Here is a 71534-nt window from a genome sequence, read left to right on the forward strand (position 1 = left end):
CTCTCCCATGAGCAGAAATGTGGTAATGAGTCCAGTTTCTTCTTTATTGCTACCAGAAATTAGCTTATAGGCTTGAATGAGAGCAATTAATGAATCTGTGAAAACGAAAGTAACCTGTCAGAAGGAGCACTAGGGTAAAAAGCACATTTTTTTGCAATTGCAGTTTTTAGCATTAGGTTTGGATGTTTCCCAACATCCCAGCTCTTTTTCTTGAAGAGTAGCTGGACACAGCTCACAGTTGCAGTTGCCGAGAGGTTACACTCTTGGAGGCTGGTGTAATGTCTCCTGATTTTCCTAGCCATGAGTCATTAAATGAAGGTGATAAATTTAGGCTACTTGGTGACATATTTACTTAGAACAGTCCCCAATCTCAATCTCACTGAAATAGACAACTCCAGATAGGAAAAGGAGGTTTGAAGGTATTCCAAAAACTATACCTGAATGAAGGATATCACAGCTAATGCGTGATGCAGAGGGGATTCAGAAAGTGAGGATGATCTGCAGGAAAAATACTCTTAAAAGGAAAAAACAAAATTCTCTCCTGTGTATTGGCTCAGTATCAATATCAATGATCACTCAGAATTTCGGAGGGCTGACCTAGAAGAGATGGCTCAAGGGACAGTCTCCAAAGGACCACTCATCTCACTGAATTTCAGATGTCAGCAGGTTAGTCATCCCATCTACAGCCAATTTACAGTCAGTAGAGAGGAGGAGATTCATCTGACCTGTTTTAGTCAGCTCAGCTGGGGCATGTTGACCTGCGCTCTAGAGGTGTCTCTTTCCCTCATTGACTATAAAATAGTCAAGATAGTCAACTTGGATGAAGATTTATGTCCTGATGGAGCATATAACTAGATGAGTCCCATCTTAGACATTGTTAGGGGTACACCCATCTGCAATGAGATGTTCTACCAGAAGTGATATGGTAAATCTTGTTATAATTCCTCCTGTTGTGTCTAATTGGAAATTTATGCATTGGCATGTTCACTCTTAAATAGTAAATACATAAAAAATACATACATTGTTCATGCTGTACAATGCCACCATGTTTTCTGAAAATTCAATTAGTTACAGTTTGGATTGTAATGATTAGGTGAATATGCACATACATTGCATATTTTTAATAATGTCTCTTACCGTAAAATAATTCTTCTGGAAGTAGTAGTCAATGCTACGGTGCTCAGCTCAGGCACATCCTTGATGACCTCAGTACCTCCCTCACCAGGTTGCCCATGCAGTCATCCCTGCACCTGCAGGTCGCAATGCTCATTATTATGTTTATTAGAGGCAGTTAACAAAGAGGGGGTGCAGGAGGGTTCAGAGAAAATAACTAAGGAGAGAGGCAAAGTAGGAGAGGTAGAAAGAATACAAGGACAGACAGGTTGAGAAAGCAGAAAATTTGAGAAGGGAAACAGCAAACAGGAGGGCAGAAGTTAGAGAAATTTGCACCAGAAAAGATAGGAGCATGCGAGAGAGCATGAACACAAACTAGGAACTCGTGTTTACAGACAGCAGGAGATATGAGAGGTCAGGACAGGGCACACAGGGCTAGGGAACTGAGTCAGACCACCTCTGAGTGGACATGTGGCAATGTCATTGACCAGGTGTCACCAGGGTCATTCCCAACAACACCACACGCTGGAGCTGGAGGTGTTCTCTTGCGAGAACAAGACACGTGCTGGGCGAGTCTCCTGCCCATCCCATATGGAAGGAGGGCGATTAAACAGATATTGCTCCTGAGCAATCCACCCTTATGCCCCACCAGCAGGAACAGCCATCACTCCTGGCACTGCTGAAACTGCCTCAGGATTTGACAGCGCTCTGTACAGAGCAGAAATGGCTTTGGGGGACCTGTATAATGCTTTGTACCAGACCTGAGCCCACACATCCCATTTTCTACTGGACAGTTCTCCACCTCAGTGACTCCATATATCAAATGCTGTCATTTAAAACGGGCAGATTACAGAACACCAGAAATAGCAAAGCATCATCAATTCAGTTGCTGAACAACACGATGTACTAAGAGTGATGAATCTTTCCTACCTAGGCAAGAAATGATTGATTTGAATAATTGCCTGAGAATATTCACATGACACCAGAACACAGTCACTGTCATGATTACCAATGTCTCTCTTTCTCACAGCAAGTCTATAATTGGCATGAGTGTCTCCGATAATTTATACAGCAACAAGATTTTCACACTTCCCCAGTTTTGGATAGCTTATAATATTTCATGAGACAGTCACTTCATCATATCAGAGAGCTTTCACAAGCTTTTGGCACGTCTGCCGATGCTGACTGCCACTGAATTTCTCCATTTTCCTGTCTTTTTTATTCATTGTCATTAGTAACTATGTATTCCTTTTGTATTGTGGAGATTTGCACTTGGTCATGGTATTAAATCAGTGCATTTTTTTCCTGTATTTAAGAACATCTACTTAAACTTGTACAAATGAATCTCTATACAACACTATTATCAGGGATAATTCCAAATCCATCTAAAGCTTGCCTATACAATGTTCTTAAATAAATAGCTAAATAAATTGTTTGCTTATTAGTTCTTCACCATTAAATGTAGTTTGGAAATAGGTATTCTCTGTCCCAAACAAAGTAACTACTCCAAAAAACAATCAGAAGTTCTTGCCACTCCACAATGAACTAAAAAAGAGCTACTCTCTTTTCAGCTTTGCTGTCTCTCAGGCACAGATTGCCATGTGATGTTCACTTCTTCGGACAATAGAATCAGATCGCTAGTGGTAGAAAACCTGAGTTGGTGGCCTGATTCCAGGACTAGTAATTGTTCATTTTGTTCTCTTAATATCACTGCTGATATCTCTTTCTATAGAATGGTCACTGTATTTGCTTACATGTTTAATAACATGCACTTACGCCTGTGACAAGAGAGTGAACTCTTAAACTTCCTCAGCAACACCAGCAATTCCCTCGTCCTTGGTTCAGCGAGTAAAAACACTGGGATCACAATTGCCTTTTCAGAGTCACTTCAAAGCCAGTGTTGCTCAGCAGCAAGAGCAGATTTTCTATTTAATTTACTACTCTTGCATGTATTCAGTATCAGACTGTAAAAAAAATGATATCGAGGGTACGTCCTCATCATGCCACAGCTACTACTAGCTGTCAGATACTCCAGAGATTGGGGTCACTCCTTGGATTTTCCAAGAGAGAGACTGTTTAGTGAAACTTGGTCTTTGGAGGGAACAAAGTGTGCAACACATCCAGACCAATTGGTATACCTGAGGTAGAATGATACTAACATGTATCATTTCTTCAGTGAATTTCATAAATTTGTAAGAGAGGTTTGAGGCATGTAGCACTTTCAAAATCCTCAGTTCTGTTGTCTCTTCCATCTGCGTTTAGAGGATGCTGAACAAATGCGCAGAGAGCTACATTCTGTCTTTATTTCCAAATGGTTTCATTGACGTCTTTGGCTGAAATAGTGCTCTTTGGCAGGATGATCAGATGGCAGCACAATCCACGGATGTTGATTTTTACCTTTTAGAAAACTCAAATCACTGGTACTCATCCAAAATTGTTCCACTTTTACGTACTGATTGGTTGGCCCACAAGCTCTAATGAGCTGTGACTACACCCCACGCAACTGTCACATCCTTTGGTTTTGCATTTTTTGCCCCATTCAATAAAATTTACAAAGCTGACATTTAAAAAGCCTGTGTGGCTCAATTCCTGCAAGACTCTGGTAACAGCTGCTTAAAAAGATTCTGCATATCCTAGTGTATAAAGGTTTGCAGAAACTCAGCACAGATGCCTACAAATGTCTGTTTGTGCAGCACACAGAGAAATGCTGAAAACTGGCAGAGAGCAGAGGCATTAAATGGACAGATGAACAAAGCTGGGGCAACACCGCACAGCAATGCATACCAGGCTACTCTGTAGGACAATACTGAGAGCAGCTGGACATATACGAACCTTGCCGGAGAGAAAAGGTTTCACTCGTGAATCGATACTAGCTGTTCTTTCTCTAAGAGGAACATACCACTCACTAAATTCCTTTCCTTGCTCCTGCAGGTGGCTTACACTGCTTGGCAACATGGTCCTTGAGCCCCCTGGTCACCCAGAAGGCCGGGGGGTGCTGTCGCATCAGACAAACTGCTACCGTGTTCCCTGCTTGCAGCAGGGACCTGGGGAGATGAAAGGCAGCCCAGCTGGGCTCTCTCTGAAACCTCAGTACAATAGCTATGTAAAAAATACTGGAAAGGATCCTTCCCTTCCCCTTTCTCTCCCTCCTCTGGCAGCTGTCCATCTAAAATTTTTTATAGCGATGGGTAGGGATGTTGTGCAGGGCTGCACCGCCACATACAGCCGCCATTCCCATTCCCAGTGCAGGCCAGCTCTTGTGCAGATAGGCAACTCTACCTCAGGAACAAAGCAGACTTTGTAGTCTACTAGAGTAGACACTTAGAGCTTTCAGCAACAGTCTGGTCTGTTTTAAAACAAGTTTTCCAGAAGGTCTAAGTGTCTACAGAGGTACCTGCTTGGTTTTATGAGTGCTGTTCTGGTGTATAGCTCAGATTTCCTGCCGATGCTCTGTCTTTAAGTTAACTCTCCCCCGTTTAGAGGCAAAGCAAAAACCATCTTTCCCAGCCACAAGAAAGAGCTGATACTGTTCAGCCAGACCAGGTTTGGAGGGCTGTTGTCCAGCGTGCTCGTGTTCACGAGCCGGCACCGCAGCAGCTCTGCCGGAGGGGCCAGCTCCCAGAACTGAGCCCCGCCAGCAGCCTACTGGCATTTTCATACCAGTATCACCAGGGATCCCCTGCAAAACCTCCTATGAAGGAAAATAAACTGTAAATTTATTGTAAATTATTCTGAAACAGACGTGCTGGTAAATCACTGCAATTCTATGAATATTGTATACAAACACATTTCAACTTTTCTCTTTTTGAATGTTTATGTCTGTGTCTTTGGCCATTCATTGTCTGTGTTATGTGACTGGCTACTTGATTCAAATCACTGCAATGTCTCTTTTATCTGCTGGACCATTAAATATTTTATGATAAGAAAGAAAGCAGCACTGCAGATTATATTAATGTGAATGTGGAAACAAACATTTGTTAAATCTTAGTTCCCAGATAAGATTTCTACTTGCAAACGGGGAAAATTATAATAGAGAGCTCTAAGCACCATTGAAATGAAGTGACATTTTAGTCAAACACAAGCTAATAAAAAAGATTTTGATTATTATTATTCTTTTGCAACACTGATCTAGCTATGAGGACCCAGATCCAGCATTCTCAAGTCTGCTTAAGACTGGATTATAGCTCATAAACCTAATAAAAAAAATTAGTAGCTAGGATTTCTTGCGATGGATTTCATTAGTGTAATAGTTCATGAACGAATTCAGAAAAAATTACTTTCAAATGCCCGATGTTTGCTCCGCAGGAGGCCGACGCTAAGATGCACACAGATTTTAATGGAAGGAAACTTAGAGTAGCAAGGCGCATTTCTGAAAATCCTTGGTTCTTGCGTGCGGCCCTTACCGCACAGGACAGCTCTGGATCGCCCCTCACACAGCCCACCGCACGGAGAGGCGGGGAGCGCTGCCGCATGCCCCCCCGCCCGGCCGTTATAAACGGAACCACCCCAAACTACAGCCCCCACAGTGCCTTTCGGCACCGCGCACGCGCAGGTGCCCACACACATATCCCCCTCCCTCCCTCCCCCCCCCGCGGGATGTGTGGCCGTCCCGGCCCCTCGCGGACAACGGCCGCCCGCGGGCGCGCGCGCGCGCGGGAGGAGATGGCGGCGCCGCCCGCCGCGGGAAGGGAGGCGCTGGGGGCGGTTGGCAGCGCGGGGGCGCCGTGGGCGGCAGGTGAGGTGGCGCGGCGCGGCCGGCGGGGGGCGCCGTGGGGCGGCGGCCGTTGGTCGTGGGGGGGGGAGGGGGCGGCGGCGGCTCCCCTCAACCGCCGCCCGCGGGGCCGCCTGGGTGTCGGGGGGGGGGGGGGGGGGGGGGGCGCGGGCTGCCTCGGTTTTGAGGGGAGTTTGGGGAGGGTGTTTCGCCGTCACCGGCGGCTTGGTGGTTAAGAGGGAAGTGTGATTTTTATTTTATTTTTATTTTTTATGTAACGCCTCCTTCCTTACTATTGCTTTAGCTGCAAAACTCAATGGATGGTAACGCTGTGCCCCCGCAGGGCAGCGCCGAGCCACGCGGTGGGGAAGGAGGTGCTCTCGCCCCACACACACCCCGGCCCAGGGCGGGGGAGGTCCCCGAGGGACCCGCACCTTCCACCGCCCCCCGCCTCGCTCTCCCGAGGTTTCCAGTTCCCCTGCGCCGACCTCTCCGCTCCCGGCTCGGCTCTGCCTTCTGCAAGGCCCCAGTCCGGTAACCGGTCTGTGGGAGCGGCTCAGAGGCTGCACTAGTCAGGGCGAGGAGGGAGTTAAAAAATAAATAAAATAAAAAGGCTTGAAGTTTTGGAAGAAGAAGCCTTTCTTCCTCAAACCCCTGGAGCAAGCGTGATCTGGACCAGTACAGAGAGGAACCGATGCTGTGAGGATTATTCGGTCACGTACATGTAGCCAGAGCTGATGTTCTCAGGACAGGCTTTTGTAGGCAGCTGCTTGCATCACAGAAACGCAGTTCAATTAAATCTCTAATAACCTCATTAGAGGTCACAGGCGCTGCAGATTTAAAGTGTATCAAGACAAGTAAAGATGTAATTATGCTCTCTTGGCAATTTTCCTTGATGCCTGAGTACCTTGGGAATCCCCCTAGACACCTGTCTTCAACTTTGAATGCTTACCAGTCCTTACAAATCTGGCCCCAGTGGATATGGATGCTGAATTATTGCTTCCTTCCCCTTTTAATTACTGTGCGCTGACTAAGCATGGTGGGAAAGTTTTGAGTTGCAAATGCCTATTCTGCATGTTATGCATGTATATTGTGTTTATAATTATGAGAGTTCAGGCTTACTGAGCTACTTCTTTTCGTGAGTGCTGTGTTCTCTCGCTTTTTTCTTTCCCTTTTTGATTATGCTAACGTTTAAATGTGTTACTAAGATAATGGCTGCTAGTTTTTTTGTTGTTGTTAGTGAAGAGAGACATTCTTTGGTGATAATGATAATGACTGTATCTGAACAACTGGTAAATGCAAGAGAACATATTGATGTTTTCACACAAGTACCATAGTTGGATAACTATTGACAAATGCTAACTTTTGAAGTGACTGCTGATTCAGAAGAGCCTGACTTTGGTAATAAAACAGTAATATCTCCTTTAACAGAGAAACGTGAAACAATTGAACTGAAGAATTGGCTGGTTAGCTCAAGCCTTGATTTAGCTGAGAGCTAGCTCTTATCCCTTGGGACTTAACCATCCTTCCTCTTTGGCTTCCTCAGAATCAAACACCTTCCCCCAAACACGTCTGATGTATCTTAAATGTGTCAGCTGTACGGCTGGGGTTTTATTTTGCAATGTCTCCTTCATAAATTTGGGAGATAGCAAACATGGGAACTGGATCTAGGAAACCTGCTTTGCAGTCTCCTTTTCTGCAAAAGCACATTCTTGAAGGGTTTATGCTTCCAAAGTGGCGGTTTTACTTGGAGTCTCCCTGTTATGTTTTAATGACCTATCATCAAAGCTGGAGTTCAACGTCCAATGCTTGTAAAGTATCCCATGAACTTACAGTCTAGCTACTTAGTTAATGTTTAGAGATCAATTACCTAGAACCCGTTCTTTAATAAACAATGCATAAAATGGATTGAGTGTATGGAATTCTCTTTCCATTTAAATTTCCAAGCTCCTGAGTCATGTTGTTCTATGAGTTTGAGGTTCATTTGAATAAGATGAAAATTCGGTACTGTCATTCCTCTTCGTCTCATCCCCCTCTTTTCCTCTTAAAAACTGTTGCTTTAAAGTCTTCTGTAAGTTCTGTTGGTATTTAAACAGTTTCCTACATTCAATTATTGTTCCCTAGAGTTCTTAAGAGATTTATATCTGGTCTGTGCTCTAACTCAGCAATGTCTTTAGAAGACTTTTTAAAACATACGGATTTAGACATCCTCCACTAGTGCAGCTATTGTTTTATTCAAATAAACAGAGCCATGAATGATTTCTCTCAGCAAAAGACCTGCTTCCTGTTTAAAATGGCTTTCCAACAGGAGTCTGTCTAGGCAGTGAAGGAGCTGATTTTTCTAGGAAGTAGTAGGAGGCAGGAAGAATCATGAAAAAGAAGGCTTTGCAAATGAGAGCAATTAAACCACAGAGCTAGGACCAGATTGAAGTTTCTCAGCTGTGTAGACAAAATATTTCCTACTCACACATGTGGGACACTTGCATCTTTGCTTGTCATCCTGGATAGCTGCAGAACACAGTTTGAGGGTTGGGAAGCAGAAAGCTATAAAGGATTGGGAATGAGAAAGGTAAGCAGAGTTCCGAGGAAAATGGGTGACACTTCTCCCTCCTTACTAGCCACCTTCTGGGGAAGCCAGCAGCCGTGACTGAGAGACTTTGTGCAGTCAGCTCGTAGTGTGTATGACAGCTAGTAATGGTCAGTGGCTCTGCTTTCTTGAATGAATGCACAGCATTGGACCATCTTCCTCCTCCCTTTTAGGTCCTCACTCTGCTCCTTTACCTTCTGTGGTAGGGCATACTCTCCTCCACCATCAGCATGCAGCCTGCTCCCACACTCTTCTGCCTCCTTCTCCCTGCAACCATCCGTGCCTGCCTACAAGCAAAGAGTGTGATGTGCTGGAAGAAAGTAGGTGGGTTTTTCTTCTGCCTCCAAGCATGTGTGAAGGGAAGCATGCAGCTTGGGCATGGCTGTGTGGGCCTTGGAAAGGTGGCCATTTGCATTTGGTCATGCTAGGCAGACCTCTGCTCTGCCCACCCTTGGATTCAGTTGTGAGTAGGGCACTGAACATGGTGGAATTTTAAACTGCAAATTTTCAAAGCCAATTACTGGACAAAGTCTGTGTCTGACATGCTTCAGTTTCCTTAGCCACCTCCCAGGGGTATCGAGCAGCACAGCTCACCTTTGCAGAGATCAGATTCTCATCTGTGATGTTATGTGTTTTTAAAAATAGCTTCATCAGTCTCCTTTAAAAGGACTGGTCTGTTCTGATAGCAATGACAAATGGTGCTTCTCTAGATAAGGGACTTGTCACTTTTCTGTGTGTCATGTGTGCAGCTTCTGCCCTATATAGAAAATAGCTCAAAGAGATTACAAAATAACTACCAGTCTTGTGTAAAGATTTGAGTTTGCTTTAGGCACAAATAATCCTTATTTAATTGATTTGGAAGGTATATGAATAATATGGATAGGTATATGAAGAGTATAGGATCAAATCAAATGCAAAATTGAAGGTAATATTTCATATACCTATGTCCTGAAGTCTTGATGGTGAGTTTTCTTATAGAACAAAATGAAAACAGGTTAAAATTCTCTCTTTTTTTTTCTTTTGGTCCTAATTAGAAGTTCATAAGATTCTAAATGTGTCTGAAGTTGTGTGTGTATGAGAGAGAGAGAGAAAGAATATGTATGTAAATATATTCTCTATTTTCATAGAGTGGTGAGAAGCTACCAGATGAAATAGTATAAAAGCAATTTAAATATTTTGTGAAGATTGGAAAAGTAGCTGTGTGCTTGGATGTACAAAGAGCATCATGGGGAAACTGCAAATGCCTGATATACCTAGTAACTCATTTTGTAATGATGTGTGCAAGGGCGATGTCCTAATTTACTTATTCCTTTAATATTTTGTGAGAAGATGGCATCCTTGAAAAGGTCTATTAATTCGGTGGGAATTTGATATTGCCTAATTGCTGGGGGATTTGAAGAGAACAGCAGTTAAAGTGGGGCTCCTGACTTCTCTGTTTTCAAAAGGGAAGACCTCCACAGCCTCATTTGTAAGCTACTGTATTTGCAGAAAACCTTGTTCAAGAATATTCACCGGTACCCTCAGCAAAAGCGTGAGCTCATTGATTGCTCTTGATTAATTGTCCTGTATTCCTTGAACCAGTCATACAGCATTACAGGATAAAAGCCCTGGGGAAGTCATAGCTTTTTGTAGGACCTAGTACACTGTGAATTTTCATATGACAGCCCTTTACTCTTTCCTTCTATCTCACTTGCTTCTTGCTTCCTTTCCTTTCTTTTCTCCTTTCTGTTTCTGTCTTTTTCACCTTGCCTTTGACTTAGGCCTGTTCATTTGCTTGAAGCATCTGCAGAAGTGTTTGCAGCAAGGGGCATAAGTACCTATTTGCACTGTAATATCAAGTATCACATTTCAGAATTACAACTTTTCCTTTGAACAGAAAGAAAAGAAGGTTCTTGGTTACTATGGTGATGAGCACTATAGGAATGCTATAAATAAAAATAAACAGCTGATTGTTGGACTTTGATTTGCAGTACTTCCATTGTTTTGCTAATGAGATATAATTAAATATCAAAAAAGGAGGTGATATTTTTACTAGTGACATTAAACATAATATTTTTATGCTTTCAGTTTTCCAGTATTTTTACTGAAAACAATTAATGCCAAGCTGAGATGTTCTTCTTGACTGTAGAAACTTAATGTTTTGAAAAATCTTAGTCTAGTATCTACAGAAAATGTTTTATCTGACAAAAGGGACTCCATTAAAAAGGTGGTATCCATTTTGGGTTTGAATCAGAACACACATTTTAAGGTAAATACATTTTTTTTAATCTCTTAAGAACTGCTTATGTGCTGTCACAGTATTTAAATTCCAGTCAGAAGTGTCCGTAAATTTAATTGTGTTTTTCTGCAGCACTTGAACCCCCCCCCCAGTACCACACACAAAACTTCCAAATGTCACTGACTTACCTTTTTTCTTCTAAGCTAAAAATGTCAGAGTGAAAAAACCTGTGATATGCCTTATTGAAGAAAGGTACAGGGGAGACTTCTTTTGTAAACCTTTGGTTCTTAGGACCATAAGATAAAAGTAGCTTTTCCTATTGCTAAGAAAGATGATAATTGTAAAATGGATTAGGCTGAAACAAACTGCTGTTACTGAGCCTGCAAGTACCCACCAGCCATTGTTAAAAAGCTCTTTCCATTATAATCTCTGGAGTCCAGTCTAGCACTCTAAAGCACCGCTGCAACTCAGTTCTCCACCAGTGCAATAGCGTATTCCACTCCACAGATATTTCTAGCTGCTAGAGTGAACTTTACTTAACAGCAAAGGAGAATTTATAATGAAAGGAACTTTCTTTAGGAAAAGGAAAATAGTTGATTCTAATTTATAGAAGGTCCTTTGTTAAAGGCTCAGTCCAGTTTCTTGGTAGAAACTGGTTTTGCAATTGGGGTCCAAAGAAGAGACTTAGATGTTAAATTTTGGAGTGCAGCTTGTGCCCTGGTAGGGAGCAGATTTACCTTCCACCACAGCAGCAATCTTAAATTTGGAGAGGCTTTCAGATTTCCTAAGAACTTCAAAACAGTCCTGTCCTGCTAAATGATTGGTAAATGGCACCTCCTTACTCATCAGCTTTGTTCAGTCTATGCATTCAGATTCATACCTATTTGTTAAGTGATTTGAAATATATTTGACTAAATGCCTTTTACATCAGAGCCTCTGTAACTGAGAGCAACGACAGGGATACGCTATTTTTTTTTCACAATCACACACACAATTGCATTCCATAGATCAAAACATACCTCTATGGACAACTGCTGAAGATAGAGGGCAGAGCGGGAGCAAGGAAGGGCATCCACGCCAGTCTACTCAGGTAGTAACAGCCTAGCTTTGATTTGTGTTTCACAGGTCTGTCACTTCTGTCACAGCTGAGCTGCTGCTGTGGCCAGCTTGGTGACACTCATCTGAAGCGCAGTGACAGCTTTGCTGTCTTCTCGGCAGTGAGTTTTCCCTGGAGCTGCCTCTGAACCTGGTGCCTTGTGCCGTAGGACTGTGCTGAGCTCCCAGAGGGTGGTGCAGAGCCATGTCTGTAGTTGTCTCTGATCTCCCTGGCTTCCTCTGCACTAAGTTTTGTGTGGGCTCAAAGCCACAATCAGCGGCTAACTGTTCTCTACCTGATGAAAAGCCTTCAGATTTGGGGCAGTTCGAGCTTCAGGTGTGTATCAAGGGCATTTTTACCTGCATTGAGGTTAGGCCTTGACAGTCTGTTTGGCCTACGAGTCTTGATTGCATTTACCATTCATGTGGCTGATAGCAAATAAGGTAGTCCAAGGTTTCTTCCCAAAAGGGCTGCGTTGTAACCCATTGCAAAGACTGATGAGGTTTGCAGGGAGCCTGAAACAAAATTGAATCTAAGCTCCATATGAGGGCTGTAAGGAAATCAGAAGGATGGGAAATGGGGACTTTCAAAAGTGCTCTAAGTTCCTGGCTGCTTCCCAGACAAAGAGCTTGGGTTCAGTGTAGCTAAAGTCTGTGTGGAGGCTTGAGCAGGACTAGGCTCCAGGGTCATTAAGAGTTTTCTCAGTTGGAATGCATTATTATTACTAGTAGATACTACCTTTTAATGGAGCAACATCCTTTTTTTTTTAAATGTCTTTCCTTAGGGTAGGAGAATGTAATACGCATTGATACTAATGATAGAACGCTATAGTGAGGACAGAAGTGGAGCTACTGTGTGTCTCCCAGCATGGATAGGACAAGGGGGAAATGGTGAAAATGGTGAATATACCAATGTTTTTCTTCAAAAATTATGTTTTTCTGTTTCTCTTTCCTTTAAATGGATTGATATGATCCAGGGCCATCTGGTGGAATCTGCGGATGTCACATCTAGGTTTTCTGATGTATTGCCTGTCAAGTTATATTGTATGTTCAAATGAATTTCTCGTATGATGTGCTGACAACTGCTGACAGTTCTGAGATGGAAAGGTGGGAGCTTGGGGGAAAGAAGAGAGGTGAAGAGTTAGCCTTAAAAACATAACTTTGATTGCTGTTGATTTGTGGGATTTCATTTGTGGTGCCTAGGGTTGACTTTTCTATAAGGAAAGTGGAATAAGTAGACCTTAAACTAAGGAAGATAGTGCATCTAAGGTACTGTAATTAAACTTGAAAGGTTTGCAGTCCACTCCCAGCTTTGCTGGTTTTTTGTTTTATTTTTCTCTTTGACACTGGATTGCACACTATCTTCCACTGCCTGTGATTCTCCTTCTGTATACACTCTCACACTTACTTAAACTGCAGCCTTTTCTTCCTTGTTTTACTCTCCAGTCCTTCCCTCTCATTCCTCAAAAAAGAGGTCTCAAAATGCTTCAGTAACTGTTAGGAAGTACCTCCAGGTACTTCTGTAGTAAGAAGGCTAAGTTGTACTAACCTGTGCAAACAGGTCATATATACCAAAGCAATAAGCAGCTCTGAATAAGTCCATCATTTTTTTTTCTTGCTGGTTTAATATTCAAGTAATTAAAGCAACTTTGTGTTTGATGCAGAGATGCACAGTGCAGTTGTATTTCATAACACATTGGTAAATACAATTCTGTACTTGTAATTTATTTGGATTCTGCTTTACAAACAGTGCATTGTTTTGTTCTTCTTTTTTTCTGCCATAATTTGAAACCTTGAGTGGCAGCTAGGCCAGTGATAACAAATAAACTTCATAACTTGTTATTGTTCTTCAAATTCTCAGATCAATAAAAAGTGATTTGTGTTTAAGCTTTTATGCTTTCTAGTTTGTACAGTATTGGGAAAAAAACATAATACAGCTATTTATATCTGGAGTGGAAGGAAGCATATTTGTAAACAGAAATGAGATTGCCCTGCAAGGGAACATCCAGATGCAAGGCCTCAGCCCAAGCTCTTTCTCTTCTCAAAGGCTTGGTGGTTTTACTGGACCTTCTGCTGCTGAGCTTACATGAATGTTGATGTAGTTGGAAGTCACACTTGAAGAGAAAATCATTCTTCCATGGGTGTTGGAAGCTGAAGGGAACAGTCCCCAGATCTAGGAGACTCTTCTTACAGTTTGCTAAGGAGGACACAAATGTTTACTTGCCTGTACTTGTTCGCATAAGTGGTGTTGGAGCAGGGATAGCGTCTCCTCGGTGTTACTTCCTGACCTGGGAGCTGCAGGTGCCTCCCTGTGGCTGTTAAGCTGACCAGCAGAGCCTGAAGATAGGAAAGGACAACCACTGTTTCTTCTCTGATCTTGTATACTTTGTGACTTTCAGATAAAATGACTTGGAAGTGATCCAGCTGCTGTGCTGTTGAAAAGGACTGGGGTACAGGAGAGTCAGTATGAGGGAACAGCAGCTCTCTGTGGGTGCTGGCGGGCTGTGCTGGATGAAGCCCTGTCCTTGTACTGATCAGGCACCACCTCAGCTGCTGTCAGGACAAGTGGACTTTGGAGGAAACCTCAGAGATGGAGTGTGGCCAAGTTCTGTCTTCAACATGTTTAATAGCACTGCAGGACAGCAGAACTGGTCTAGTTCAAAAACGTGTTAAATTAACTCTGGGCAAGCTTGCTGGGGTGAGGGTAATGAAGCAGGTCAGGAAGGGGGCTTGTGCATTCAAACATCTGCAGTGGGCTTAACACTGCAGGCAATATTCCTGCAGGCACATGGCTGGGAGGCAGCCAGCTCATGGAGCACGTCGTGCTGTTCTTTAAATGTATCACAGTCCACAGATGCAGCCAAAATCACAAGTCCAGGCATAAAAGAGAAGGTCAGTTGGGAGGGAGAGCAATCCCATCAGGAGAAGCTTGTGGGGGGAACTAGATGGCAGTCTAGTACAGCTCTAGCTGTGTAGGGCATGTCCTGGCATTCTTTCTGAGAGTGCCAGAGTCCATTGCAGCAAAGATTTCTGCTTCTAATAGTCTTGACACATCCGTTCTGTTACTCCAGGTTTGGGCAGGTGGTGGATGGATCTGCAGTGTGACTGACATTGTACAATGCTTCATCTTTATTTCATGTGGCGAGGAAGTGGGAGGGTGGAGATTACTTGAAATGTCTGGCTGGAGACAGAAAGTAATCTATCAGCGTTCATTTGGCTGGAGGGATACACAGCCTATATATAATTTAGAAACAGGTGTAAAAAATAGGGAATTGTCTCTTGAAGTCAGTGGGCACTCAAGTCTGTTGGTTTAAAATCTTGGCTCGCTGGTACGTGAATGTACTGCTGTGCATTTTGTATTTATAGTGTGTATACAGTATAAGCAATGTATCTAGAATGCACCAAGGAAGTATGTATAAATAGTACTGATGTTCAAAAGACAGGCATAAAGCTAAGGCCTTCATAAATACAGAGCAATGTATGTCTTCCATATTTAGGCTGAAATGCATGGAATTGCATGTGAATTTATCCTAGTCTGCTCTTCTGAGGTCACGATTAATGGGGATGTTCTTCTCCTATGTAACCTGCAACTGCTTGTTTGTTTCTCTTGCTGAAAGTGAAGTATCTCTTTTCCACACTTTTCCCTCCCCCTTTGAGTCTTTTTCAATTTTGCTATCTTAAGCCTGGTGATGATATGCTATAGCTAAGCTATCGGAGGGGGGAAAGGGGGATGCCATTGTATTCCACCTTGCTACCAAGAAGTCTGTTTTCTGCAGTGTAGTGAGAGCAAGAAAAATGAGCAGAATGTTGCTGTCCTTTGTCACAGGCAGGATGAGAAATTGCAAATCCTAGATGGTTTACAGATGCATAAGAATGTAAATCCGTGGCCCACAAAAATGTATGGTTACAAGTGCTGATCCAGCCAGTAGTTAAGCGTGTGCTTAATTCTAAGCACAGGACTTCCTTCCGTTTTGTGTGGCTACTTGGCGCTGTGCTGTGTGGGGTGGGCAAAGCTCTTGCTCTGAAAGGGGGATTAGTTTGCTTTAGTGGATTGAAATAGGAAAGGGAAATGAGCCTTTTCCAGTCACCTGGAATAGAGCTCTATGAGGAGTGCAAATGTTGCTTGTGGGTGTTCCTGACCTTAACTCCCCAGCAGGCGCTCATGTAGGTTATCCCTACATGAGTTCAGTGCTTGTTACCATGCGTCTCTGTGCTTCCCTTCCTCAGTGTTCACGTGGTGTCCATGTCCACCAGCTGTGAGCAGAACGCCTTGCTTGTGGTTGGTGGGAATGGTGTGGAGTGGTACCTTCAGCCTAGGGGGCTGAAGCATTGGAGCAGACTGGGGATGTTACAAGAGAGTGCTGTAATTTTTTTTCCTCCCTTCCAAACTGGAAAAATTGAAACATTTTTCAGCAGTTTCAGCCCCTTTACCTCTCTCTCAGTGTAAAAGCCTTTGGACCAAAGATCCCTATTTCCATATACTGGCTAGACCTCTGCCAGTCTGAGAAATAAACCTTTCTGATAATCTTCCCCAAATAGAAGTGGTTTTATTTATTTTTTTTATTATTTCTTTTTTTCCTGGCTACTGGTGGTACTGCACTTTGATCAGAGTAGGTCTAGATCTTTTCTTCATCTGATTTTTTTTTTTGTTCTGGTTGTTCTTTAGCTGAAGCACTCTTTTTGGTTCTGCTTTATTTTCTCTTCTCTACTTTAGTTCATTTTCATGCCACTTTTCATGCTCTTTTGAATTCCATGGTGTATTTGCTTTTTGAGGAAACAGCATATTCTTAGCTCTCAGTGCTGTCCATATGCTTCTGTTGGTGTGAAGCAGTTTCTGCTTGATCTGAGCTTACATTTGAACTGAGAGGGGAAACGTCATTTACGTGTTCAGATGGAAATATTTTTATTATTTTTTTTTTGTATGCTGAGTCATACCTCTTGTGTCCTTGAGACTGTAAAGGAGAAATCGTGGGCCAAGTTCTCCTGACACACTGATTTTATAGCATTGTTCATTTTCATTGCATTATACCTCTAATCTCACAACATTGCAGCTGGTACTGCAATTCCTGTATCAATCTCCTACATTTTAAGTGATTTTGCTTACTTTGTACAGCACAATGAGGTCTCAGGGATTCCTTAGTCTTTAAACACAGATCAAAAAGATAATCTCTTGCTTTGGAGCAGTCTCTGTAAGTTGCATGTTCTTCTACTGCACATCCTTCACCCAAGTACATCTTCTTTTTGCTCTCTCTTCTCTTTATGCTTGTTTCTTTTCTTCCTTCCTTTTATTTCAGCATTATGCCTTCTATGCCCTCTTCTATGATTTTGTTTGTGTTTGAGAAACACCCCTGAGTCTAAGTATAGTTGGATACCTGGACTTAACTTGAAAGTTTTCCTCAGCAATGCATTGTAAATGAAGGGCTCTGGAATTTGTGCCTTTGGCTCTTAAAGCTTGCTCCAACAAAAACTGAAAAGTTTCACCAACTTTTTCCATCCTGTGTCTTTAATTGCCATTTTACTGTCTCATGCACCATTACTTGCTTTCTCATACTTATGTGAGGCTGTGCTGCACAATCTTTACATCTGAAACAATTGACATTCTTTTTTTTCCCATCATAAAATATTCTGAATTTTCCTTTGAAAACATACATGCCATTGACCTTCTCTCCTGGCTTTTGACTCTGCTATGTGAAATTGAAGCTGAGATCTAGAAAACTGTTGAGAGCTGGACATCTCTAGAGCCCCTTCAGCTGCTAGGTGTTCTGAAGACCACAGGTGTGTAAAAAGAGGCTGAAGGGCATTCTGATGTTAAACAAGGCATGTGGAGGTGGAGACTGAAAATGAGAAGAATAAAAGCTTATTTGGGGGAAAAAAAATCTTTTTGCATTTATGAGAAAATGTTTTTGACCCATCTAGCTTAATTACTTAAGTTTGACTGAGAAAATGTATTTAACAATAAAAATGTTTTTGTCTCTTGGTTATGAAGGTTTCTTTGTGCATGGTGTGAATTTTCTTTCTACTGTGTTACTGGAGTGATGTAGAAGTGAAGGTCTCGTGTTACTGGTTTACCTTTACAATTCATTTACGCTCTTATTTCTGCTTTTGAGAAGCGGTGGCCTGATGTGATTTATTTTAAACTATTATCTTATAGTTACCATGAAAAGATAAATGTGAAGTCTAATCTGTCTGCTTCTTTGTTGCTCAAGGAGCAAAGAGCTGCTGAATTCTGGGGTTTGGATCCTTGATCAGAAATTTTTGTTGTGTTGGGGGGATGTTTTGCTTGTGTAAAGTTGGTGTAGGTCACTTCTGTTTCAGGGAACCATCTTTTTCTTCAATATAGAGCTTTGGAGATGCAGGACCATGTTTGTATGAGGCCAGGAAATTGTAATGATTTTCCTAATTATACTCTTGTATCTCTTGTATTTAGTAGGGCTTGCACCTAGCAAAATCTTTCTTATTCATCTGGTCATATTCTCTGACACAGTAATCAGTAGACCACACAGTTTTTAGAAGGTTCCTTTATGAAGACCTGTGGCTAGCAATGGCTGGAAAATAAACAGACTGTACAACTTTGCTCTGCCTTTAAGAACTTCCTGTCTTCAAAATCAGCCTGCTTAGGGTATTTTTGCATTTTTTTAACATACTTCTCAAGGTCATGCTGTGAGACTTGCATTGATTTTGATGCTAAAACTTCACCCGTAGTGTTTTAGGGCCCAATTTTTCATGCTGTTCTTTGAATAACACTTACTCTTGATGGAAGTTTAGTTCCCTGCAGTGACATATTAGTGTGAAAGTCTGCTCTGAAAGGGGGATAGAAGTGAGTGTTTGGACACTGATTTCTTTAAGCTTAGAAGCCCATGTGTAATTTTAAGCTGAATATGGATTTTGGACCACTGCTAACCAATGAAACATCTAAACTGAGTTTGCGTATAAGGCCTGGCAATTGTAAACACCCTAAGGAGCTTACAGCCTTCTGGGTCTTTCTCTTCTTGTGCCCAGAAAAAGCTTCTCTTAGTTTTGAAGTGAGGGTTATGCTCTGTCTCCTGAAAAGGAGTGGTTTATAATGTGGAAGAATTCCTGGATGTAATTGGGTTTTACCTTTTACTACTGGCAAGCAAGTAGTCAAATTTACTTGTAGGATAGCTGCAGTCTGATGCATGGGGCAGTCACTGATGAGCCTTTTGGTGCACTGGAGATTTACATACCCATGAATTTTTTTCATATTCTATTTTGCTGTTGGTTTCTGCTCTCCCACCTGTGATGTAAACTGAGTAGGAGGTTAGCAGTTTGTGAATCAGAATCCCATTCCACTGGCAAGCTCAGTTTCTAGTGCTTGCTTCTCAGGCAAATAAGCCTCTCGCAAAAGGCATCCAGAAGGGTGTGTGACACCAGATTCATAGACTTCTTTTTCTTGCACTGATTCACCATGTTACAGGTTCACCTTGTTGAGCCAAACCAGACTCAGGGCACCATTCTTGTTCTGAATTTATCTGAATCTTGTTGTGAAGCATCAATGTTTTCTCCTTTATCTGTCACAAGGGATGGGAGGAGTGGGGTGAAGGAAGAGGATGACAGGTGCAAGACAAAAAGCTGCCCAATGATTAATTTGCTGTGTACTTACCTCCTTTTGAAAGGAGGGAGAGAAACACCTGGGAAAATAAGTCATCTGACCTTCAGGCACGTGGCTGAAATACCCTATTTTCTAAGAGGCATGCAGATGCTGCGCTAGGGCTGTCACTTATGTCACTTACTAATTCTATATGGCCAGCTTCATTTTGAGGAGACAAGGTGGTTTCCTGTGCATTTGTATTTTTACTGCCTTTAGCTATGTTAGGGCCCTTGATGCTGGTCACTCTTTAATGATTTGTTCTTATCTCTGCTCCTTGCTTCTGACTCTCTGTTCTTTGCTGCTTAGGTTATTACTCATGTTCATTGAGAGACCTGAGAGTTAATAGAAAATGAAGACTGGAGTTGCTGTTCCCTTTCCCTTTCCTGTAAGGTTATCTGGGACAGCTTCACACACATTTATATATGGCTTCACAGCTCCTTGGCTTCTGACTGTGTTAACAATTGTGTCACAGGTATAAAACTAAAGCTGCTAAGGTAGGCAGCTTATTGAAATTAATTTCTTTAAATTTATAAAGTCACTGATTAATCATTTTTAATGCATGTGTAAACTTAAGAGCAATATATAGTCTATATTAAGTATAAGTTTTTATATGAATTTTATAGTATTCATATATATATATATATATATATGCACATATATGCATACACACACATATATATTTTAACCACAAATGTAGCACAGATAGTCTAAGTTGAGTCATTATTCAAAAAGCTCTTAATTTGTGTGTATGTTAGTATCCCATGGAAACATAGGGCTGTTAAACACATGCTTGTCTTTAAGCATTAAATGTATTCAAATAAATTAGAGAAGAGTTTTTTGTTTTAGCATATTTTGTCATGGTTCTATTAAAAAAAAAAAAAAAAAGGTGGATATTTTGTATATCCTTAAGTCACTTGGCAAAATGGCTATTTCTCTGGTCAGTCTTCAACCTCTGACTTGGTTGGTTTGTCCTTTCAGATACTTGCTGCATTAACACAGGTGCAGACTGAGCCTTCATAGGAAAGCTAGAGGAGCTTATGTGGCTACAGCTTTAACGCCATTGCATGGGAAGGAGGGTTGGTTACCCAGCAGTCTGTTTCTGTAAGGACATATTATGGACACATGGCTCTGCTGTGGAGAGGGGGCTTTGGATGGGCCAGGGCAAAAAGGTTGTGCCTGGGATGTGTATCCTCCCTTCTCTGAGCCCTTCACGTTGTTGGGATGGGTCAGCCTGATCCAATGTATATGTATATTTGAGTCCTCTCTTTTATCCAAGATCACAAGAACTGTCCTCTTTGAGGGTGGGACTGATATGTATAAAATGTATTTTTTTTTTAACTGAGGCTGTGTTTTACTATGTATGATATTGTACAGGGGTAGATGTTTTATTTTGACTATTATCTTGGGAATTCTTTGCAAGTGAGAAGGGTCAGACCTGTTCCATCCTGTGCCGCACTTTGGTAATGCTGCAGGGCTTTCATAGCGGCTAGAGGTCTTCTGTGTGGGGTGGTTGTGTCAGCAGCAAATGTTAGCAAAGATTAAGCCATTGCTAGGGTATGTTTTAATTTGGCCCTTCTTGTAGTGTTTATCTGTTGGCCTGGTGTGACTGTGTTAGCACATCAAATCTTAAGAGATGAGGAAGCACATTTTAAAGTAGGCTATTGCTTACAGAGCTGGTGATGTTTTGAAATAGTGTTTTAAGTAGCTGAAAGGTCACTATTTTCTTGGTTTCACAAATATCTGCACATGGATCTAGAGCCATGTATAAGGAATGGGGGCAGCTATTTGCAGTGGAACTGTTTAAACAGCAATTGGTTTATCAGACCTCTATTGCTCTTCTCACAGTAACAGTCAGGTTACTCCTCAATTATTTTGAGAGATTCTCACTTGCAAATACTTGACTTGAGGTTTGACTTGGAAAAGTTAGCAACCCTTGCCTATAGAGCAGCAGAGAACAGAAATGAGCTGACATGGCAAGACTGGGTAAGGAATCTCCCACTGTCAGTGGGCCACCAGCGAATAGCAGCTTTCTCAGTATTTTTTCAGATGTCTGCCTCCCAAAAGGTACTTTCTGCCTTTTCTCTGATGCTTTCATCCTCTTGGATACCATACTAAATGTCAGATCAGCTGTTTATGAGGCTGTTGAAACCTCTAGAGAGATGGAGTGAGAGGGTGAGCTTCAGGAGAATGATGGCTTGCTTGTTTGTTTTTCCACAAATTCATTTATTGGTCTTACTTAGGGGGTAAAATATAACCACCTTATTTTTAATTACTGTTCAGATAAGAAGAATAGTAAGTCTTAACACAAGCAGAAGAACTCAAAACAGATCTAAAACCTCTTCATCTTGCTACTCTGCCCTTGATAAATAAACTGGATGCAATAGTCCTTCCATGAATTTTCTGGCTGCCAAAGGTGTGAAGTAGTTCTTTCTGGCTATTGAACTGTAAATTGTTGCCTATGACACCTGGTGGACTTGGAATGGTTTTGTACAACTAACTCACTGTATTCATCACACTTTCCCTATTGTGTGCAGTGGTTCACATTGAAGCTGGGAAAGGTGATTCTTTTTCTTCTCTTTCCCCCTCTCAGTAGCAGCAGTAGCCCTCAGAGCAACATTTGAAGCAGTAAATGCCTGGCTCACAGTTATGCGTTATTACTGCTCTGCTGGGCTGTCTGATGATACTGTAATCACATGAGAGACAAGGTGTTTTTCTTTTCCACAGGGAAAATCAGACGAAAGTAATTAAGTACTAATCAAAAAAAAAAAAAAAAAAAAAAAAAGGAAAGAAAGTGCTTAAATTGACCAGAAGATATTTTTAAGTCCTCAAGGCTTGTGGCCTCATGTAACATCTTTTTCTGCTTCAATTTCAGTTATTTTAGAGGAGTTGTGAGACCTTACTCTGTTCTGAATCTACATGTGAATATTAGTAGCCCAAGGATGTGCTACCAACCCAGAACAGGAATGTTCCTTTAGTGTCAATCTGACTAGGTCACACTAGATGTGGGTGACCAGTAATGTTGTACTCTTACCAGTTTTTAAATTGCACCATTATATCAATGGTTAGGGTATATGCTGACTGCATCCCTTTAAAATGGGAGGCTACAATATACAAATGTGCCCAAAGGGGAGTGTTGCAAGTAATAACTATCTGCTTGCAAATTTGGAGGACTCAAAACAGTAGTAAAATGTTATGTCCCTGATTTGATTTAGATTCTTTCCCTTGGCTCTGAACTACATTCCTATCATGCTGCTGTACTAGTCACCTTCAGGCATTTCAGAGAGACTGGCTAATTGAAGTACTCACTCCAGTTTGGATTAAAACTGCTGTTTTGGTCAAGTCTGTAGATGTTGCTGTTGCCTCCTTGTAGAGCTCTTTCCAAAAGGTACTAGGACTTTGTTTTGTGCCTTTTAGTCCTCCAGAGTTGTTATGAAAGCACAGTCTCTGAGCATAACAGAAAGCAGAAGCTTAGGGCAAAGGCATCTATGAGGAGCAGTCCTTCTGTAATTGTACTTGTGAACAGAGACGTTCTTATTGGTGCTGGAATGATTGCAGCCCATTTAAAAGGAGTGCATAATCCAGTGAAGACAGTGAAATGGTTGCAGATCTTAACCCTCATCTTCTGGGTACTTCAACATACTTGTTAGCTCTTCACCCCTACAGATCTGTCAAATGCCTGAGAATCCTGTTATTTAGCATAAGAGACAGCTTGTATTTCTGTTATTTCTCCTCTTTTACTTACCTTGCCCCCTGCTCAAGATGTTCGTGTTCGAGAATGTTCCTCTCTTGAAGAGCTCTTTTTTTGCCGCAGTATTTCCGTGTTACTTTCTTAGGAGAGACTTCTGAGAGACTTGCTGGTTATGTCTATCCTGTTCATCTCAAAAGACACGAAGAAGGGGCTTCTTTTCTTCAGCACCACTCTGATTTTCTTCAAGACATGCTTGACATGCATGTTCATGCTGACAGCCTCCAACTTCAGGCTAAATTGTGGCAGCAGTGGTGCTGCCAGGCACACAAGATGCCTATGGCCTTCTGCATAGCAAGTGTGGATGGGGGTAGAAGATGGGAGGAAGGTGTGCTGTGAGCAAAGCATGTCAGGCTTACAGCTGGTTTACTAGCACCTCTTTCAGAGCAACGGTGACGGAGATGGTATCTTAATCCTCTGTTCTCTTTGATCTTTAGTGTGTTTAAAGTGTTGCCTTTGATCTCAGCATCCCTGGCTACTGTCCTTGGCCTTAGGTCCAGTGGAGAAAAATGCGAGTTTGGGGTCTGCAAGAAGATTTGTTGGTGCGTTTTTCCCAAGAGACTGCTGCTGTACTTGTAGCTGCTGATGTGGTGTGTCCTATCTAGATATCTTTGCTGTTTTGGTTTTCTCGTCTGTAAAAAAGGAGATGTGTTTCTTCAAGTGATGTTGTGGTGATGAGGCCTAATATTAAGTGTTGCCTGTGAGAGGGCAGATTTTATTATCTCCTAAGCAAGAAATGCCATGGTGTGATTGTTCAGTTTGCCTAGGACATAGTAGCGCTTCTAATTTCAAGTAGTCATGAACAAATAGGTCTTGCAGACAGTATTTTATGCATCAATTCTCAGGTCTGTGTCTAAATGAACAACATTTTGTTACCAAGCTGCACCTGTGAGCATGAATTATTTGTTTCCTTTACAGACATACTGATATTAATTACATTTGCAGATACATAGGTTGACATAGCTGTGGGAGAGGGAATTGGTTTATCTGTGTCCCATAATTTAAGTGTATATGTGTGAGATAGATATATTTGTTCATACTTGCATCTTCATGAACCTAATACGTAAAATTTACATCCTGGATCTCATATGTGTTGCTTGAGGTAGTTGAGCAAAGAGAGGTTTGACCATTGAGGTACTCTTCGAAAAGCACCTTTCTCCCTGCAAAAAATAAATAATAAAATATTTTGCATAGGCATTTTCAATGTGAGGCTGAAGTCTTGGTCCTTATGACATCAGTTTTAATGTTAGCTTCTGTGGAAACAAAATGTCATCTTCCATGTGCACAGCTCAGATTTTCTTGATGTGTAGAACCCTAATGCTTCCATTGTCTCCCTATGTGCATTATTAATATAAAGAAGGATTTTTTTAGTCGCTTCAGGCATGGATTTTTTTGTGCTCTCTTCATAAACTGAGACATGCGTTTGGTTGAAAAGCACTGCAGGAAGAACAGTTTCTTATAGAGTGTACTTCTAGGCCTATAAATAATAAATGCTGTAACTCAGTGACGCAGGCACCCCTGCAACATATACATGCCAGGCAAAGATTCTGTAAGTAATAATTTACCTGCTGTTTGTCAGTCCTAAACCAAGAGGAGTCTATTCAGACCTCTTTGCTAGGCTGATGAATTTTATTTATGCTCTACTGTTTCTAAGGAGTTCCAAAGTGCTAACTGTTTTTTCTTTTGTGGTGCTGTTTTTGGAGGTTGCAACTTTATGAGGTGAATTAAATATTTATCAAACTCTTAGTAAGGTTTGAATAGGTTGTCTTGGCTCAGAACTGACTTACAGGAGGCTGGTGGTGCTCATTATTTGGGAAGAGCCTGGGGCTGCCACACTTTAGTATGTTATAGCACAGTAGTAATAGACAATTAGTTACTATTCAGAGTTGTTAGACTTTTTTTTTTTTTTTTTTTTTTTTTTTTTTTTTTAATGAAGTAATGTTTAGTTCAGTTATGTTGTGCCTAGGATGTCCCTGGCATGGCAGACTGACTATAGAAGTCCCTTTCCACAACTAGGGTTAAACTATCCAATGGTACTTGATGCGATAAATTGTACCTGTTGAAATCTATGTAAATATCTCATTGCAAGAGCAGAGAGGACGCTTATATGTAAATTAAAAAAAAACAAACTGTTGGGTTCTCTCTCTCTCTCTCTCTCTCTTTTTTTTTTTTTTTTTTTTTTTTCCAATGCTATTGAAATCAAAACTTAATTAAAATGAGGATCCCAGCCTGACCTCCCTGGGTTACCAGGGGTCCCACTGAAATAGTGCTGAACCTGAGCTGAAGGTCTGTGGAGTTGGTGAAAATATAAATATTCCCATTGGCATAAGTGGAAGCTATGTCTTGAAGTGGGGCTTTGTAGTGTGCAGAAAATGCAGAATCGAGATGGGTTTACTCCAGAGAACTATATATCAGGGTTACTATCTAACGCTGCTACTCAGCTCTCAAAGATTAGAGGAAAAATGTTTGGCTTGTTCCACACCAAACTGTAGCTTTGCATTCATGGGGGCTGGAGGGCAATGAGATGAACTAAAAAGAGACAGGTTACTATCTGGATACTCTTAGTCCCTAAAAGACAGGTTGAGGACACTGAGTGGGCCTGTCAAAGAGGGGATCTTTTCTATTTGCCCTTTGTTTTCTGTACTTCCCCCATCTAGCTGTGACTGACTGGTGTCCCTTTTGGATGCCCTCAGGAGAAGGGTGGGCATAGGTTCATCCTGAGTTAAAAGCCCTCCTTGAATTGGCAGGACAAGGTGGCACAGAGCTAGATGACCCCTTTCCCTCTTCTTTCTTGTGTCTTTTAATGTTTCCAAGGTGGCCAGAACCTTTTTGCCTTTTCTGTACAGAGAAGGCAGAGGTATAAAAGCACCACTGCAGTGCAGGAGATGAGAAAATGTCTATTTTATTTCTGCGATGTGCTAGTTTAGTTGATACAACAGTTCTGTTTATTCACATTGTTGGCAGGCTCATTTTTGAAGGTTTAGCTTTGTGAAGAGCCTTTTGTTGATTTTGCAGAATATTATTTGGATTTGTTCTTTGTTTCTTTCAGCTTATCTTTCTTACGTGTTTGGCTTTTAACTGGTACTCAGAAACCCAAGGTTATAAATACTGTGCTATTACTGCATTTCTAAGCGTGTGTGATGCTGACTGACGCCCATATTCCTTAGCTTTGACGGTGCTGTGGCTGTATTCAGGCTAGTGGTCTTGTGCTCTGTGGCACCCTGCCTAGGCAGGCCGAGCCGTCATCTTCCTGATGTCACTCTGTGCTTCTTGGTTCTCCCAGGTCTCTGCCCGAAGCCCATGCTGTTCTCGTTCCCTATGTGGCAGGAGGAGGAGCTGGGTGAGGGAGATGCTGGTTTGAGGCCAGGCCTCCATGTACTGGGAGGGATAGGAAGCAGTGGGCAGGATAGTCACTAGGGTATCTCCTCCTCCCTATCCTGCAGGCTGTCTCTGTGCAGCAGCTTCCACCGGGGGTAAGCCCTGGGTTCACTAAGATCAGTTTGCGTGGTAAATTAGGGACCTCTCATCTGCGCTAACTTGAAGCGCTGGTTTTAGGGTAAGGCCGTCCTTTGTGGTATTGTGCTGTATTGCTGTTGCGATTCAGATGGTATCACTCCTCACTACTCCGCAAATGCGTTTGTGTGTCACTTGCCATGGATGAGTTTGGCAGGACTGCTTTACCATGTTGCCTGGAAACGGAAGGTTTTTCAGGGATGGGGTGCCGCCGTGCGCGGGGTTGTTTGTGGGCAGAGCAACCATCAACTCAGTCAGCACTAACCAGCCCAGTCACTGTGACTCCACAGTGCAGTGACCCTACACAGATGCTGTAAATCCATTTATCCCCTCCCTCAGATGACTTCTAGCAAGAGCTGGGGAGCAAAAGAAGCTGGAGACACCAGCTCATCTGTGATGTGTATCTAGAGTGAGAGTTTAAGTAAAACACACAACCTTGCAGCTGCCGAACTCTCTTGGCTGGGAGTTTTAAATACTCCATAGCTTATCTGATTGCATTTTTTTTAATGCAGAACCCGGACTTTGTACTTCTTTGTTTTGACAGTGAGGATAATTCTTGCTATGAAATAAACCAGGTATGTTTCTCTCACTCTTTTTTTCCCTTATGTAAAATGGTTACCTTTCATCTGAGATTATCTATATAGACATGTCTGTGTACAGCGTGCTAAAGAACTTCTCTTTTCCATCATTTTTATTTCACCTGTTAAGTCTCACTTAAAGGAAAAAAGCATCAAAGATTATTTGCAGAATACATCTTGTTAATTTAGAGACAACACAGTTGCAGCAAGCCTCATATGTTTTGTTATGATCTATTTGCAAATATATCCCTGCATTGCTGGGACCTCACTCCTAGCACCTGCCGTAGCCCTGGTGTGCGGTGGTATACCTTTCTGCCATAAACCTGTTGGCAAGTGCTGTGGACAGACCTGGACTCCTGCTTTTCTAATCCTACATGTAGATCCAGATGCAGGATCAGGACTTGAAATGTTCCTAGTCAGTGTCCCCTGGTTTGTTTTTTATCTTCAGCCTGCTGGATCACCACCGGTTCAATCTGTGCTAATGAGATTGGTGTGAGATACTTTGGCTGTCATGACCTTCAGCTTGAATGCTGTTAGATACACGCTTATAAGCCCCAGATCATTTTTGTGCCTTTGTATTTAGTTTCCCCTTTAAGAGATCATTTTAAAAATATGGTCCACTGGATCTCTTAAGGAGGGCACTCACAGCGATATTCAATACTAAGCTGACCATCACAGCTAGGAAATCCTTTCCAAGGTGGGAGGAATTGTTAGAAAGCACGCAGAATAGCTTCTCATCCTCTAGCAAGGGGCAGTTTTCCCCTTTCTCTCCCATTGTTTTGTTCCTTTGTGTGATGTGTTTGTAATGGTAGTGGCATTAGTAATATCTAGAAGCGGGTTCTCTAAAATTGGTTCCCCCCCACACACCCCTTCCAAACCGGTTTCCTGTCTGTCTCCCAAGACATGCTCTGCTCTGTGAGACAGCATGATGGTGTTTGTTTCAGTGTAGCTGCCTTTTGGGGATTTGCAGGAATACTGCAGCAAATCATCCTGCATGCAAGGCTGACCTCTGGGAGGCTAACAAATTGAGGTGAGCCAGCTGGAGCGATAGGACACTGCCGACAGACAGAGCATGCTCAGACCTGGGGGAGAAAGGTAGCTCAGTCTGCAGATGGTGCACGGGTTACTGTTCTGAGAGCCGTTAGATACGGTGGGTTTTTTTTCTTATGGTGGTGGGGAAAGAAGAGGACTCGAGAGAGTGTTCGTTCCCCTGCAAAACATAGCTTTAAGGTGTCTTTATTTTTTTTTTTCTCCTGTGAAAGAGGGGCTCTGGATAGCATTTCCTTTTATTTAGCAACACCAGGTATGCGTGCATGTGCTGAAACACTAATCTTCTAGTGATAGTACTTCCAAGATTAAAAAGGCTGTGGATATTTTGAATTAATGTGTTTGGTGGGTGTTATTGTAACTGTGCTCTGTTTGCTGTGCTGATCACATACGGCTCTGGTTCAGTTTTGTAGGCTTTCCTGGCTGCAGCGTACTTCTTGAGATTCTAGTGTGTTTTTTTTAACTCGGTCTCCTTTCCCCCTGCACACACTTCACGCTGAATCTTTCATCTGTGGCTGTGCATGCGTGGGAAGGAGGGGGAAGGAGGTCAGTAGTTCATTTATAATCCCAGGTCTTTGTAGTTCCTCTTTGTTTGGCGGTTGGCTTGCTTTATCATTTTTAAACAAAAGTCTCAAGTGGAAAACATCTTTGATCTGGACTAAATTCTGTGGGTTTTCAGAACCAGGTTTCTTACCGGATAGTTGCTGATTTGGAGATATATATATATATATATATATATATATATATATATATATATATATATTAACTTTCCCCTAAAAACATGATAATGTAGAGCTTGTGGTAACCAAGGAGGGATTTTCACTATTTTTATTGGCTCTGCTGTGCTCTGAATGTTTTTAGCTCCTGCTTAGAATTTTGAGCACACAGAAACGGCTTCCAGCACACTGCTGAAGGGAAATGGGGAAAGCTCAGGCTATAAATGCTACTAAGTACCAGTCCCAATATCCAAATAATACAGGCACTCTCCCTATCTGAGGAGAAGGAGAGAAAGGATGCCTAGAATGCAGAGAAACAGCGAACTACAGCTAGAGCCCAAAGACATAGTTGGAGTGGCTAGATCTCATCATGCTTGATGCTTTCTGGATTTCACATCATATTCTTTTAAATTCACTTTGCAGAATTAATAATTTTTTCCTCCAGCCACCTTTAATCCATCTTTGCTTTAGGTAGACCACTGAAACAAGATAAAATAATGGCTATCTGGCACACGTTTTCATTCTCTGTTCAAGACATGCAAAAGGTGTCTTGCTTACAGACAAAAAAACGAGACCAGGGAAGAAGGATGGGTTTCTTAGATTCTTACTGATATGACCAGTGGTATTAATACCAACATAATCTGACAGGTTTCACTGGGATATTCAGATGAAAAAAGAACAGGTGGAATGAACTGCTCTGTTTCTGTTCTGTCCAGCCATGGTTCCTCCCTCACCTCAAGTACCTTGAATTTTCATCTCTAGGTCTGGGACTGTCAGAAGTTGAAGATTTGGCCACTGAGAGAAATACTCATTATTTTTCTTTAGCTCAGACTTTTCTTTAAATCTCCCACTTGAAGCTTTTTTTTTTTTATCTTCATCAGAAATGCATCTTATTTAGGGGAATTTTCAGGAGATCAGTGTTAGTTTTTTTTTGGGGGGGAAGGGTTTGGTACTCCAGTCCATCTAGAGGACGGGAGAGGAGGTCTTAAAATTATGAGTACAGAGCACAGGAAGAACTTTTTTTTTATCCGTGCCTTTAGCCCTTTAGCCCTGTTTTGTGGATTAATTACTTGTTTTGATTGCTTAGTATTGGAATTGTTATTTTTTTTAATTATTCTTTTGTAGGTTAAGACAGCAGTATGAACAAATACCAAATTAAAGGTTTCTGAAAGTCCAGTTAGATCTCTTTCTATCCTAGCTCTTAATGACTAAAATTAACAATCTGAGTGGGAGAAAACTAGATTTTTCCATCCGTAAATGCAACTGGTAGTTAGGTTTTGAGGAGCTACTAATATTCTTTTTCATACTGAAGGTATGTTTGTAGTAGGGACCATTGCACAGAGTCTGTCTTCTTGTTTGCAGTCTCATTTAGTGAGCCTTGCAGTATTTACTGCTTTCTACTCCTGTCTTTTCCTAAACCATAAAAACTAAAAATAAACCTGTTTTTGATTACAAGTGTCAATAGATACCCAAGGATTCTGTAAAACAGTTTTAAAATGTTTCATATTACATTTTGATTTTTTTCCCCCTAATAATGTCCTGTGTTTGAGATTCTGCTTGAGACTGCAGGATTAAGGTATCCTCCTTTTTCTCCATATTCCCTTTTTGTGTCAGGCCTAATTAATGATATTTGTTGCTTTTACTCCTGAATTTGTTCCCTTCAAGAATCTGTTCTTTTTCTGTTTAAAAAGTCAGCACTTCTACACTTGACTGCTTTTTATTAAGAAAGTATTCCAGTATATCAGTCATTCAGTGTGCTGTCCTTTCTTTCATGATAGGTACTGTGAAAGTTGTATGTATCTGGTTAGACAAATACAGTGAGTGAGATGATACTGGCCTTCTGGGCTGGAGGATTGACTTGCTTGCAGTCTTGCAGGCTGGATATGATAGAATTGAAAATAAAAGCCAGAATTCTTAGTTGTTAAGTCCCAGTCCCCTTCTGCCCCATCCAACCTGGAAAGTTACCTTCTAGCAACCTCTGCGCTGAGTATGAATGAAGCAGGTATTTAGAACTTTTGAATGTATTACATGTACTGCATCCTTAGCCAAGCCTCTTTCGTTGAGGGGTGGGAGAAAAGAAGACCTTTTGCGGGAGGGATGTCAAATGTCATGTTTGCACTCCTTACTTCTCTTGTGCCAGTCCTGGAAAGCCAGCCTAGCAAGGTGTGTGAGGTGGTAATTCCTGCCAGGGGAAGTGTCCCCAGCAAAGGAATAACTGCTCCCATCCCTTTCCAGGTCCAGCTCCAGCTATGCCTCTGTTTGAGAATTTCTGAGCAGATTCTGCTCAGATGTCCTGTGCCGTGTTGCTCGACCTGGGGCAGTGCCAGTCTGTCCCAGGTTAGACCTGGTTGTGTGTGGAGTTCCTGAATCCTCATTGCAGCACTCTACCCTAGCTTCTACCCATGTTCCTGGCATTAGCCTGAAGCCAGCACCATGCCTGGGCCAGTCATCTCTGCTGGAGCCCTGGGAAGGCAGTACAGGGACACCAAAGCAACTCTGAAAGAGCAAAGCTGGCCAGAACTGGCAGGCTATCAGAGCTCATCAGCTTGGCCAAACCCCAGTTGAACTCTGTGCAGAAGTATTTCTCTCTACACTCAGAGTGTTGGATACTTTCTGGGAGTATGTGTCTGTTTGGCTTTTTTCTCAAATAGCCATGGATGACAAAGCACTGACTTGGACAGTGCTTGGAAATTTGATAACAGGATTGGTAATGCTTAAGTAGATGTAGATAGCACTTCTCATTTTGTCATAACCTGAAGGACTAAAGAGTTCCCTCTTAGACATGCTGTTTCCTCCTGGTGACCATGTTCTCCCAAATCAATGACTTGCAGGACCTGCTGTGTTTCTCTGTGGGTGTTGGTATTGTGTGTCTATCTGGTTTGTTTTTTGTTTTGTTGGATATTGTAGCTTTCTCCCAATTTCCTATCTAGATTATAATTTTTTAAATGGAGAAATTGTTTAAAAAAATTGTCCATCATATTAATAGCTTTATAGTAGTGATTCAGTCTATCCTAGCTTCATAATTAGAAAAAGAACAACAAGAAAACTCATGTCTTAAATGAATCCCCATGGTTTTCTGTATTACTAGGCAGTCTGTATAAGTTCATCTCCCCCATCCTACCAATCTGATCTCCTCTGCAGGATGCTCAAAGTCTCCACTGGGGTGTCCTCTGAATACACCGAGTGCATGCCCCTAAGGGCTTTTCGTGCCCAGCAACCATCAGAAAGGCAGTGGCTGGGCTGAGAGGAGGAACCTGTGACCCTTTTGCTAAGCGAGTGAAGGATGGAGAAGGAGAGGGAGGAAAGCTCTCCGTTCCTGTGGTCTCTCTTGGAAGAGTAGCAAATATGAACTGACCAAAACCAGGCCTGCTCCTACAACCTCTTAGCCTGTGGAGTGGCATCTGTTGTGGCCAAGCTGCACCTCCTATTTCCCTTGCAAAGTTTTGAGCTACCCATACCCCAATGTCTACATAGAACTCCCTGTGTTCGGCCATTCGGTGCTGCAAGGCAGATGCCCCATTGCCTCGTCCGCATTGCTGCCAGGAAAATCTGCCCTTCACAGTTCGTCCTTGCTCCTGCTTCTCCCTAGCAGCTTGCCTGTGCCAGGAGTAGTCGAGGGAGCCTCCCCTCCTATGGGGCAGCGTTGCCCCCTACCAGCTTGGCAGCAAGCTGCTCTGTGCCGCTTTTATGTGCGGTCCCTTCTGGCTAGACTCTAGTCTATCAGCTGGTGCTTCTCCTGTTGCTGAAGGATGATGCTTTAGCATTTCAAAGCACAGTGTAAAAAATGTCAGTCTGTGACTTTCTCGGTAACTGGGACATAGTGCTGACATGGAGCAAAGCCGTGGTTGTACTGGTGTCATGGGGAAGTGAGAGAGTGTGATTTGGATGGGGGAGCTCTCTGGGCAACTAGGGGTGTGAATGGCCCAGCTGCTGACCCATATGTAGTAACAAATATAGCAAGGAGGACTCTGAATTTAAGCAACATAGCAGTGTGTCTGGCCTGTCACTTTTCCAAGTTCTTTTCCGTTCTTAAAATGTTCTCTGATGGTAGTGTGGAAGGGATTGGCAGCTCTGGACCCATTTTATGAGAGGAAGATGGAGAGAATTTTAGTAACCAAAGCTTCTTTTATTGTGAAGCATGTCTAAATAGATAGAAGACTAAATGCTTTCACTAATTTTGGAGTTACCTGCTGCCTCTTGGGTAAGTTGCCTTCTCCTGGGAATACTAATGACTTATAGTTGGGAAAATGAGGAACCAGGGGATTTAGAGTGATTGCTTCTCTTCATCCATGTGATGGAGCCTCTCTTGGGTGTGTAAAAGTAAACCAGTGGGACAGCTTGTTACTATTTATGTTTTGTCACTCCCTGGGATACGAAAGATTTTGGTTGTCTAAGGATTGTGCACCCTGCAAGCATCAAAAAAAAAAAAAAAAAAAGAAAGAAAGAAAAAGAAAAAAAGTGGATGATAAAATGTAGGGAAAATGGGCAAAGATACAAGACTGCTCCCAAGTACCTGTGAAATACTTTTCTGTTCTGCCTGCAACACTGCTTTCCTGTCCTTTTTCCCATGTTCACTTCCATCAAAAGCAGCTTTAAGTCAAAGAGCATGAGCCAGGGTTTACAAATTGGCAACTAGGAACAGGAATGAAGATGGATTCTTTTAGTATTACTAGCTTTTAACATTCATTCCTGACACTTGGTTGGCTAAAGTACATGCACTTACTTCAGCTAAGTGCAAGGAAGTGAAAGAGCTGCAGTGAGTGAAGAGATAGAGGATGGCCTTAAAGATGATTTTTGTTAGAAAGCTGAGTTGTTCATTAGGCATTTAACAGGTATTGCAGTAACAGAGTCAGAAATGAACATTGCTAAGCTCTGAACACTGGCTGTATCCATCAGGGCTGCATCTTGGAAATGGAGCTGAAGCAACTCTTGCACTCCTCTCTCAAGAGTGGAGGGGAGAGAACACATCAGTCAGGATGAAACACTAGAGTTGGCTATTTTCCCAGGAGGCCCATATGACTCAAGGGATTTGTAATAGTCTGTGGACTCAGCCATGAAATGCAGGTGTTATCAGCGGTGTTTAAGAACTGCTGGCCTCTTAATGCGTTCAAATTACCTCTTCACATCCTCATACTGGGATAGTAAAAAGGCCGTATGGCTTTGCCCCTTTACAATCTTGCAATCCCATTGACTCAGCTGGACTTGTAGGTGCTTGGTTCTTAAGCGCTGTAGTTACCTTTCCTCATTCCCTCAGACTGGTCTTCATTTGAAGCGTGTGTTGAGGGGAGTGTTGGTTGTATGTCTCCATTATGTGCTGCTGAGTGTGGTTTGCACATGGCTGCTTGGGCTCTGTCCTTTGTGATGCTGCTGTAGCCATTTAAAGCAGTGCTCACAGGGTCAGAGATCTGTAGCGGAGGGCAGGTTACTCGAAGAACTGGATTATATTGTTAGATGTCTTTCAAAGATAATGAAGTAGAAGAACAAAGCATTGAAAAGTCTAGTATCAACAAAATAATTAAAGATATGTCCCCATCAAAAATCCAAATCATATGGTAGTTCTCTTCCCAAAACTCTGATTTGGTTGCATTAGCCGAACCTAAGAGAACACCAAGTGATGTGCCCACTGTCCTCAGTTGTTTTCCATCCATGGTTGACCATAGGACAGCCATGATTGGGAATTGCAAAGACATCAGGAACAGCAGTTGTCCTCAGTTCTGAAGAAGAAAAGATTGAGAGTTGATTTGACAGCATCGTTCGTCTGTGCAGGGTATCTGTAGTGTCTGAATCAAGAGCAGGTTTAACTTGCTGCAGAGGAGATGAAGGCTGAGTGTTAGGAAGAAGTTTATCCTTTATACTTTACATTTTTGTTGCCAAAGACTGGCTGAAGAGATTGACAGGTGTTAAGAATGAGGCAGATAAGCATCTTATAGGCATGGTTTAGGGAGAGCTGATCTTGCCCTGGTAATTAAGGTATGCTCTGGGTCCCTTCCTACTTCCTTTTTCTGTTTATGAAGTCAAAATAGTACCTTCTTAATTTGCCATTTGCTTTTAGGGAGTAGCTAAATGAGGCAGTTTTCCAGACCACTTGCCAAAGGATGTGGACTTCATTTCTGTTCCTATTAAATCTACTCTGAAACTGAAATGAATTTGTTGTTCAGGTCCTTAGGATTGTCTCTTGAATCTGTGTGGCTTCCAACCAGGACTCAGTTCTATGGCATTATTCAGTTTCCCAGGTACCTGCAGTTCTTCCATCAGAGGCTGATCCTTACAAGCTGTAGGGATCCTGCAAACTACAGGGATCCCTTTGACTTCACTGAATTCCATAGGTGGCTTTCCGTTCAACTTAAAGCTGCGTGGACCAGCTGGCAGGATGAACTTTACAGCTGCAATATCTCTTTTCAGAATAACTTCCTTGACAGGAGAGTAGGTGTTTGCGTTTGCTCTTGGTCTGCCCTGTTGTCTTCCTCCACTTTGGCTTATAAGAACCAGTGTCTCTAGGTTAAAGTGCAAAGGGATCCATTGCTTGGGCTGTTGGAACATGTGATTGAGACATTGCTGGTTTTCACTCCTCCCTAAACTTTCATTAAAAGGAATTTAAATGGTTACCTTTAAAAGTGCAATTAGAAATAGTCTGATCAAGTATATACCAGTCAGAAATTTCCCTTCCAATAGCTTCCCATGAGTCATGGATGCAATTATTTACAGCCTGACTAACAGTGAACCTTGATGCATAATGCAAACTGGAGCCCATAAACACAGCAGGTGAATCAATACCTCAGCTGAAGTTCACAGTGGAAAATATAATCAATACTCTGATATAAACCAGTAATGTTTCTACATGGAAAGAAAACAGAGGCAGGACCTCTCCCATAACAGGAAAAGGAACAAGGAGGCTTTGGAGCAGCATAAGGGACTCTGAAGTTGGAATGGGAAGAAACCAGTGCTGGAAATACTTGAAATGTATTTCCTGCACACTTATACAAGGGTTGGCTGTGCTGGTGCAAGTCAGACTTTAATGAAACATTGGTTCCGCAAGTAAAAAGAGAAGCTTCCTTTTCTCCCGTACAGCTGTTTCTCCTGGAAGATGATAGAAGCGCCAACCTTTGATCCTGGATTCTAGCCAAGAAAATAGCTGAGTGACTTGGGAATCTCCCAAAAGACAGTCCATAGACCCGCAAACCCTCCCAAATTAATAAATCACAATTGAATAATTTACTTTTCATATTGTAATGGAGCATATCAAAATCTGTATTTGACAATGCTTCTTGTACTATTATCCTCATAGTGAGGGCAAGAGGCAGAGCCGGATACACATGGCCATGCAAAAAGGCCTACAGCAGATCAAGAAAGGGAGTTAGGTCTCCCAAGCCCTGTTTGAGTGGCCCAGTAATTCTAGGAGTGTTTTTCCTCTTGCTGCTGGACTGGCCTGCAAAAAACAAAGTTATCCAAAGTCCTAGTGAGGATAGCAATTTTTTTAACAAAGCCTCACAGAGCTTATCCTCAAACTCATTTATTTTTTCTTCTCTCAAAAGGTAGAAATGAAAATGAGAAGGGCAGCCTTTTTGTAGAGCAGCTCACAGTTCTGTTTGCTTTATATTTTTAAGGTTTTGGCTAGGGCTTTAGCTTTCTCTCTTACTTTTCCTGGTTCCCTGTAAGGGGAAAAAATTGAGGTGGAAAAAAGCTTAAACTCTCTTCAACGTCCATAAAATATGATTTATGACGGAGCTGTAAACTTGACGCTTAAATGGTTTCTTTCTTGTTTTATTTTCCACAGGTCTTTACCTTCACCATGTCAAGGAGTCTTAATGATGTATTCCTTCTCCATTGCGTTCCCCACCTGTCATCTTGCTAGGATCTAACTACAGAATGAACATAGCAGCGGTGTTTAATGCCCTGCTCGTGTCCATCCTCGCTGCTGTGCTGTGGAAATATATCAAACTGCGAGAACATGTCTTTGTGGTTGAAGAGGAGTTGGTCCTCACACGTCAGTCTCAAGAACTCTCTCAGGTTCAGATTGACTACAATGCAGCTCTCCAGGCACTGGTGGAGGATGGTACTAGGATGGTGTGCACGGGCAGGATGCACACGGACCGCATCTGCCGCTTTGAATCCCTTTGCTACTCTACCGAGGCAGAGGAGTTTATTTACTTTCACAGCAATTCTTCAGTCATGCTGCCCAACCTGGGCTCCCGCCGGTTCCAGCCAGCTCTGCTCGACCTCTCCTCAGTCGAAGATCACAACACCCAATACTTCAACTTTGTGGAGCTGCCAGCTGCTGCACTGAAATTTATGCCAAAGCCAGTCTTCGTGCCTGATATAGCACTGATCACTAACAGGTTCAACCCAGACAACTTGATGCATGTCTTTCATGATGACCTACTCCCCATCTATTACACCATGCAGCAGTTCTCCGATTTAGATCTGGAAGCACGACTCTTCTTCATGGAAGGGTGGAGTGAAGGTGTTCACTTCGACCTTTACAAGTTACTGAGTAACAAGCAGCCGCTCCTCAGGGAGCAGCTTAAAACCTTGGGCAGGCTCCTCTGCTTTACTAAATCATATGTGGGACTGTCCAAAATCACCACTTGGTACCAGTATGGGTTTGTCCAGCCACAAGGGCCGAAGGCCAACATCTTGGTTTCTGGTAACGAGATCAGACAATTCACCAAGTTCATGATGGAGAAGCTAAACATCAGCTTGGAGGAAAGCTCCAGTGAAGAGTACATCGTAGTGTTCAGTCGAACGATCAACAGACTTATCCTAAATGAGGCAGAACTAATCTTGGCGCTAGCCCAGGAGTTTCAGATGAAAACCATTACTGTTTCTCTGGAGGAACATTCATTTTCTGACATAGTCCGGCTGATCAGCAACGCGTCCATGCTGGTCAGCATGCATGGGGCCCAATTAGTGATGTCTCTCTTCCTGCCAAGAGGTGCCGCAGTGGTGGAGCTCTTTCCTTATGCTATCAACCCTGAGCACTATACCCCTTACAAAACCCTGGCAACCCTTCCTGGCATGGACCTGCAGTACATTGCCTGGCAGAACACTGACAAGGAAGACACTGTTACCTACCCAGACCGACCATGGGATCAGGGCGGCATTGCTCATCTGGACAAAGCTGAGCAGGAGCGCATCATTAAGAGCACAGAAGTGCCGCGGCACCTCTGCTGCCGCAACCCTGAGTGGCTGTTCCGTGCCTACCAGGATACAAGGGTGGACATCCCTTCTCTCATCCATGTGATCAGGCAGACGGTGAAGTCTAAGCCTGGACTCAAGAAACAGAAGTGGTCTGGTAGCCTCTACCCTGGCAAAGTGAGGGATGCCAAGTGTCAAGCCTTTGTCCAGGGCACGAGCGAAGCTAGACTTGCTGTGTCTTGGCAGATCCCCTGGAACCTTAAGTATCTGAAAGTCAGAGAAGTGAAATATGAAGTGTGGATACAAGAGCAAGGGGAAAACACTTACATGCCTTATATATTGTCCCATCAGAATCACACCTTCTCAGAAAACATTAAGCCCTTCACAGTATACCTAGTGTGGATACGCTGCATCTTCAACAAAAATCTCCTGGGACCTTTTGCTGATGTGCTCTTATGTAGTACATAACTTGTTGCGCTACCTGTACAGCTCTGCCCTGCTCTCCACTCCGTATGTGGTTTAAAATCTACTGTCTTGTAGTTTTTAGAGGGCTGAAGAATACTAGACTGTACCAGTGCCTAAGTGTCCAACTGATTGTGTTTCATGTGTGTTCTTTAAATGGTATTTATTTTCAGTGAGAATTAAAGAAAATAAAAATAAAAATGTTCTTCAGCATAACTTCCAGAGGTTAAATTACATGCTGAATACATGTAATTGAAAACAGAACGGAAGTGAATTGTGTGCATCTTGGTAGTGATTTGACTGTTCTATTGTGTGGTGAGTATTTAAGTACAGCATTAAACTGCAATTAATTCCATGGACAGGTGGGCAATTTTCATCAGCTTTTTTATTAAGTTATTTTGTTCAATAACCTTGTGTGTACATTTGAGTTAAAGATTTGGTACAAGAGCCTTCATTAAACTGCTGTAAACCTCCTCAAGATCTATTTGTCTTTTATTATTTGCCACAATGATTACCGTGATAGCGTTAGCCATTGCTATGATAAAATGTGCATGTGAATAGCTTATGCTTTGTATTTTTGGCTAAGAGAATGAAAATACAGTGTCAGTGCCATTTAAAAGTGGATGTTATTGCATGCCAATAGCAACACGGAAGGCTGGAATAGCAGCTGGGAAGGAACGGGTAGCACAACTGAGTAGTTTTAAGGTCTATTTTGCCTTTTGTGAGTTATGTTCAATCCTGTGGGAAAGGAAGGGGATTGGTCTGGGAAAGCCAATGGAGGAGAGAGTGCCCATATAAAAATCCTCTCAAAGAAAATTCAGTTTTGAATTTTTGATCAGAATGATCTGCAGATAATATCTGCTAACAGGAGGTGATCCTGTAGCTCCCTGGGCAAATTTCACAGAATGCTGGGGGGAGAAGCAGACTTAGGCAGGGGGCAGCAACATGAGCGTCATGGAGTTGGGCTGAAGAGAGAACGTGCCGGGGCCAGGCTGATGGCTCTTTCAGCTCTGTTAATCAAGTCAGAGGAGTAGTTTATTCTGGACTTACACTCGTGTTCCTTTAGATCAGAATCTGGCTCTCTTACTCCATCTGGTTTTTTTATTACCAGGATAGTAGTACTCTATCCGTGTCAGAACCTGATCCTGACTTATGCTTCAGGCTGAGACCCTACATGATGCTGTTTTTGAAAAGCAACCATATGAAAAGCATAGATGTCTTGCAGGAGAGGGGAAAGAAAGGGCAGAAGTGTGGATATGTTTCACTGATAGAAGCTAGCATGTTCCATAGATTATAACCAACGTTAAAGCAACAGGGAATGTGCTTTCTTCTGTGCTGCTTCACTGTCCTCCTAAGGTCTGGGTGGATGTTTGAAAGGTAGAATGACAGGCTTTCCTTCTGAGTGATGGGCTGATAGATGATAAGCATCCTGAGGCAAGATTATGAGTTTAGAGGGTGTGGGGGAACAGGGCTATAAAAATCAGACAGGATTTTGAGGTTTGAAAATGAATAAAACACTGCAGAACAACTTTGGACCTTTGGGCTACTGTTCCTTCTGTGAATGCATTTTCATTATACCTTGTTTTATTATTAAACAGGTTGTTTATGATTAAAAAAAAAAAAAAAAAAAAAAAAGCCCGAAGTCTGTTTGCTTTGCTATTGTAGCCTAGTCAACTAACAGCTTTTCCTCTCTTACTTTAAAGAGGGACATAAATATTCCCACAGTTTTTTTTTAAGGATAAGAGGAGCTTATCGGTGAAGTGAGGTGAATATCCATGCAGTACCCAAATTCTCTATTTGTCTGGACAAGACGTGACACATGTTTCAGAGCTGAGGTGAGGAAACTTCATAAGCAGGAGACAGATGTTTCTCTGGGTTCCTGTGAGACAAGGCTGTTTAGGATCGTGACCACTAGGACCTGTAGCTCCCCAGGACCTCGCTGGCTGATTTACTCCCCCTCACAGCAAGATTTTGCAGTAACTCCGTATCCCCAGAGCCCTGCTGTTCTCAAGCCTCGAGTAGCCCTGCGGCCACTGACTTGCCGTTCTCATGCTGGTTGTTGCAAGGGCAATAATGTTGGCCCCTGCGATGTCAGTATTAATAAGCCTTAAGATAGCTGAAATTTAGACAATGTTCATTTTGCATGTGTCTTCAGAAATAATTTTCATTGGATGTGTGAGCTGTCTGCCTCTAAAACCACCTGGTTACTGTGAGTGGGGTATTTGTGTGTGTTCAGCTTTTGTGCCCTTCTTTCTCGGTGCTTATTTAGCAATCCTTTGCCTATAATTTGTAGACCATCACTTTTCACTTACAATTAGTTTCATATGATTGCTAATTTTCTAACATTTGCAGTGTGGTTATAGCACATAACTATTTTCTTCATGTGTCCTAATGATTTTAATCTGGCTACAAAACTGGCTATAAAACAGTATCATATATGGAGGCTTACATTCTTTTAACGCTAGCATTAAATGGTTTCTTGCATTCAGAGACTCCCTTTTTCTAGAAGAAAATCAAATGTGCTTTCAAAGAATGTGCATTCAGGTCCTACCTTCCTCATCAGTGCTATGAATACTTTATAAGACAGCAACAAAATTAAAGGATTTTTCTATTCCCAGTTCTGAGAAGGCAGAACAGAGAAAGCATGATAGTAATCTTGCAGTTTGCCTCCAATACCTGTCCAGTATAAAAATGTCTTTACTAGGACCTCATTGCTTTATCCTGAATTCCTCCTCTCTTGGTGCACACAATACTGAGAGTACGTGAGTTGTTGTAAACTGAGCATAGTAATATTATACTGATTTATATCAAGTTCTATGCTGGAGTGTTAGCATCTCCCTGTAATGGATTTTCTTTCTTTTTTAATAACCTTGCCATCAGTGTTGTGCAGCTCCATTCTATTTTTCTCACTCCTCCCCTGTCCCACAAGCCATTTGTTTCCTTTGCTTCACATTAATATTCTCTCACACAGCCTCCATCTTTCAGGTTTCAAGAAAACCTGGTGGGACTTTTCTCTGTCAATGACAGAATTAATCAAAAGACATGCTTGTGTGGCATTGTCTAGAGTTTCGTCTTGTAACAAATGCAGGTTTTCCATGCACAGTGGCTGTGGGTACATCTCTAACATGCAGCAGAAGGCAGGGCTAGAATTGAGTTACGTCATTTCCAAAACGATTTATCCATCAGGTAAGCTTAAGGGACTTCTTTTGACAAGTTATGTTGTACAAGAGTACTGGACCTTCTGTCATTGTATCATTTGTTTATGCTCCCAGAGCAAATACATTTCGCTCTGTGGTGCTGTCTGGCCCTGCTGTCCCGCAACGAGAGAAATAGCTGGAATTATATCCAAAACACTCTCAAGGCAGCGCAGGCTGCTAACAGCAAGCTGGGCCAGAACTTGCCACTGTCAGGCTTCGGTGTGCTTACAGAGCACTTACAGAGAAGTGAGTTGATTTCCTGTGGCTGTGATTTCATAGCTCATTTTAATTAGCTGAAGCATAAGGAGCGTACGGTCCCTCAACATCCAGCCTCCAAGGAAGGGCTCTTTACTGACAGAGAAGAGGAGGAGGAGGAAGTGAATGGAGCACTTGCTTGCTTGCACATGCAAGGCATTGGAGCAGTAGCTTCCAATTGCATGATAATAAGGTTGCCTATGGGAGGGGATTTTCTAAAGTATGACAGTGGCTTTAATAGTAATGGAGCAGTTCATGCTACTGTTCCTTTCAGTTGCTTAAAGCCCTAATTCACTCTCTAAAACTGTATCCAAGAATATTTGATAATTGAAGAGGTTCATCTCTAATCCATTCTGGTTGTGTTTCTTGAGAAGGGCACGTTGTCACAGGGTTTGCGGGGCTGTAGGGAGTTGACACAGGTGAAACTTGTCGTAAATGGACTGTTCTTTGCTCAAAATGGTGAAAAGCTGGTTGCCTTGGAGGTGCGGCCTGGGAAGAACAAGGAGCGGGTTAGAGTAGTACCAGCTGAGGACTGAAAAGCAGATGAGTCAGCCTGTCTGCAGAGAAATCAGGATTATTTAATATTGGGAGGGAGTTGTTCGTACCAGCTCAGCAGGGGGCATTTGGCATGATCACCTGTGGGAGCTCACATCTGAGATGATGTCTAGGGAACTTGTATGCCAGCTTCTAAGGAATCCAATGTGCTAGAACCTATAGTAAAGAAATGCTAGTTCCTCTGTTTCATATGTATATTTTAATGAATTGCTTCTGAGCCAGTGCCCTGCCAAGCAGCATTCTCTCTGTGGTTTTTAAAACCTTGTTCCAGATAACTATTGACTGTAAAATTGTCCCCTACTTGACGGAGAGTGATTTAGAGTTGCGTAGCTTGAGATTGCTCCCTCAGCTGTGTGCAGCATGAAGACAGATCACTAAGCTATCAGTCAAGTGAGAGGCAGCGGGGCTGGTCTCCTGTAACTGATGCTTTCACATCGATGCAATCCAGATCCTCTCGAGAGGCTGCGGTTCTCATTTTGTGTGGATGGGAAACCTGCGGGACGCTTTGGCGGGATGCTGGTGGTAGGGGAGGAAGGTGGTGGCAGCCAGCTGATGCTCCCTCCTACCCTCAGCAAGTAGCATTACCCAGCCAGCAAGGCTCCAGTACTTGCACAGCGCGCTTAGCTGTTTGAAAACATACAGAACTGTAAAACCTCATCCAGAACAGCTCGTACCAACCGAAAAATACTGGCTAGCTTTTGTTTAGCAAATTATTGTGCTTTTTTTTTTTCTTAATTAGCTGTATGAATTTCTCTGGGTTTCTTTTTTTGGCTTTTTTCTTCTAGCATGCTGCCTGTGCATAATAACAGTATGCAGTGACATACTGGTTGCAATCCAAACTCATTGGAAGTTTTACACCTCAGAAAAAGACTGGAGTTATTTAATTGAATTGTTTCATTTTGTAGAGTTTAAATTGAGATTTTTCTGCCTCTTTCCCTCCCCCCTTACCATGTATTTGGAAAGGTCATTTTCGTAAGGAAATAATAATTCTTAAGAGAAAAATAATTCTGGACTTCTAAAAATTACTGTGGAGGAAAAGAGAAAGGAAAACAAACCTTTTAAAAGATAGTTGAGGAAATATATTTACGGATGAAACTTGCCCATTTCTTAGGAAATTTAGATGAGAAATGTGCAAACACAGTAGGTTTTTATTTGAATTCATCACCTCAGTCTTTAACAGTTAAATATATTCCTCAAAAGCAATGTGCAGCCATGTTAAGGCATGAATATTGTGCCTTGTGTTCCAGTGACATGGGTGTTTTCTTTTCTTTTTTTTTTTTTTTTTTTTTTGATTTGGACAAGATCTGATGCTTTGGCCAGAATTTGAGGCAAAATAGTGCATTTTTTGCTGGGAAAGAATGGCCTAAAGCAGTAGGGCTGCTTACAGTCCTGCTCTAAATGCAAAGGCTGGCAGCTGTGCTGTGACACAGGCTGTGAGCGTCCTACGAGGCAGTGTTAATGAAAACCCTCTTCGCCTCCTCTCCTCTCCCCTTAGGTCCCCCCTTGTCAGTAGAGAAAATACCAAGCTTTCTAAGATGTTTACAACCAATAAAAGACCTGACAGCTGCTGGCACTGATGAATGATGAGTTCTGCTTCAACACAGGAGAAATGGCATAGGTCTTACGCTTTCTAGCAAGGCTGGCGATGTACAGTCGTGGTGCTAATGCTCCCTGCTGATAATCTCAGTTATATCTGAAGGGACCATTGCTCACCAAGTAACTTCAGCAAAATCTTGAGTAATCCTAATGGGTCTGCACTTGTTTTCAAAGGTTATATTGAAAATTGCTTTTGAAACCTGACAGGGAAATAGGAAGAGATGGAGGTTAAGTGAAAAGGTGTTTTCCCAGGCAGTGATTATTTTTTTCCTGTCAAAACTGTGATTTTCTGTGTGATTTGATCAGAGAGGACTGCAAATTTTGCACTTGCAATTTTTCCACTGGAAATACAGCCCACTTCCAGCCATTGAAAACCAGGATCCAGTCACCCAGCGTGAGGGGTTTGTGCAGGCTGGGCTGGGAGGTGTGATGGTAAGCACGCGAATGAGCAGAAATCCCTCATTGCAACCTACGGCTTCTGGAAAGGCCGATGCCTCTCTGCGCGGTTGAAGCATTCATTGGACAGCCGTTCCTCATCGCTGGGTACAGGGAAATGAGCCAAGGGAAAACGAATGGTCCCTGCGCTGGGAGGAGACCATAGCAGCTTGTTCCCGGAGAACTGAGGACGGACGTGGCCCAGCTGTGGCACCCTGGAGGCAGCAGGGGTCCTGGTGCCTGGAGCTGGAGGTGCCAGGAGCACGTGTCTGACGTGCACACCAAATGATGTGGTTCGCCTGTATTCACAAAGATGTCTACTGATCTTTCCCCCTTGCCCCCTTTCCATTTCAGGTCTCCTTTTTGTCTCCTTGTCCAAGGCTCTGCACACCCACAACTCCAGGCCATGTAGCTGGCTTGTCTTGAGATGACAGCGCTTCACAGGAACAAAATTAGATAAAGATGTTAAAGGAATGATTTATTTTGAACCTAGGCCTCTAACCTTGCAGGCTATTTTGTTTAGATGGCATGGACTGGCAAGGGCTGGAACCTGAGGCTTTAACTTCTTTAGGACAGTATTTCGGCCATCTGTGAAGTAAGGAGGTTATTGCTTTGAGGGATCCCTGTGTGAAAGGGATTCTATAGGCAAAACATTATTTAATTTATATTAAACGAAGGGTGACCAGCATTTTTACTTTATTGCTATATCTCATCTGCTGAGCTACATAAATAGCAGACTTATTTCTACAATATTTTTGCTTCTGGTGTCTGTGCATTGTAAAACATGGTAGGTTTAGTGGATAAAAGAACACTTAATTTTTTCCTGGTGGATTTAGGGTAGGAACACTCTTGGAATTACTTTCAATGTAATGACTGACAGTCCATCTGTGCTGTGGGTGGTATGAAGAGCATCACCATCTGCATGTGTGTGAAGCACATAACAATCTTTATGTAAGATAAGTCCCCTCCTCCAGAATGTATCCTCTAATGGGATTTGAGTGAATTCTCTACTGGTGTAAATTTGAATGCAACTCAACAAGCCAACCTAAATTTATACTGACTGAGGGCCTGGCCCTTGTTTTTACCCTCTCAAATTGTCCCTTCAGAACATGCTTATTACTAAATTAATTGCTGGCACATTGAAACAAATAAGCTGAATAGCCTCCTGTTTTCTCTGAATAACTTGGCAACGATCAACACCCTTGAATGTAGCTTAATCCTGCCATTTGAAGACGTGTTACCTTTAAAATTTAATTTCCCTTTGTTCTTTGTGTTTATTTGAATGACTAACTTGAATTACCGGATTTACTTTCCAATATATCTATTTCTATATGTACGTAATGTAGTATCTACTGATAGATAAATTCCACAGGGTTTATCGTATCTCTTTTCTATTCTTGAGACTCCCTGTTCTTTCATTCTTTCTTAATTAGATACTGTTCTGGTGGCTAGTAATAGTTGTCACCTATTTCAACTAGTTCATTATGCAGATAAGATGGACAGAGAGGAAACAATCTTTACACTTTCGTACTTCCTTGGCCTCTAAATACCTGCTTGCTGCCTCAAGATGAGCCAGAGGTTTTTACTGAGGTTTTCCATGAATGCCATCTCCTGAAATAATATCAATTCCCCACTGCCTCTTTTGCCAGATTCTGCTGAAGTCTGGCACAGAAATGTTTTCCTGTGGACGTTTCTATCTGTGACACTTCCAAGATGAGCCAGTTCCTATTGCTTCTTAAATCTGTCCTGCAAAAAACGCCCTGTTTCTTGTTGCTTTTCATGAACACATATTGAGGTGACAGCTGAAGCTCAATCCCTGATGGATGTCTTGACTAAGGATTTTTTCATAAATATTGCAAAAATGGAGAAAAAAGTCAGAGCTGATGCTATTTTGAATTTTGACCTTTCCCAACCCTTCATCTTCAGGTGGCTAAATTTACTTGTATTCAGTGACTGTTTATGCTAGGAGAGTCCCCATGGACTCCTTAGTGGGAGTAAATTCCTTCTCAGTGGAAATAAGGTAGCAGAGTCGGATCTAGAGCAAGTGCAGAGTTTTAGTTTGGGGTTTTTGATTCTTACCTCTCTGCCAGCGCCAGACACACAGCAGCATCTGCCTCTTGCTCAGAACCCAGGTGTTCTCACTGTCCAGAGAAACAACCTTGGATGTGGTGCGTGTGCTGCAAGTGGCCCAGCACAGCAAAGAGCCTTTGGCTGTGCAGCCTTCTTCCACGCAGACACAGCTGTGCCCAACCCTGCTGGAGGCGTCTCTCTGTATTTTATTTTTTCAGACATAGCTACCACTGCCTGGGCACATCAGGTCCCTGCAAGGTGAGGAAGGAGAGTCCTGTTCCCCGCGGAATGGGGAAGGATAGAGTGACCAAGCTACATATATGGACTTGGCTAATGCCTCTTTGACACCATCACCTCCACCTTATGGTTGGTGGTGCCTTTTCTCATTGTTTAGAAAACTTTAATACAAGATTTCTTTACACAGCCATGCATCCTTGCTATACCCTGCCCTGATTTATGGCTCAAAAAAAAAAAAAAAAAAAAAAAAAAAAAGGGCTTCCTGCAATTGCTCTGCAAGCACTCTGCACAATGTCCTGGTGCTTTGCATGTCTTGTAAGTGACAATATGTGACATCTGGATTAGAAAACAGAATCAGACTGCTGTTCAAACTGGCTTGCAGGGTAAGGGGATTGGCAGCTACCCAGCCAAAGCTTTAATGAAATGTGTCATTTTTCTATGGGATTCTCATTGAGGGAGGGGAGAGAAGAGGGAAGGTGGCATGTGGAGGATTGCCATCTGGGATGCATTACTGGGGTGTTTCTTGTTTTTCAGATGAGAGACCAGTGGAGCACTGTGAGTCAAAGCCAGCAGTTACAGCTGGCAGAGAGCTACACGAAACTCCGAGCCTGAGATTTGCTATTTCTGTAAGGCACCTTCCTAATCCTGCCTTCTGTCTGTTTTCAAGGATTTATATCACCTTCCACATTACTTTTTGGGTTTATTCCCTTCTTTCAAGACTCCATCTTCTATTTTGTCATTGGAAGATGGAAAACTTGAGTTGGATTTGGGACAGGGTGGAGCAGGGGCAAGATCTCCATGGAAAATTACCTGCAGTTTCCGATCGTAAGCAAGGAGCCCCTGGCAGCATCCCTGTGTATCCTAATGGAAGATCAGTGCAGTGATGCTGAGTGCTTCCTCCACCCTAGGGCTGCAAGAGCAAATAATCTTCATAAAATAAGGAGGCTAGAATACAGTGTGCATCCATATTTCATAAATACCTTTTCTCATCTAGTTCATTCTGACAGAGAAAAGTGCTTCTCTCTACACATGAATTCATCATGTTTCACACAGGATAAGAGTTAGCTGAAAAATCTTTTTCCTTCCTTCCTTCACTTCTCTCCTGCAGGAACATGATGGTGCTTCTAAAGGGCAGTTTAAAATGTATTTTAGTTGGGAGGAAAAAAAGGATTCAGTTTGAAAATGTTTTCTGGGAGTGAGGGCTTCAGGTGCTTTGTGTTCTGGTTCTTCTCCCATCTAGTTGCTGAACTTGGCAAGGAAGTAAATCAGCGTGGAAGTCCTCTTGATAGTGGTGCCTCATGGAAGATGTTGCCTCCTTGAGAATTCTTGGAGGATTTCTTAGGGCAGCCTTTCCTCTCCAGAAGCGCGCTGCAGAGTGAGGCAATGTAGATAGGAAGCAAGTTTGCTTTATTCTCTCTTCCTTGGCACATAGCCCTTGTGTGTGTCATCACCTTCTGGAGTAAGGAGCTACTGTAAACATGTTCTCATTCAAAAAAACAGGATTTCATAAGACCCAGGTTAGGATGACTTCTAACAAATTTCTGTAGTAGTAGCTTATATCGAGGTGGCAGCTATAAATCAGGCTGTACGCAGACCCTGATACTTATGTGTTTTTTCCTGAGACATCACTAGTCTATCTTTGCTTCTGCTGATTGACCGGAATTAACTGTTAGCAGCAATGTGGCTTGAAGCCAAGTGATCTGTAACATTTTTGAAATAGCACAAGGTGGTTTTTGTCATCCGCATGGAAGAGGGGATTGTACGTTGCTTGTATGTCACACCTGGAGTATGCGTGGCCCCACGAGGCTTCATCCTTTGTGGATACGCCTGATGTCCCTGGTAAATCGTATTTTCCTCACAGAAAGCAAAACCAGAGAATATTCATGGTTAGTTTGATTCTTCCTCATCACTAACTCAGAGGAAGGCTGCTTAGGTAAGCACTGCACATGTACAAGCCATGAAACTCTAGGCAAGGATTTGGGCTGTGCTTTCTCGGCTGCCTTTTAAAGCAGTATCATTTCAGGAAAAAAGGAAAATTTTACATACAGAGCAGTAATGATCCTTGGGTTTTGCTGTTCTGGGCCATATAAGCAGTCTACCTGGAAATCATAGAATCACAGAATCATAGAATCAGTAAGGTTGGGAGGGACCTCTGGAGATCATCTAGGCCAACCCCCCTGCTCGAGCAGGGTCACCTAGCGCATGGTGGACAGGGTTGCATCCAGGCGGGCCTTGAAGATCTCCAGAGAAGGAGACTCCACAACCTCTCTGGGCAACCTGTGCCAGGGCTCCGTCACTCTCACAGGGAAGAAATTCCCCCTCACGTGCAGGCGGAACTTCCTGTGCTTCAGTTTCTGCCCACTGCCTCTTGTCCTGTCACATGGGACAACTGAAAAGAGTTTGTCCCCGTCCCCTTGACACCCTCCCTTCAGGTACTTACAGACATTGATAAGATCCCTCCTCAGGCTTCTCTTCCCCAGGCTGAAGAGGCCCAGCTCCCGCAGCCGTTCCTCACAGGGCAGGTGCTCCAGCCCTCTGATCATCCTTGTAGCCCTACACTGGACTCTCTCCAGTAGCTCCATGTCTCTCTTGTACTGGGGCTCTCGTCTGGTGAAAATAAAAAGAAAACTTTAAACCAAATTCTGTATGGTCTTTCCTATCTTTATAAAAATCAACCAATATCACATGATCAACAGTTTCAGGAGCAGGCTCATGTGCTTAAATACGAACAAGTGTATTTACTATACCCAACTGCAGTATTTTTTTTCTATTTCAATTTCTGATGGTTTTTTACATACATTTTACATTCATGGAAATGACTATGCAGATTGCAGAGGAATAAGCAAAAACCAGGCCCTTGAATATCATCACTCACCACACGAAGACCAAAGTGGAAAACCATGAAGTATGAGTCCCACATACAGACACAGCCAGATTGGTGGAGACTGTGAAATAGCAGAGCTCTGGGAACTTCAGGTGCTCTGTAAACACAGTTATGTTTAAAAAAGTTTACAAAAGAGAGAATTTGAAACTGCCTATAAAAGGAATCCATTTATTTATTAACTCTGAAGCTTTCTCATTTACTAGTCATTGCCACAGAATCAAAACAGAATTTATATATATATATATATATTGCCCTGGCCTTTTATCATTTCACAAAAGACACCCTGAAAATACAAACTAACTGTAGATGCAAACTAACATTAAATTGACTCAATGCAGAAAACATGAAGCAGTAGCAGTAAGATGCATAAACAGTACCATCTATTTTGATAGGTTTTGTCCATTTCAGTTTAAAGAATTTAAATTGCAACTATTTTCATAGTGGTGGTTTTAGCAGAAGCAGCCACTTGATGCATTTCTGCTGTTTCCTTCTTCTAGCTCTCCAGCTACCAAGAGCTCTAGATATTTAGGGCTTTAGTCTGTTCTCTTTTCCTTAATATCCTGGCTCTTGAAAGCAAGAAACCATATACAAATCTCAAGTTTTTGTCCATCGCTCCTGCTTCCAGTCTTCTTTTTAAGCCGTTGAGGTTAGAGAGGAAAGCTTGAAAACTCCAGCTGCTCTGCCAAGGCACAAGGGGACTGAGAGCATCTCAGATGCTCTTAATCTTTTATTCTATTAAATTTTCAGTTAAAATTCTATTTTTTTATTCTATTTAAAAAAAGAATAATAGGGGCTGTGCTCAGCCCTGCTTTGTTCTCCCTGGAATTGAGAGCTGACCTGGAGGCTGCACCCGGCGTCGCGGTGATGCCCGGGCAATTCCTCGGTCACTGATCGGGGCGTACAGCTCAGCTGCGGTCTCTGAGCGTGCCAAAAGGCTGCGCTTTGCATAGCTTTGGTCTGCTTCAGTGAGCTTGATTTAGTCAGTCAAAGATAGGCAGTGCCAAGAGAGAGCTGACCATGATTTTCCTAGAGGTGCGGCTCAGGATAATTAATTGTCCAATTTAGCTAAGAAGGCAGCTCACACTCTGCCAGTTTGGGAGGCCGCTTGTAACACTGGGGCTTCAGAGGAAAACAACGGTTTTGGTGCCCGTGCTGGTGTTGTGTGCTATTCAGGATGCAGACTGTGGAGACACTGCTGTCATTTGGAAGACGTGAGCCTGGGAGGGGGCAGGTGGGCAATCACTTAGAGATGGGTCTCATCAGGTGCTCCTGAAGTGGGATGCTCTCACTTGCTGAGTCCCTGGGCTCCCTAATCCCTGAACCATGAGTGGTTTTCTGCTTGGTTAACTCTGCTGATAAGATACATGTGACAGTTCCAGCTGGTCCCAAGCCATAGTAATTAATGCTATGTCTTTCCCATTTCTCTCCAGGTTTCAGATTCATGCTCTGGCTTTTGCCAGCGCTCATCAGTTGGCTCACAGGAGCTGTCAGGCCGGGGGGAGCCCACAAGCAGCCCAACTCCTAATTGGGAAGGGTCAAGGGGACTGAGGAAATAGCAGCAAAACAGGCAATTACCTTGGGAAGGATACTTGGGAGAATGCAGTTTGCAGGACCGGAAGGGAAACCCTTTGAAAAATTGAGGCTTCTAACGGTGGTTCCTGAGCTTTGCTTTTCACAAGCCCCAAAAGATGACGGAGAGCAGTATGTGCTACCTGTTATCATTGGTAAATGCGCTTCTTTGGGACTCAGCTCTCATCAAATGGCTTTTCCATGTTCTCTTTCTGTTGTTCCTTGTTCTTTATGTCAAACCAAATAATCTGGCAGTCTACACTGACAATAATCAGAGCCAAACAGAGAATCCAATACCTACAACTTCATGGTGTGCAGTCAAATGGCATGCACACTCTCCCTTCAGCCTTGCAAAAGAGCACACGTCCTCCCAGCTTCCCCGTCCTCTCTAACTGTTTGCTGGTAAAGCTGAACAGCTCCAGAGCCCTGCGAGCAACAACGAGTGCGTCTCTTGGGTATGCTTCATTCTGCCTCTCCGTCCTTGCTCCTCACCTCTTCGCAGATTAATTTGATGCTGGAGGCATCACTTTCAGGCACTGCTTCCAAAGAGAGGAGCTAGAGAGACTCCTGCCATGCGAGATGGTCTTTCAGAGGAACAGCATGTTTCCCTATCTATCTCCCATCTGTAAGGAAAATACGCTTGTTTGTATGTAGCATCCTGGAGGTACAAGGCCATATTGCTAGTCCTTGTAAAATGTAGGGGAAATGGAGTGAACAGCCCCTGCAATGACTGTTCCCAGCACGCCGGTGTACTAGGCAGAGCCAACACACCTGTCACTAACAGAAATATGGTTAGGGTCAGTGTGTTGCCAGGGAAGTTGTGCTTAGTCTAGGGAGTTACCCAAACTAATTCCATTTTGCAAGCGAAATAGGAAATTTTTATAGCTGAAAAATTCCAAAGCTGTTCTGTCAGCTGGTGATTCTGCCACATCCCTCTTAGGTAACGGCAGACTTGGGATTTTGTAGTTTCCACTTGTTCTTTTGCGAATGCACTCTAAGTTTTGAAAGAGAAAATAAGTAGCCATCTGTGGCAAGAGCCCTAGTGGATTAATTCTCTAGTTCTGACTTTATATACCTGGAAATATGCCCAGGTATATTCTCTACCATCTCAAGAGACCGCACAATAAATTGCAAAGGGCATCTGCCAAAGGATTTGTGAGCGTTTTGTTTACAGGCACCGTAAAAAATATGTGGAACAGATACTGTGTTTTCCACCTATATTGCTAGAATGTAGATAAAAATTGTCCAAACACAGGTGACATCTAGACCTAAAAATTACTCTGTGATTTTGTTGTAAGAGATCAAAGACCTGATATTTAACTCCCAGATCCTAGCTGAAACATTCAGATCTATCCAGTGGCAAAGGGGGAAGAAAAAAAAAACCAAAAAAAAAAAAAAAAAAAAACAACTCAGACTCCTGGAGGCACCTATATGGAATTGTCCAAACAGGGTTGTTATTCTAGTGTTCAAAGACGTATCTGCATAGAGCTCAGTATCTGAATTTAAAGATCACTTTTGGCATTGTATTGCTAGGGTTTTGTTGGGAGTAGTAGTAAGGCAAGAATTGTGAGTGTTTCATGAGCTGTTCTTCTACCTTTGAAGAAAATATATATATATATATTTTTGCTTAAGAAAAGCAGAAAGGATATATTGACTTTGCATTCAATAACTTCCCCCAGTGTTAGGACAAAGCAATGGCTTAGCCGCAAGCTAAGGGTCCTCTCTGGAGGGGTGGAATATTGCAAAACCTGCGGGACTGTGTTCAGATAAAACCTGTGAAAACCTTTTTCTTTCTCTGCAAATTCAAAGAGCAGGAAGACAACTGCTGGCGAGCGTGTTGGTAGAAGGCACTGGGGAGGCTCGTGCGCTGCGGGTTCAGATCAGCGCTGGCTGCACGGCCGTTGCTCGGGCTCCTGATGGTTTGGAGAGCAGCGAAACAGTGCTGCGGGGTGAGCAAGCAGTCAACTGGCGTGAGGAACATGTTGTAAGCGCTGGAAACTATCATCCAGATGGATGTTTCAGATCCAGATAGTTTCGAACAGAAAGCCATAAATTGCATAAATTGTCAAATAATTTTGAATAACAACCAATCAGGTAAAAAAAGGATTTAAGTTTCCTCATGGATAGTTCACAAACAGAAGTAAATCGTTTGCTGGAAACAGCTCTCCTTGTTTTTATCGCAAGTATCTTGTATGTGTTACTACATTAAAAGCAACATGAAAACTTAGTTCTTTGTGTATTCTCAGGGTAGAGCATCATCTCTCTAAAGTCCAAAAAAAAAAAAAAAAAAAAAAAAAGTTGCGAAGAACTGAAGCCCTCTTAAAGAGGCATGTTTTATGACAGTAAAGACGTTAAGAGGACACTCAGTAGATATTTCTGACTGGTTTACATTTTAAACTTTACTTGTTATAAAGGGGAAATTTTCTTTTTTTACATAAAGCTGGAGCCAAGCTACTAATCCAAACTGGAGGCAGAATATTCAACTCAGAAATATTTTCCTACCTGTCAAACCTCCCATAACATGTACAAAAGCTATTTCCACACTCCTGCTGATGGGTTGTAGCTGTAATTTGTGTCTTGGGATTTGTATTTCTTGGCAGGATTTAATTTTTAGATTCTCATTCTTTGCAGCTGGAGAATGGGGTGGGGGGGAATGAAGGAGCTTGTAAGCGCAGTGACGAGGGAAGGATATCAGCAGAGATTCCTGGGCAAAGTCAGCCTCAGCTGTAACTCCCCAGGCTTTGGTAAGCTGATGTCGGGGACGAAACCGGCCTGTTTCTGCGCTTGCTCTTTGCTTTTGACTGAAGATTGAGATTAGAGCTCTGGAACAAGAGCTTCTGCTGTTTCGCTCATCAGCAAGCCCCACAGAGGAGCGTCCTTCTGGCGTTAAACTTTAGATCGCCAGCTTTGCCCCCCCAGCCGTTCAGAAACACCAGCCCTTCTCTCCGTGCTCCCCCAGAAAGCGGAGGCTGAGCAGTGGCCGGTTGCTGCTACCTATTTCCCTCCAGCGGGACACGTTCGGTACCCGGCCCCCTATTACTTCTGCCAGCCTCCCCTGAGCTCTCATCGGAGCCTGGTAGCTGGGAGAGCTCATGAGGAGCCATCAGGACCGGGCAGGGATGGATTTCCCTGCCCCGTGAGAAAAATTCGGGTGCGCTAGCAAATAAGCAACAGCCCGGCAGCTGGACCCCGGGCACCTCGAAGAGAGGCTGAGCTCCTCGCTGCATGGTGCTTGGCGCCTCGCGCAGCTCCGCATGAGGCCCCCGGCAGGCAACGCTGGCACGGTTCTGCTGATTTGAATCCAAAATGCCATCCTGGAGCTGGGAAGCCTGGGGCCGACTGAAAAAATCATGTAAAACCCATCCGGTTCTGCGTCAAAAGCGGGTTGTGTTGGAGAATTGCTAGTGAGCTATATCACAGTAATCAGGGCTAATTCCAGGAGATCACGTTTGAGCCACGTGAACCAGCATCCCCAGTGTGTCCTATTAACTGAAAGAAAGGTGAGTGGGCCACTGTCCCCTGCAGCTTGAGGCAAGAGCACACTTGTTTCCCTCCAGGATGACCAGCCAGGTTACTCTAGCTCAATAGAGTTAGTTAGGTGCTTGAAGGATTACGCTTTAAACCTGGTGCTTGTAACTACTGATGGTCTGCTTAATAAATACTCAGTCACTTGCTCTTCTCTTGGAGCTCATCACTTGGAGTGATCACATGGGTTATACGTTGTCTGAACATCTTCTTTTCTTTCTGCATGGGGAACCAAGAGGAAAATCAGCACCACTGTTTTGCAAGAGGCCAGTTGCTCTGTCAACTCTACTCATTAGTAGCTGCACAGCAGCCAGATTTTTTTTTCCTGTTTGGTTTGTACCAGATTTTGAACAGATTGGGGTGTCAGCGGGGTCCCCTGCTAGGTGCCTCCCTTGCGGTCCTCTCTTGTGAGCGCTCAGTTACCCCGTAAAGCAGGATCGGGTGAGCAGCCTCAAACTGCCTCTGCAGACCCTGCTCAACACGCAAGGGAGATAAACATATGGTCTGCTCCACCTGAGTCTCGGCCAGAGTTTCTCTCTCAGGTGAGGGATTTGAGAGATTTTGTTCTGAGGACTCGGTTGGACATCATACTTGGTAAAAATATCATTTAAAGCCACTCTGAGCCTAGTTAGGGCTCAGCTGGTCCAAGGACTCCTGAGCAGGTAGGACAAATATTCATTCCTCATTCGGTACATCTTTGTACTTGCTAAGGGAGATGAGGAATATTGGTGGGAGCTGCTACAGCAGCCAACAGCCCTGGGAGTCTGTTAGACCAGTCATAACATTAACCCCTGTAGGAAACATGCTGGAGGCAGCTGTCAGACTACCCAAAAGTCACCCCATGTTCTCATCTGCAAACAGATGCAACACCTAGGTAGCTACATCCATGTAACTGGATCTGGACTGATCATCTGGATCTGGGGTAAAAATTTGGGAGGAGCGGGAAGAGGAGAAAGATTAATAGAGATTTCCGAGGATTTTAGTTGCCTTGATCTGCCTAGTGAAGCTAGGACAGACTCATTAGAAATCAAATCAATAGCCAGGTTAATCAGTGATCTCATTCAGTTCTCCGTAAAGGGGGCACCTTGCCTTTCCTTATCGTCAGACCCTGCCTCCCTTCATCGCTGAGCTGTTGCGCTTGGTTCAGGCTTTGCGGTCTGCTATCTTCTGCTTCCTACTTCACTCAAATCAAGGGAGCTGGCCGCAAATCAGTCAAAACTGTTACGTAAGGAGCCCTGAACTGTGTCCTCGAAGCAAGGTTAGAAATTAGGACAGTCCAACATTTTAACTCTGGGCCTGAAAATAGATGGGTCCATCTCAATGTTAACCATATCGTAGCAGACCTGGCTATAGAAACGGAGTCCCGGGGTGCTTGTGTGAGGCCACTCACGTATACTCGCTGCGACGTGGGTATAACTGTGCCCTTTTTCCTTGGGTGATCGGTGGCTCTAGTTAACACTTTTTAAAAGTCTTTAGAGTGAACTTGGTGCAAAATTGCCAGGTGCTAACGCTAATAATTTTTGACAACTATAACTGAGAATGTCCATGGCTGAGACGAGGTTTTTTTGTTCTGTCAGCTCCACAACCATGAGTTATGTAACAGAGTTTTTTTTTGGTTTTTTTTTTGTTTTTTTTTGACATTTAGGTTAACTATTTAGAAAAGAATCATTAATCACATTTATTGATAAAGGTGCCTTGACAGGGTGTTGGCAGAATAAATTATCAAATCTCTAAGGAAAAAGAGAATGAACATTTTAACATTTTCTTTTCTTGATAGATACCTAAATGGTGATTAAATTTATCACAGCACTGCAGAGTACTTAAACAAATGGCATCCATGCAATTTGTGCATTTCATGAAAAAGCAGATGCTGTTAGTTGCTCCCTGTTAGTTGTTTAACACACAACTGCTTATTAGTATATTTTTAAAAACTTGCTTTGATGCACTTAGTTCCAGAAATTCCACATCAGAAACCTCATACCAGTCTAGTGAGCCCTGCCCAAATCTTAAAATAGCTCTATCACGAGCCTGTTTTGAGGCTTTTCTGTTTCCTTGTCCTCCGTGGATACGTATTTCGGAGCAACACTTGGAGGTGGGGGTAAGGGGCATTTCTGTAAGTGACTCACCATTGAACGACTTCTTCTGCAGGCCGTATTCCCCTTGTGCCTTCTACCCCATATAGTTAATTAATGTTTGGCCCAGCTACAATTGCAACTGCACTGCAGATGAGTGGGGAAAAAAGATTTCATGCCAAATCAATGACAGATCCCCCCCCCCCACCATTTTAACGGAGGATGCAGACACAACGAATGCTTCTCTAACATGTCAAGAGATGCTAACATGATGAACCTTGATTTTACTGTACCCCTTTGAAATTATAAGCCAAATTAAAAATGTTAAAGAATTGGATTGTTTAACCATTGAATCTTTCTCAGTCTTTTTTCTTACAGCACAATTGCTGTCTAACACATTGTTTTCTTCCTTACTGAAATTTTGGGTGGGATGAGCTGACAGGGCTTTACGTGTTCCAGTAAACAATCTGATTTTATGATGCACAGTGTGTGAAAATACATGTCTTTCGACTAAAATGGAACAGAACCAGCGCGCTGCAGCCCAGCGGTGGAGAGCAAGCTGCTGTGGCAAGTCACCAGGTGCTCCAAGTAACGGAGGGGAAAGACTGAGAAGAAGAGAGCGAGCTTTGTTTTGAAGCTTCCAGCAGGTAGCTATGTACCAGATCTGATTTTGGGTAAGGGAACCAATAATCATGTTTTCATAGATCTTACTAAGTTCTTTTCTGAAAAATAAGTCTGCATATAAGCAAGCTGTATCTCCCCACTGTCAGACTGTGATCAGTGTTGTCATTTGTTCTCAGAGGATACTATCCTTTTAATAAAACAACATGATTTAATGGCATTGTTTTCATAGAAGGAGAAGCTAACAAAATATTGATTCTTTACCTACAACAAGGTAGATTTTCAGCCTCCCAATAATACTGGCACTGATTTTTCCATATATAACGATTTAAAGTAAGGAATAAGGATGGTTTACCATACTTTAATATATCCTCATCAGCCCATTTTAGTGTCATAAGAATATATTGCTTGCCTTAAGAATTATATAAGGACCGTATGAGATCAGACCAGGGCTGACCTCTTGCTGTTTCTCTCCCTGGCATTCTTGCGTGTGCGTGATCCAATGTAACCTAATGTGATGTACAGCAACCTATGAAATGAATGTATTATCCACAGACCAAACCCTGGGCTAGTATAAATCCTGTGACAGTGCAGGAGGAGGATCTGAGGAAATCATAACACTGATATGAATGACATTTGAAATCTTTGTAACCTGTTGCTTCAGTTTTCATCGTGCAGAACCCGTGTGCAGGAGCTGGTGATCTCAGAGATGCTTCTGTTGTCCGAATTTGAAGTTCTCCTTCATAACCTGAGGTCTCCTGCCTCTCCTCAGACCCTGCTGTCGTAGTACCCAGCACGTCTCCAGACCTTGGTGTATGGAAGCTTAGCTCCTCATAGAGCAGAGATGTGCTCTATTTTCCAGACAGGGATGTGAGATACAGGAAGATCAGTGTTAACCAGAATTAAAAGATTTCTGATGCCTAAACATATAAACAGCCTGTGGGACTTCTGAAGGTCTTGAGGTTTCTAGCTCCCAATTACACCAGTGAGAGTTAAGTGTCTTGAAAATCCTGCTGGGGCCCTATTTGCATTCCTATGAACCAAAAGACAGCTCTGATAAGAAAATTGCATCTATAGCGGAAGATAAAGAGCAGGCTCCAGCGAGGCTGGACCTTGCTGTCTGCACTGCAGGCCGGCGGATGGGCTGCAGCACCAGCTCCCACGACCCTCACTGTGCTGAGGAAGAGCTCAGAGGCCCACTTGCTGGTGGATGGGGCAGGATTGCACCTGGCAATGCAGCTCGCTGCCCATCGCCCCAGACAGCACATATGATGGGATGATGAATGTATGGGAAATTCCAGGGCTGTCTGGTGTTCTGCCTCCAAATATGTGCTTATGTGTGAGCAATGCAGGGAGCAGATCAGCCTGGATTTGCAAATGAGCTCAAATCTGCACTTGCTTGATTAATATAGGCATGACTTAAGTGACATTCCCCAGCCAGAGAGGAAGTCTATGAGAGGCCACGAAATTGAATTTCAGTCTCCTAAGTATGAGGCTGGAGCCCTGATCATTAAACCATCTCATAAATGTAAATTTTTTGGAGTAACTCTTGTAGACCTGGTTAGCAATATATGGCAGTAGACAGCCCTCTCCCTAGGATTATTAAAATATGATTTACAAGCACAGTGGACAGATGGCATCTGTTTTTTTTTTTTTTTTTTTTTTTTTTTTTTGCATTCAGTGGTCCCAACAGAGAAAAAGCAGCAAACTTCAAGGTTCTACTCTACAAAGAAGGAGAAATGACTTTATTGCCCATGCCCCTGCAGGTGCTCACACTGAAACCTCTGCTTGTGCCACACTAGTGCTTGAATTAGTGAGGTCTACAGTTACCTTGCCGTTTTCTCTAATGGGCAGAGGGGAGCAGGCACGTTCAGGGGTGGGTCAGCTGGCTTACAACACACACCGTCATATGACAGATGAGTAACATCCTGGACCCTGCTGACTCTATGAGTTTCAGTTGGATTGCGCCTACCCAAACTATCCTGTGCAGCTTGGCACCCTGCACTGCAGGCCAGGAGTAAACCCTGAGCTGGCCTGTAACCCTGCAGGGCTGCTCAGAGGTGACCTGTCCCTGGGCTGGTCTGCTCTTCCCCCTTTCTGTGCCTCTTGAAACCCATATATTGCTTATTCCCTAGCTCTCCCCACCTCTTCTCCAGCTGAGCTTGGGGTGCTCTATTTTCTGCTGAGGTTGGACTTCATTACCAGCTTCAGACATTAACTGTTACAGCACTCTCCCACTAACTGTTGAGACCCAGTGCTAATGTGCCGTTATAATCCAAGGCTAGGAAAAGAGGTGGGAGGAAGAAGAAAGCAATTAAAATAGATGGAGCCTGGCTGCTTTAAGTAGTGTGTAATAGGACACTCAAACACACAGAGGCAGGGAAGCGATAGTGTTGCAGGCGTAAAAAAGGCAGTCTTTACTAAGAGCAATAATAAAGCCTTGTGAAGAAGATGAGATTTTGAAGGGCATGTGCAAAAGCATCAACAAGTCTCAGAGCCAGGGAAGCATTAAGCAGCTGCTCCCTCCTTGCAGCCCGGGGTCACAGTGGAGCAGGGAGCAGCAGAAAGCCAAGCCAAGCCGGTGGTGTGGCTGCTACCCTGACCGTGACACACATGGCACTTTGCGTGTTTTCTTATGTCTCTTGAATTATGATCAAACTTAAAAAGCTGGAATGGAGACAACTCCCACACATGCTATTTGTCATGCCAGTCTCCTGCTTTTGGACGAGGAGAAGGAATAAAGGAAGGGAAGTGACTGCAGTGGAAGCTGGGGCCACCCCATAGGCACTGAGTGGCACATGCTCTCCCGTGGGCATGGGTTTTCCCAAAGTCAGCTGTCTCTTCCCAGCTGTCTCAAAAACGTCGCAGGTAAATGCAAAATGCTTGCTTGTCTTGTGGTGCAGTTGCAATTAGGCCTCACTCAAAGACACACAAATGCTTGATGTAATCAGAGATAATCCAGAGCGTACAGCTGAGCTGCTAAGCACCTTAGCACAAGGCCAAGCAGTCAAGATTTCCCCTCCCAGAGTGCTTACAGATATACCCAAACCTAGGCTGGGGCTAAAAAGCCTCGTTCATCTGGGTTAAGAATTACTGCCCACATCAGCTGAAGAAGAAACTCACAGCCTGCATCTTCAGAGCCCCAAAAAGCCTGGTTGGTGGGTTAGGCTAACTGGCATGGTGCGATGCTGAAGCCAGGGCAGTGCTGGAGAGGTTTGTTTCCATTTCCATGTAGCTACGGAGGTGGGTGCTGCACCTAGCGGTCCCCACAGCCAGCCCCTGGGATAGCATCGTGGCTCGGTTGGGTCTCCCACCACCAGACCACCACTCGCATGAGGCCTCCAAAGTTAAAGCTATCTTAGACAAGCCTGTTCCACCCTACAGCCAGAGCAATTGAATTACAGCTGTAGGTGAGATACAACCCAAGATTTTGACACACGATGAATCCGAGGAGAGCAGTCTAATTGCCACAGTGACTACAGTGAGAGGCCTTTTACTCCAATTTCTTATCTTGTCCTAAAAGTACCGGTTTTTGACAGGGAAGGTTTATACTCTGAGGACAACTCATGATCATAAATGATAAGCTCAGCTGTGTTACCCTAATACTTTCTTCTTATACTCTGCATCTGTTCATGTAGGCTGACTGCTTTTAGTGCTATGTTCTTCCACTTCCTTTCTTTTCTCTTTTTTTAAGTTCCTTCAAAAGAAGATAAAACAGCAGAACTTTCTGATGTTCTAATCCTGCCTTTGTGGAGACAGAAAACAGAACAAACACTATCTCATTGCTAGTATCAAAAGACTTATCCAAGCATAGTTAAAGTATACAGCTCCCAGGTGGTGCTGGCATCTTTGTGGAGCTTAAAGGGGACTTACGTGGTGCATGCAGGCGTTTGCATTGCTCTCGCTGTGCCTGCTCTGTGAAACAGTGCAGGCTTAGGGCATGACCTGGAGGGGCCGTGAATTCAGCAGGCAGCGTGGGCATCTGGTCCCCAGTGAGTTGCCTCCTCTGTCTGTAAAATGCCATGTAAGGTCACCTTGGTTGATGTGACCCCTCCGCAGTCCTTGCCTGCCTTAGTGTGATTTTTCTGGTTGAGACAAGCCTGATGAGAGAAGCTGCATTTCACTTTGGCACGGGAGAAACGAAGCTGAGCCCCATCCGTGGGGAGGGACCTGCTGTCTCCAGCAGGTGAGCAGTGACAGTACCGAGCAGCTCTGCTGTGGCAGAGCCCTGAGCTTTGGAAGGCAACCCATTATTTGCAATTAGTTATTGTGAAACTGTTGGTTTTACTGAGTCCATTATTTAAGCCCAGCTGGAGGTAATGACTAACGTTTCTCCTTAAGACTGAACAATAACATCTGTAGTCTCTTGCAGCCGCTATGAGCCAGTCTCTGAAGTCTTGTAAGTTGTTTGCTCAGGAACATTCATGTTTTATTAGATTTGACATGGATAACAGAGCTGCAGAATCACAGTGAAAGGTTTTCTTAAAGCTGCCTCCTAAGCCTTAAAACCAAAGCCAAACAGCTGAGCAGGTAAGTCAGTCTCATGCCTTCAGTGGGTCAAACTCCAAATCTGCCAAGCTGGGAAATGCAGGGGGCTCTGGGTCCCCCTTCGCAGCCAAGGAGAGGACCATCAAGGGCCATGGGTGCTCTGTGTATGTGCACAGCACAGGTGAGGCAGGATTAACCCCTGTGCTCGCTGCAGCTACAGTCATACATTTTTTTAAGCTGCATCTGATCCCAAAGGTGTTTATTCAGGTGCCCCCTTCCCCAGATCACCTCTCAGCCTAATGCTGGAGCTTGCTTCTGTTGTATTAGCAATGATTTTCTGGCTGTTTCTGACATGCAAGATGCGTATGCCTGGCCAATTCCCCCCACCCGTCATCCCCGAGTCAGATATACACAGATCACTTGCCAGCGTTTTTATCGGCTAAGCCTCCCTGACTGATTGGCATCAGCCCTTCCTTTTCATCCTGATACTCAAACACCAGCATTGCTACAAAATTAACCATTAGATGAAAAAAGCAGACCGGAGACTGGCATTGAAATAAGTCCTGAATGCTTTCCAGCGGAGGTTTTTGCAGTTCCTAGAATCCGGGTGGTGAAAGCGCTGGCTTCTTTTCTGGTGTTTGCTCTGTAAGTAAAGAACTGTCTGGATTTCATTCTGTGCGTGCGTGTGTGTCCACTTTCTCTCAACCGCAGCGTGAGAAGCTGCTTTTCTCTGCACTGCTGTGCTTTGGGAGAGGACAGGCGGCGCACCAGGAACTCCTGGTGGGAGATGGCCCTGCAGTATAGTATTTCCGTGCAGGGGGGAAAAAATAGTTTCCCAATTTCTGTCTGCAGGGAAGCTCTCTCCTCAGGACTCCTTGGTGAGGTGAGATTGGAGAGGGCTCCTTGCGCTTTGAAATGAACTCAAGCACCCTGCAATGTTTTCCAGATGTCTGTGGCAATGAATAGCCAACAGGAGTGTTTTTGCCAGTTGAGAAGAGCGATTTTTTCAGTTCCTGTCCTCATATGCTATGTGCGTACACCTGCATGCTTAATATTTCTGAGACCAATTAGGATTGCTGAAGCTTCAAGCTTTCTGGGAGACTTACAGTCTTTTATCTGAGGTGAGGAAGAAGCAGTGCAAAGAACCCCATCTCCAGCTAATCCCCAAACCTTTGGTGGGGGGTGTAGGTCTGGGTTTAGGCCACAGGCCCAGCACCAAACTCACTCCTTCCTTACTCCACTGCTTCAGATGACAAGGGTGAAGAGATGATGGACAGAGTACCTGAGAAGCAGCTTCAAAGCAGCTCCTTAAACTCCTCTGGCCTTGAGTGGACACAGACAGGGGAAAGGTCCTGCCAGTCTCTCGATGACTCTGATCTCCATACCCTTAGCTTTCAACTTTACCTTGAACGGCCTGGGTGAACTCTGTCTGTATGTGTGTTTAGGTGTCCTTGTTTGCATATGATGCCAGATTTTGTACTCAAAGGATAAAACAAAAAATATTTGACATTACATGTCTGTTCCATGTACACATTTCACCCCACCTCTCACTCCCTGCCCTCAAAAATCAAGGTAAAGTAGACTGGATCTCCTTAAATTGAATATAATCACCACTTCCCTGCTCCCAAACTATTTGCTGTGAGCAAGGAGCAGAACTGGCAACCCCAAGTGAATTGAACAAAAAAACATTAAAAATGTTTTGTTCTAATTATAGCAAAAATAGCAACTCTCAGCTTCTTGGTATCCTGTCATCACCTAGATATATCTCCTAGAAACCCAAATCTTAGCTTAGCTTAATAGATCCCTTCTTTAAATCTAACTCAGAGGAGCCAAGAACTCATTTCAGGAAAGGTCAAGGCAATAAAATCCTGATTTGTTTATGTACATAAACAGCCCAGAGACTTAACACACTTTTCTTAGGCTGAGACCTTTTTGCTGCAGCCAGAGTGGTCAATTAAAACTGAACACCTGCATAAATACCGCAACACTTGCAGCTAAGGCTGTGCCACCGTATCCATTTTCCTAATCCTCAAACATTACAATAAAAACTCCATCCCCACTCAGATATGGCCAAAAAAAATCAAACAGAGAAAAAATCATCTGGAAAAAAACAAAAACAAAAACAACAACAACAAAAAAAAAGAACATAGGACTGGAACATGTAGTCCCACACCTGCTCGAGCCTTGAGCTCGGTCAGCAGCTGGGAAGTCGTGCAGGGGAAGCAGCGCCGCACGGCATCGAGAAAGCTGCTCTGGCAAAGCGAGAGCAGGGAAGGTGTGAGCTGCGGTTATCCTCCCACCCAAGCCCCAGACGCCCCAAAGGCGAGCAAGTCCCTCCCTGTTTTCACCCAAGCCTTTGGCAGCATCATAGCTAGGACCGTCCTTGTTGCACCCTTGCCTCTACACTATTTAAAACCACATGTATTACTCTACTTGGATTTATTTCAGTGTTTTGTTGTGGGCCTGGTCCTTGTCAGGTGAATTTTACCCTCACATGTTGGGGAGCGGGACAGGACGAGAGACCCGGTTGAAGAGAGGTGGTGGAGGATCTGCTCCTCCTCAGGCCTGCCCAGAGCTTGCCTCCAGCAAGCTTCGAGAAGCTGCAAAGAGCCAGATTTCTTGATTTCCAGCTCAGCTCCTTCTATCTTAGAGTTTTAGAGGGACGGTACTGAACCTACACTTGAGACCAATGCTTCTTTTCTCAACTCATCTCATTCCCTCCCCGCTGCCGGGCGATTTGCTGACACACGGCTTGCTTTGCTGTGCTTGCATGGGGCTGCCTTAGTAACACTGCGTGGGTACTAGGTGCTCCCAGCCTGGAGGCATCTCCCTGCACAGTCTCCCCCTGCTTTCCTCAGCCTGTTTATCTGGTGGAAAAATCTTCACCACTTTCAGACGCCTTCTGAAGACATCTCCACATGCTGCCACCTCCAGACAGCCAGAGAAAGGTCAAACAGCCCATCTGCTGAGTTAACACCCCTGTGGACTGAAAAATTAGAGCCTGGTAACAGTCTAGAGAACTCATGGATTTAAAGATTTAACTTCTCTTCCTTTTTCTCTCCTCACCTCTCTTGCTTCCTTCTCATAATACACGTGCCAGGAGCAACATGAGCCCCTGTTGTGCCTGGAGTTGTACAGACACCGTAAATTACTGTCTCTAATCCTGAAAGAGAGTAAAATGCAGATGAAGCACATGGCCAGGGCAACGATTTGGCTGGAGAAATGGAGAGAAGGAAGAATTGGCTGTGAAAATAGCCAATAGGATTAGAAATAGGAATTGGCCCTGGTGCAGATGAGGTATGTGTTTGACTTGTAGATAATCATGTCAACACGTTGCAATCTGCCTGGCAGTGCTTTGTATACATTACAGCAGTGTTGAGCTGTCAAGAGGCACTTTAAACATCAGTATCAGAGATACGAAAATTGTTCATGACCTACTCTATGCAAAATATGTTAAAAGGTCCCAAAGAGATTTTTTTTTTTTTAAAAAAAAAAAGTTCTAGATTACTTTTAATTTGTCCTATATAAAGATTAAATAATTAGACTCAGTCAAAGATCCCATCTGAGGCTGCCATGGCACTTGGAGCTCAAGATCCTTGGAAACTCTTGGCACTGGTCTGATAATAAATGCAGGCAGAAGTGGGTTTGATCAGGCTATGGTCAAAATGAAACTATGCACTCTGTGCAGAAAGTAGGGTGGGATTTTCTCAGGAGACTTTCTTTCCAATGTCTTCTACAGCCTACGTTGTCAGGGCTGGCACTGCTTAGAAGGAAAGAAGAAAGAGGAATGGCATCCCTGCATGCTGGGGTGAGCCTTCCTTTCAGCGGACTGGTTTCATGGGGCCTGCAGGGGTGCTTGGCTCCTCTGACCTTGTCTTAGGAAACAACTTCTATCCCTATGAGGTTTTTTTTTCTCGAAGTGAGCCTGGGACCCAGTTTGGTTGCCCAGCACCCTAAGGGAAAGGAAAGGTGGGGAAAGAGCTTGGCAGAGGCCGTAGCTGGCTGTGTAGACACAAGGTATGGCAGAAGAAACCAAGCAGCACCTGGGATCCAAATTCCTCGTGGAAGTGGATGAGAAACCAGAAAGGGGCTGGGAGCAGAGGGCTGCAGCAGCGCAGGCAGAGGCCAGTGCTGGGGTGTCGGGGCCGGCTGGTTGCTGTGCCCCACGGCAGCACAGAGCTCCAGCCTCGCTGCTGGGGAATCCCGAGAGGCCTCACAGCCTGCGAGCTGCAGAAAGCTGGTTTTCTCCTGCAAAGGCTCACACAAATCTCCATCATCTGCAGGATGGTAACACATGGCAGCAAGAACCATATCATTTTAAAATCCATCCCAAGGACAACTGCAGGGACTATTTGAGAAGTCCCAAAATTTAGCACTTCTCAGGAGCACCGATAATCCTACTAATTAATCCTCCTAATCCTCCTAATCCTCTAATCTAGTGCAGCTATCCAGTGTTAGAAGACAAGTTCTCTTAAATGTGCCCTTCATATCGCTCATGATCTTTAATTCAGACAGAGCCATGGAGACTTTCAGAGCACTAAAGAGTCCCTTGCACAGAGCTGAAATGTGGGGCAGCATGATGCGGGAGAAAGCCGACTAGCCATGGAAAAACAAATGCCTGCTTGGCGCTGGAGTGAAAGGCTTGTTGAAAAGCAAATGTTGCAAAAGCCTCTGAATAAGAGCCATTTTCCTTCATTGCTTCACTAAGTGCCAGCGCTGGGTTTGGGAGACGAGGGGCCTGTTTCTCTCTCGAGAAATGGGTGATGGAGCGGAGAGGAGGGAGATGATCCCAGCTTCCAGGAGCGAGGAGCGCTTCGCTTTCCATTGCTTCCTTAGCAATCTCGCAAGATGCTGCTGATTCCCACCCGCCTGCTGGGCTTCGGCGCGCGGGTGCCAGGGCTCGCTGCGGCCCCGTTCCCGCAGCAGCGCCGGTGCCCCGAGCCGCTGCCGCAGGCACCGACTCCTGAGCTCGACTGCCTTTGCCCCTAGGAGTACTAGTGACACTACCGCAGATAACCTCTAAGCAAAGCCCTACCGACGTTTCTTTAGCGTTGTCCCTACGATCGCTAGCATGCGGAAGAGAGAGAAACTCTCCTCCGCTCCCGGTCTTGGATCCTTGCCTAGCAAGGTCCCAGCCTTGCTAGGACCCAAGTGCACGAAGGGAGGCAGCCCGAGCCCTGCTCCTTTGCAAGAAGCGGGACATTCGTGGGCCCCCTGCCACTTCCACAGCTAGCGAGATTCAACCTGCAGCCGCACAGTGACAGTCCGGGAGTTAAACTGCTGGTCCCATCTCCCAGGGAGGGATCTCCTGAGGGCACGTGGCGGGTGCACGAGAGCCCTGCACGGCCGGGGCTGCACCCCACTGCCCTAACACGGGTGTATTATAATCCTACCAATGAGGAATATCCTGATTTGGGGTGCATTAAAGGAGACAGGGAAGCTCGGGATGGTCCGGTGTCGCTGGCCTCAGCAGGGTATTGCAGGGACAAAGCACGAGGGTGACGGGAGGGTGCCTGAGTGTGCGATGGAGACCACGGGTGCTGGACAGCTCAGAGGAATTTGCCCTCCAGCCACATCCAGGCAGCCCATTGTAGGGCAGTAAATATGTTGCATCAGTATCTGTCCCCTCTCTCCTCCCCGGTTCCCAAAGGCTGCCTGGCTGTGAAGAGCAGGGTGTCTGCACCTGGCAGGAAGGACATGTGCGGCCAGCAGCAGGCCTGATGCCTGCGATGGGCACAGGAGGGGTGAAGCAGACCCTCGCTGGTCCAGGGCTCTGGCAGCAAGGGTCCACCCTGCGTCCCATCCCGAGTCCTCCTCCACCAAACCTCACCGGGAGAGGCATTCCTCTTTTTCATACCCTGCTGCACCTCCACGCCGAGCAAACTGGTGTTTTACCTGAGTTTGCTCAGCAAGCCCAGCAAAACGCTAATCCTTGGAGCTGCAGGAGACCGTGGGCTGTGACAAGTCCCTCCTGGCTCCTCTCTTGGGCCCCTCCACCTTGCTCTTCCCTCAGAGTTGCCCTTGCTCAGCATCCGAGAGGTCGGCGCCCACCGCCCCCCGGCCCAGCAGGCCCAGGAGCATGGTCCCGAGTCACTTGGAAAGAGACCCCCTTTGAGTCCCAAATATCAGCCCCCCGCGGGGCCGGGTGCGAATTATCGCTTTCACCGTCTGGAAGGGGGGAAGAGCCGTAACGCACGCGATGCGATGGGCGAGCGCAGGGCAGCGGGGCCCTCCGGCCCTGGAGGCTCTGCAGAAGCCGACCAGGTTTTGGTGCGAGGCTGCGCGCGCCGGCGGCCTCCCGCTCCTGCCGGCGCGGCCCCGTCGGGGAAGCAATCGGCTCGCCGTTGCCTTTGCTGCGTTCGCCGTATCCGACAGCCGATTACCGTTCCAGAGGTAACGGCCCGAGGAGCCATACGGGATCCATAAACTCTAATGCTGCGATAGTATTTTGGGAGAACCGAAAGACCGGCGAGGGCAGAAGAGCCCCCAGCTGAAAAGCTGCCCTTGGGGAGGATGCCTCGCGGTGGGCATCTGCCACGTGGGCACCGGCAGCACCGCTGCACCTCCAGCCCGCTGCCCGGGAGCAGCAGCCTTTGGTTGGGGTGACCTTGGCCGCGAGCACGCGGGGTATTTTACAGCACTGCACCACGGCGAGAGGCAAGGATATTCCGCCCGAGCACCAGCTCCAGGCAAAACTGAGCATCATTTCTTCTTTTAAGCCCTTTTCTTTAACGCAAGCTGTAAATCTGCTGCGCGCTGGCGGAGCCTTCGGGTTCTGAGTGCGTGCACATGTCGGTTATCTAATAAGCTGCTTCTTAGGCTCCAGTGATACTGCTGCTTATATCATAAATTCAATGATCTTCCTTTTACTGATCATTAATCTGCTTCATTTCCTGACAATTTTATACCCTTTTGATAAACTGTTTGTCTAACCGTTTGAAAGAAACAATGTCAAAAGCTGTACCTAGAGCAGTCTCCTAACTAATGAAGAAAATCCATCACAAGGAGAGTTTATCTATTTCTTTGCTGGATGTAAATAAAATGTCAGGCTAATTTACTTCCATTAATCTTAAAGGCCATTGCTACAATGATATTCCTAGATTGGAGTGGATTTTTTTTTCTTTCTCAGCATAAATATTTAAACAAGTATCAAAAGCATAAATAAATTGCTTTCTAAATGCCAAATTGTTCTTATATGCAGTGATTTAACAATAAATGTGGATTTACTTGCTAATGCTTGCATTCTGGATGGTAGCTGGCCCTTGCTTCCCGCGTCCAGGCGTGGGACTGCTACGGTGGAGCTCTCTGAACACTGTTTGGTGCCTCCACCAAGGCCACCGCTGCGGAAGAGCCAGGGAAATTTGCTAAAACAGAGTCACTCCTGAGGTGAGATCTTTTTTATCACACCTAGCCCCGAGTGAGTTTTCATAACTATGTTATAAAACCATAAAATAAGTTTATAATAGGAAATGTGTCATATCCATAGCTAGGGCAAACTGACTCCAACGCTGCATGGTAGAGGCTGATACATCCAGAGCTGTCCACAGGGTTTCTCTGCATTGTGATGACCACATTTCAGAGAGAGCATGTGCTCTGCAGTGAAGAAAAACGCACGTGAAAAATATCAATATATAGTATACTCTCAGTCTCAGCATCTTCATGGCTTTCATTTTTCTCACTTATCCATACATGTTAATTCAACAGTGATTTTTATTCAAGTGCATATACGTTTACAGATGTTCCTGCATGTGTGTTCAACCAGCAAACTCACATGTTACAGACAAAAAAATGCCAAAAAATTAGAGAATTCCTCACCACGATGTGCAATGTTAGGGTCGACAAGATACAGCTGGAGGCAATGCAAGAGCTGCTGTTGCAGTAACACAACGGAGGCACCTAAAACGCGAAAAACGCTGGAGGGAAGGAGCTGCCCCAAACTAGCCGATCCCTTTTATCTCTTTCCGCTGCTCATTTCTTCGGGAATTTTTTTTCAGCCCTGCCATCCGTGGACCTATTTATGAGGGATTTGGCTGCGCCCCGCCGCAGCGGTTCTTACCAGCTGAGCCGCTGGGCAGAACGCAGAGCGATGACAGATGGGTTTTGCCAGAGATGTCAGCCTGCTCGGAAAGCATTTTGCACTTGATTGCCTTTTGTTGAAATATTTTTTGCATTTTTGTTAAAATATATTTCTGCAAGCCTCAGAGGAAGTTTCATGCGGACAAACCTAAGAGCAGTCAAGAGCATTTTTAGCAGGAAGCAAGGCTTGGGGTTGGTCTGTGTTTTAATCCTCTCATAGCTAAAAAATATACATATATACATATATATATAGAAAGATTTAAACTTTGAAATCCCATGTTAAAAACTCACCTTGGTGGCAGACCAGGCTTGTCGAATTTCCACGCACGGGGCTGCTGGAAGCGCTCGACCCACGAGCATGACGAGCTGGAAGGGGAGCGCGCGGCCAGCTCCGCGGTAGCAGCCGCTGCCAGGCGCTTCCCACCACCCGGGCCGGCCCCGATTTTTGGCTAACGCTGAGTGATCTCCACTCACTACCGAGCGCGCGGGACAGCGGACGACAGAGCTCAGCCCATGTCACTTGTCCTATGCCCCTCAGAAAGCACCCCTCCTTTTTGTCCCCCATATGGCAAACCAAAGTCTCTGCCCTCATTTTTGGGGGGAAACTATGAAGGAATGAGCAAAAAAAAAAAAAAAAAAAAAAAAAACCCACTGCAAGCCATGGAAAGCCTCACAGTGACTTCCCTGAACTCTGAGCAGTGCCTCTCGCTGCCTGTTCAATCTTTTCTCAGGTTCTCCACCCTCTTCCAAGCCCGCAGGTTTCCAGCTTGCCAGGGGCACAGAGGCACCCAAAATCTCACAGAAATACAACTCCTTTGAAAAAAATCCATGTAGAGCCCTTTGCTTAATAAATATCGGTTAACGTTTTTGTCACCCGTTGGTGGGTTGTTTCAGGAGCAACGTCCTCCTGCTCTTTCCTGCTTCCTGAGATCCCTTCTCCAGGGTGTCCTTACCAAAGGGAGAGGAAAAAAAAAAAACTTTTGAAGAAGCAATAACCCACACTCAGTTTCAGATTATAAAACCAGAGTTACGACGTATTTCCGTCGTTGCACGCAACCGCGTGCCCCAGGGCGAGGGCGGTTTAATGCGATGGCTCCCTGAACACCGTCAGCTTGTGCTCCTGGATGTGCCGCAGTAAGATCTGCCCACGCCTCTCCAGGGTCTGAAGCAAAGGTTTCAGGCCTTCGGAGCCGCCCTGGCTTTCCCAAAACTCCCGGTCCACGTACAGGGACTGCAGGAGCACGTTTTGCAAACAGCCTGACTTGAGCATGGCCACGGCTGTCTCCGGGAAGCTGAAACAGAAAATGAGAAAAGAAAGAAAGAAAAGAGTTACCCAGGTAAAGCCAGGCCGGGAGGAGAGCAGCCGCAGGGTGGCCGGAGCAAAGGCCGCCTTCGTCCCTTCCCTGTCTTCGGGCTTGGATTCGT

The 71534-nt window shown here is 43.9% G+C and overlaps 2 protein-coding genes across 3 annotated transcripts in view; one reads left to right on the forward strand and one right to left on the reverse strand.

Annotated features, from left to right (window-relative positions):
* The first annotated feature begins 5769 nt into the window (after positions 1-5769).
* On the forward strand, positions 5770-39002 carry POMGNT2 (protein O-linked mannose N-acetylglucosaminyltransferase 2 (beta 1,4-)). 2 transcript variants are annotated; one of them, XM_062567851.1, is made up of 2 exons: positions 5770-5848; positions 36707-39002. In XM_062567851.1, the coding sequence occupies exon 2, from the start codon at positions 36799-36801 to the stop codon at positions 38533-38535; it is 1737 nt and encodes a 578-aa protein (XP_062423835.1). In that variant the 5' UTR covers positions 5770-5848; positions 36707-36798; the 3' UTR covers positions 38536-39002. The 2 variants fall into 2 exon arrangements, with proteins under 2 accessions (XP_062423835.1, XP_062423836.1); XM_062567852.1 differs by lacking the exon at positions 5770-5848 and adding an exon at positions 27145-27166.
* A 32188-nt stretch (positions 39003-71190) lies between these two features.
* The window catches only part of GASK1A (golgi associated kinase 1A), a 13260-nt gene continuing 12916 nt past the window's right edge, over positions 71191-71534 (reverse strand). Inside the window, exon 6 of the mRNA XM_062568474.1 lies at positions 71191-71401. Within this exon, the coding sequence (XP_062424458.1) occupies positions 71191-71401 (211 nt within the window). The remainder of the gene's footprint in view (positions 71402-71534) is intronic.

This window comes from Rhea pennata, chromosome 2 (genome assembly GCF_028389875.1).
Source record: "Rhea pennata isolate bPtePen1 chromosome 2, bPtePen1.pri, whole genome shotgun sequence".
Classification (NCBI taxonomy): Eukaryota; Metazoa; Chordata; class Aves; order Rheiformes; family Rheidae; genus Rhea; species Rhea pennata.

Excerpts from the sequence above, each read along its gene's own strand:
- POMGNT2 (XM_062567851.1), top strand. The coding sequence starts at position 36,799 with ATGAACATAGCAGCGGTGTTTAATGCCCTGCTCGTGTCCATCCTCGCT.